This window comes from Cajanus cajan, chromosome 11 (genome assembly GCF_000230855.2).
Source record: "Cajanus cajan strain Asha chromosome 11, NIPB_CcT2T_4, whole genome shotgun sequence".
Lineage (NCBI taxonomy): Eukaryota > Viridiplantae > Streptophyta > Magnoliopsida > Fabales > Fabaceae > Cajanus > Cajanus cajan.
In genome coordinates this window covers 30465639-30537727 of record NC_138527.1, presented here as the reverse complement: position 1 = coordinate 30537727, position 72089 = coordinate 30465639, and the positions used below count along the sequence as shown (strand labels likewise).

At 30.2% G+C, this 72089-nt stretch overlaps 4 protein-coding genes and 3 pseudogenes across 6 annotated transcripts in view; 5 read left to right on the top strand and 2 right to left on the bottom strand.

Moving 5' to 3' along the window:
* The window catches only part of LOC109801590 (methylsterol monooxygenase 2-2), a 2936-nt gene extending 2368 nt beyond the window's left edge, over positions 1-568 (top strand). Inside the window, exons 6-7 of the mRNA XM_020362701.3 lie at positions 13-93; positions 258-568. Coding sequence (XP_020218290.1) covers positions 13-93; positions 258-345 — 169 coding nt within the window. The 3' untranslated portion in view covers positions 346-568. The remainder of the gene's footprint in view (positions 1-12; positions 94-257) is intronic.
* Positions 569-19856: 19288 nt separating this feature from the next.
* LOC109801255 (methylsterol monooxygenase 2-2) lies at positions 19857-22578 on the top strand. Its single transcript, XM_020362275.3, has 7 exons — positions 19857-19990; positions 20219-20356; positions 21243-21388; positions 21525-21644; positions 21737-21949; positions 22045-22125; positions 22289-22578. The coding sequence occupies exons 1-7, from the start codon at positions 19961-19963 to the stop codon at positions 22362-22364; spliced, it is 804 nt and encodes a 267-aa protein (XP_020217864.1). The 5' UTR covers positions 19857-19960; the 3' UTR covers positions 22365-22578.
* Positions 22579-26166: 3588 nt separating this feature from the next.
* Positions 26167-26880, bottom strand: LOC145953501 (uncharacterized). The gene has a single exon (XM_083067469.1). The coding sequence runs from the start codon at positions 26878-26880 to the stop codon at positions 26167-26169; it is 714 nt and encodes a 237-aa protein (XP_082923595.1).
* Positions 26881-48506: 21626 nt separating this feature from the next.
* On the top strand, positions 48507-50432 carry LOC109801081 (uncharacterized). 3 transcript variants are annotated; one of them, XM_020362066.3, is made up of 3 exons: positions 48507-48981; positions 49294-49421; positions 49898-50432. In XM_020362066.3, exons 1-3 carry the CDS (start codon positions 48717-48719, stop codon positions 50021-50023), a joined length of 519 nt encoding a protein of 172 aa, XP_020217655.1. In that variant the 5' UTR covers positions 48507-48716; the 3' UTR covers positions 50024-50432. The 3 variants fall into 3 exon arrangements, with proteins under 3 accessions (XP_020217655.1, XP_082923001.1, XP_020217656.1); XM_083066875.1 differs by having other exon boundaries at positions 49294-49427; positions 49913-50432; XM_020362067.3 differs by having other exon boundaries at positions 48515-48981; positions 49913-50432.
* Positions 50433-55894: 5462 nt separating this feature from the next.
* Positions 55895-58724, top strand: LOC145953258 (putative disease resistance protein RGA3 pseudogene; annotated as a pseudogene).
* Positions 58725-58970: 246 nt separating this feature from the next.
* LOC109800395 (putative disease resistance protein RGA1) lies at positions 58971-59599 on the top strand (annotated as a pseudogene).
* A 6130-nt stretch (positions 59600-65729) lies between these two features.
* On the bottom strand, positions 65730-67699 carry LOC109800396 (CENP-B homolog protein 2-like; annotated as a pseudogene).
* Between the last annotated feature and the right edge of the window lie 4390 nt (positions 67700-72089).

The window sequence follows — 72089 nt, the reverse complement described above, 5'->3', positions numbered from 1 at the left end:
CCTCACATACAGAGCTGATTTCCACGACTATCATCACCGATTACTGTACACCAAATCTGGAAACTATTCATCAACTTTCACTTACATGGACAGGTAAGTATTGAGCATATAGTGTTTAAAGAATTATTGTTATTTTTCATGATTATTAGATTCTAAAATGGTTTAATTGACATTTACTGATGCATTGATGCCTTAAAATTGTGATATTATACCAAGTATACTGACATTGGTACATGAAATTCTTGCTGTCGTGTTAGGATATTTGGAACTGATATAGGCTACAGAAAGTTGAAAGCATTAAAGAGCACAGAAGTTGAAGACAGTAGTGAGCAAAAGAAACATTAGAATAAATTTTTGGGAGTATCCGGGAATGATTAGAGAGTTGATTTGCAACTTAAGGGCATATTTGAAAAATGTCCTATCAACTCCCTTATGTGTTCTTGTGTTTTTGTAGTAGCTGGTCTTTTGTACGAAGTGCTGATGGCTTTTTCCTGGACATTCACGCCCTGTTATTAAAAAACTTCATTAGTGACAGTGATTTCAATTTTGGGATGTTTCCCTATGCTGATCTAATATTCTTGATAATGCCCTAATTTTTCGTTTTGCTCATGGATGTTATTTGTTTGATGATAAAATCATTTTAATTAAATGGAGTCAAATGACAATCGAGACAGAAGATAACAAGGTATCCACTGAAACTTTTGTATAAATTGATTCCATATATTGCCCACTAAATAATTTGTTGCCATTGGATTGGATTTTGAGTTGAATTCACTATTATTTTTTTTTTCTTGGAAGTAACAAATAATTGCTTATGTGGTGAATTTGTTGTGATTTTGTATTCCCTATAGTTTTCTACCACTATCCAGTATTAAGTTTTTTTTCTCTCCAAGTGAACGCAACTCAAAATAAAAGGAAACAATTTTTTAATGATAAATGAACATACTAGAAAAGGATTGATTTAACTGTAAGTTTTAAATGTTTAGCTATTCTAAATATAAGTTTTAAAATAAAATTATATAGTAAAATGTAGTTTAATTGGTCTTTATTCAGATATGAAATACTTTGATCTTAATTTTAAGCAAAAATTAATTTTATTCCTTTTAATAATAAGTAATAGTTTTATTTTTATTTTATTTTGAAATAAATTATTTGATTTCTTCCATTTTTTTTTAAGTTTCACATACTGCAGTAGTAGTTATTTGTCATTACTATTGTTATAGTATTTTTATCATTATTGCCACTCATCAATTAATTATCATACCGAATGAGAGGAAACAAAAATATATAATTTGTGGTTTAAATTTTAAATTTAATATTAATATTTGGAAACTAAAATTCACAAAAGTTATAGGCTACATTGTATTTTAGATTCTTTCATTTTTATTAATATGTAATTTTGATTTTTTTTATTTTAAAATAAAGATATTTAATTATTCTAATTTTAAAGATATAAAATTTTGATGTTCACATCATATTAACATTTATTAGTCATTAATTTTGATGCTCGATCATTTAGGAACATCATCTAGGATGGCAAATTTCAATTGAAACAGATTCTGAGGAGGCAGTCAAACTGATTGAAGAAGGCTACAATAGAGGGTATCCATGCTATGATCTCGTCAAGGAAATTAAAGATTTAGCTTTATATTTTTCTATTTTTTCTTGTTCTCATATATTTAGAGAAGTCAACATAGTGTATAAAATGATAATTCCTTTTATTATGGGAAATTAAAACTGCAAATTTAGGCCATGTAATCATATACAAATAATTAAGATATCAATGAGTGTGTGAATCAATTGGTACAATGTTATTTTAGTTTAACATGATATTTCTAGTTTGAATGTTAGATATGTAATTCAGTTTCAAGTAAGAGAATTTTATCGTTCATAATAATCTTATCTAAAAGTACAATGTTATTTAGATAGTATGAATCTTAGATATGTGCTTTACTTTAGATATGATTATTATGAACGATAAAACTCTCTTTATTGAAAATGTGCATAGTCTATGGAGAGTAATCGACAAGTTAATTCTATATAAGTTTAGTTAATACATACTAATGTCGTGGTAGACTTATACTCAAGTTGTTCTATTTTTTATAGAGATACTAGATTTTCCTAATTTAAATGATGAAATCCAAAAAATCATGTTATGTTGTGGATTGGTATCCAAATTTGCTGTTGACTTAACAAGCAAAAAGATTGTGTTAGTAAATTGGTTCGATTTAACCACTTAGATTGTTCACTTGTATTGTAAGAGATCTCTTAGTTAAAATGTGTGACGACACATAAATTGTATTGTTAAGATTATTGTGTTGTTTAGTTGTTGTACTTCTAAGTTGTTGTGTTGTTGATAATTTGTGTTGTACACATGCTAAGTTGATGTGATGATGACTTGTATATTTATTTTGTAAGTTGAAAAATTGTTAAGTTGTAAAACTGTGTTGAAATGTTATTTTGTGTTGCTAAATTGGGCCTTGGGCCGATGTTGTCTTGATGAACTTGTTTGTATAGTTAGTTTCTGTTTATATATTATGTTATTTTCTTGATGACGAACTTACTATTGCTTTTCTTTATTATTGGACTGCGATGATCATTTTATTATGAGAGTAGGATTTAATTAGGTCAAAGGGTGAGGAAGATTTTAGGTGCCATGTTGGTGATGACGGTGTTTTGGTGGAGGTTGTTCTAACACATGTTTAATTGTTGTTTGACCGACACACAAGATTGAGATGTAGTCTCACAGAGAAAAACTTTATATTTTCACTTATTTATTCATATACATGCATGCATACATACATATATATATATATATATATATATATATATATATATATATATATATATGTGTGTGTGTATGTGTATATATATGAATTGTTGCATAATAATCTTAAGTGATTAGATTTATACCATATAATGACTTGTTGAGTTACACTTGTAATATAGGAAAAAAAATATAAATAATTAAAATTAAAAGCTAGCAATCATATATCCACTTAAAAAATATGTATATTTTCATTTTGATCTTATTTTTTTAAAATATAATCTAATGATCTATATTTCTAACTATCATTATCATTTAATACTTTTGTGTTTAATAACTTGTGTTTTCTTTTATTTTAATCTTAATTATTTAAAGATAATATATTATCTATATTTTTTTTATAGTAAAAGTATAATTGATTCAAACCCTGTTATCAAAATGTCAGTATATTATGGATATGAGGTTAGTTTGAGTATAACTTGAATTAAATTGTTTAAGGCATCGTCTTGTGAATTTCTGACCAAAAAAATTGTGATTATTTCGATAAATGAAACAGCCAAATTCTCATTAAAAAAATTGTAGACAAAACTCATAGATATGCATTTGTGGAAAAAGAAAATGAATATCACTTTAATAATAGGTTTTAATATATATTTTTAAAAAATTTAAGATAAATTTATTTTTAATTTTTAAAATTTAAAATTATTATTTTTAATCTTAAAATTTTAAAAAATATTATTTTAATTTTTCAGTCATCAATAACATATATGTAAGTGATAGATTGAAACATTTATATAATATCAAGAGTTTAATGTGATATTTTTATTAATAAAAATATCAATAAATTTTATATGACAATATTTAATAGTTTTTTTTATACAAAATTTGAGTATAAAGATTAAAATAAAATTTTTAAAATTATAAAGACTAAAAATAATATTTTTAAACTTTTTTACTGAAACATATTTTTAAACTTAAAAAATTAAAAATAAATTTATTTTAAATTTAAAATATTAAAAGCATATTTAAATCTTAATAATAATATAACTATTTCCCGTTTTGCACTTGTCAGCTTTTTGATTGGTGGATACTGCATAACATGCACAATACGGGTTGGTAAATTGGTGCAATCACAAAGTCATCAAATTTTATAAAAAAAAAATGTTTCAAAATTCTGAATTTATTTTAAAATATTATTTTCATATATGTTTGATTTTATTAAATCAATCGTTTCAACGTTATTTTTTCAAATTCAGTTTTCATTAGAATCTAATTTTAAAAAAAGTCTTTTATTTTATAAAATCTTTTACATATATTTGATGGGCCAAATTCATAATTTATTCATTTAATGATTGACCCTATTTTTAGTAACGTGATCAAGTAATGCACATTTTGTCTAATTCACTTTCCCAGTCTAATCAAAAGCATATCACTTGGATTAGAGGACTCGTGAGAGAATTAAACGTAGTTATCACTTGTTTGTTTTTGGTAAAATAAAGTAAAAAAAAAAGTAAATAAATAAATAAATTAAAATAAGACAAAGATAGAAATATTAATTTTTTTTCACGATTAATTTGAAAAGAAAAAGAAAATGGAACAAAATAAATTTATGGAATTTATCAGAAGAATCTCCCTTCCCAAATTAGAATGAAATAATGACAGCGAAATGATTTATTTCATTCTCGTTTTTATTTTTATAATATTTTTTCACTCATTCAAAAGTCATATGTAATAAGAGAAATTCTAATAGTATATATATATATATATATATATATATATATATATATATATATATAATTAAAATTTTTCTTATTATATGCAACTTTTCTTGTAAATTTTGTATTAAAATTTGCTGCAAACATTATTCCTACGAAATTTTATCTGCAGGTAATATCTTCGTGGATAATATGTTTTTGCGAATTTTAAAATTCGCAAGAAATTTTCCTACGAAAAAAATTTTCAGGAAAGTTTCCTGCAAAAAAAAATTCGCAAGAAAGTTTCTTGCGAATTTTTTCGCAAGAAATTCGGCAGGAATATTTTTTAGGAAAAAAATTAAAGAAATTATACAAATTCTATCAATAATTCTTCAACTTTCAAATGTTTATAATGAATTCATCTGAAGCATTTGTTTCCACACCTTCAACATATGATACATAATCTTTTAAACTCTAAGATTGTAGATTATAAGTCTAACACTCAACCATACAAATTAACTTATAAGGTAAGCGTTGTCCCAATTTATATACTCTCTAATTGTTTTATTTTCAATCGATGTAGGACTTGAAGTTTTTTTTAAAATATTAAACTTATAAATTTAAATATTTTTTTTTTATTTTTCTTGCGGATTAAAATTGGCAGGAAAATTCGTAGGAAAAGTTACCTGCGAATTAAAATTCTTAGGAAAATCCGCAAGAAAAGTTACCTGCGAAATTTTTCTTATTTAGTAAACATTACTTGCGACTTTATTTTTACAAGAAAATTTGCAAGAAACAAAATAAATTTCTTATAATATTTTTTACAAATTTTTACCATGAAAAAAAATTTCTATGATCATTAAAATTGTAGCAAAATTAGCAAAAATTTATTGTAGATTATTTTTCATAAAAATATTTGTAAGAAATAGCTGTAAATTATTTTTCGCAAATAAATTTGTAAATTTTTTTTTGTAAAATTATTATTGCAAAAAAATTCACAAAAAATTTTTACGAATATTTTTTTATAGAAAAATTCACAAGAAATGACACGTAATATATATATATATATATATATATATATATATATATATATATATATATATATATATATATATATATCACTACTAGAAATTAATTAGATGATAAAAATTGAAGAGTTACTATTAAATATAGAATTATTTATGAATCATTGACACTATTTTAATTAATGAGTATTTAATTATTTATCTAGATTTATAATTAAGACTCGTTCCTCATATTATTCCACTTTACACCGAATCAATAACTTTGAGGTTGTCAACATTTTAATTGGTGCATCCGTGCGACGCGTGCAGGTGGATGGGTTGGTAAATTAAAATTTGCAGCAATCTAAAGTACTTCGTTATTCATTTTTTGGTTCAATATAAAGGTACGTCCCTTCCGCCGATCGATCTTTGTTAAAATAAATTGATTTTTTTTTTTACTTTATTTAAGTTAGAGAGAATCCTATTTTTTAACTAAAGAGTATAGATATAAAAAAAATTTAAAAAATATAAACATCAAATCACTTGTAATAACTCTTTTTTATTACATACCTATTGATTGTTCCATTAAAAGAATATGGATAAATGTGAAAATTGCTTTTTTGAAAATAATATGCTTGAAATCTATTTTAAGAAAATAATTATTGTAGCTTGGAATTATAAATATTAAATATTTTGTGATTAAATATATTTTTAATTTTTATTTTGAAAATAATTTCATAAACTCTTTCCTTCAATTTTCTAGATAAATGATTATAAAGAGAATATCTCTCGTCCGTGAGCTTCCTTTTTCTCTCAAATATTTTCCTTTTCTTCTTCTAAGTCTCATTTAAGTTGTGTTGTTGTTGGATTAAGGACAGAAGTAGCTAGATTTGTGTGGTTGATTCATCGGAGTAGTATTGCGAAATGTTGATCTTCTTTTTCTTTTACCTCGGAACCAAGCTACCCAAGGTAAGGGAAGCTAGATTTTTGTCCTTGAAAGTTGTTAAGTGTTGAATGAAGTATGAGTTGTTTGTTGCACGAATTCTTGTGAAACTCGTGGTTGTATGTGGATCAAATCTGAGTGGCTTGAGGTGAAAGTTGGGGTTTTGGGTTGTTGTGAAGAATGAGATAATTTTAGATGATTTGCAATTGTATGTTGAATTTGAGTACATTTTCGAGTTGATTGTGATGTATATGCTTACTATTTTTGTGTTGCATGTGTTGTATTTTTTTGTTGTTTTTCAAGTTTTCACTCAAAATCAAGTTCTGCATATGCAAAATTCTGATGTCGTGTCGGGTGTGCCTTCAAGGTGCCAAACACTGCTCTAACTTGAGGGTCTTTATCTCAATCATGCTAGGTGTAGGATTGGTGGCATCAAGAGTGAGGAGAGAGACTTGTCTCAGATTGGAACGACGCCAGGCGTGGGAACCATAAGAGCTCTTTGACTTGGTGACACGGGACCCAAAGTTGAGTGGTGCCCAACGTGCCCAAGCTAGAGCTCTTTGTCTGGAGTTTGCCAGGTGTCAAGGTGGTGACACCAGGCGAGACTCAAGTAGAGACTCTCTACCTGAGATGGGGCCAAACATAGTATTTTAACACACCAAGCGTGAGGTCTCAAGGGAATTTACCTTAGTCACGTTGGGCGTGGGTTGTGTAGCACCGAGCATGAGCAAGATAGAGAGTTCCTTACCTAGATAGTGTCGGGTGTTGGACGTGTAGCGTCAAGCATTAGTTGTTGAAGAAGATATGAGGTTGTAATTTATAAAAGGTGTAGAATACTTGTTGTTTTAAGCTATTAAATGAATATATGATGAATGAGTTACAATGATGAAGTAGTATGTGATGATTTTGTTGTGAGTTGTTAGATGAGTAGATATGAGATGTGCGATGTGTGTTGACCCAGTTGTACGTTGTTTGTGTAGTTGTGTTGAATATATGTGTTACAAAAATGTTTGTTGATTATAGAGTTGAATATGAGTTGTGATGATCAAGTAGAGAGATGTGAAGTTATATGTTGATTTTGATGTCGTATTGAATCTATAAAAAGTTTTTATGTTGTTGAGTTGTTTTGACCACTTAGAATTAGAGGGAATATTTTTGAAAGTGCATATCCCATTGTGTGAATATTGTATTGTGGTGCTTCGAGAGTCTAATTTTTTTAAAACCCTTATTGGAAAGTTATCCTTGAAGTGGATACTATGTAGTTTCTCCTCTAAGACTTTGTTGGTATCGTGTGTGGACAAGGTCGAGACATACGTGTATGAAACAACCATTATATAGGGGCTAGGTCGAGCTACACTGATTACAAGTGACCAACTGAGTAAAGTATGAAGTTGGGAACTTAGTTTCTAACCGAGTATCGAGAGGGCATAGTATTTGGAGGGTAGTTAGTGGGTTAATCCCATAAGAGACTTAATTATGCTAGCTAATGTCGTGGTAGGCCCATACCTAATTGTTCTACCTTGACAATAGTTCTATACTTTCTTATTTAAGTGGCGATATCCAAGAAATCGAGTTGCTGTAGTGTGGATTTATATCCAATTTGTTATTGATTTAGCAAGCCCAAAAAGATCATCCTATGTTGTCAGTTCGGTAAGGTCAAGTCACTTAAATTTTTCATCCTGTGTTGTAAGAGATCTCCTAGTTGAAATGCGTGATGACGAATATAGTTATTATGTTGAGCAAATGATTGGTTGAGCTGATTATGTTGTTCATATGTTATGTTAGATTATGATGAAATGTGCTATTGTGTTGAATTTATTGTTGTGGTGTAGATTTGTGTTGTATATTGTGATGCCTTGTTGTGTCGTTAAAGATGAGATGATGATGTTCCTTTCCTCGGTTGCATATATGTTGTTTCCTTTTTACTCTAGCTTATCCTTACGTGTATCCATATGTTATGAATTGTGATAATCATACATGGTATAGGAGCAGAGCAGAGATGGAATGGAGTGTTACTGTGAAGGCCGCTCAGAGGTGCATGAGCTGGAGGATATTTTTTTGACTACTCGGTGGTGATAGATTTGTATAAACAATTATAGTTGCTTGACCGGTAACTTATGATGTATAGTTTACATTTACTCATTTACTATATTTATATTGCACATATGTATTTAGTTGATCACATTTATATGCATAAAGTATAGTACATGTTTCTAGTATATGTAAATCTATAGTTTTAATTTAGATGTTTTTCCCTGCTAATAAATGTGTCATATAATGTAGAGACTAAAACGGGTCATTACAGAACACATTTGAATTTTCATTTTCATTATCAGTAACTAAAATTTTTAATTCACTCTTCAATGTAACTCTTGAAATTTCTACATATAGTTGACTGTGAGAAATGTAACATTGTAAGTTGCGATAATGTTATATTACCCCTAGTTGTTTTATGTTGTTAAATTAAGTTGTCAATGTTGAGAGGCTTGGGGGAAGGGGGTCTGAGGATCCATTTAGAGTTTTAGTGGATTTGAGAGGGGGTTCTCTAGATAGAAACCTAGTTAGCCCTTGGAGGGAAGAGTATATAGGGGTTCTATTTTGAACAAAGTCTCATAAACTTATTTCCCTAAACTTTCTAGAAAGAGGATTCTAGGGAGAAAGTCTCTGGTCCGTGAGCTCTTTTTCTCTTAATCTTTTCTGGTCCGTGAGCTCTTTTTCTCTTAATCTTCTTCTCTTTGTATTCCAAACCTTTCTAAGTTGTGTTATTTGTGATTTAGGTAGTAGAAACCTCGAATTAGCTCATTGAATATGTTGTGGAGCCTCAATCGTTCTTCTTCTTCTACCTTAAAATTGAGCTACCAAAGGTAAGGGAAGTTGGAAATTTATTTGTTTTTGGATGAATTGAGGGTTGGAAAACCATTTATGAGTTGTGTGTATTGTGGAATCACATTATGTGTGGTTGTGTTGATGAATTTGAAGAAGAAAACAAGTTGAAAATGGGTTTTTGAGTTGTTAGCCAAAGTTGTTGATTATTTGCAAAATATTGGTTGCATGTTGGATTTAAGTACATTTTTTAGTTGATTTTGATGTATATTCTTGATGTTTGATGTTGCATGTATTGAATCATTGTTGGATTTCATGTTGTGGCTCAAAATCAGGCTCTGCATATGCAAAATTCTGATGTTGTGTTAGGCACGTCTTCAAGGTGCTAGATTTTGTTCTAACTTGAGACTCTTTGTCTCGATCACGTTAGGCGCAGGATTTGTGGCATTGGGCATGAGGAGAGAGACTTATCTCAAGTTGAAACGATGCTGAGCATGGTTGAATGGCACTAGGCGTGGAAGTCTTAAGAGCTCTCTAATTTGGTGACGTCAAGCTCAAAGTTGAGTGGCACCCAACATGGTCAAGCCAAAACTCTTTGTTTGGATTTCGTTGGGCGTCGAGGTAGTGACATCGGATGAGACTCAAGCAGTCTCTCTTCTTGAGATGGGGTTGAGTGTGGTATTATACCATGCCAAACATAAGGTTTTAAGGGTCTCTACCTTAGCTATGTCGGGCATGGACGAGGTAGAGAGCTCCCTTCTTAGATGGCATTCGGTGTGAGGTGACTAGTGTCAAACGCTAGCTGCTGAAGAAAGACAGGATGATGTAGTTGATGAATTGTTGATTTCAGTTGTTAAATGAAAATATGATGAATGAGTTGCAATGATAAAGTAGTACGTGGTAATTTTGTTGTGGGTTGTTATGTTGATTTTGTTACTGTGTTGAATCTATAAAGAGATTTTGTGTTGTTGAGTTGTATTGACCACTTCGAATTAGAAAAGATGTTTTTGAAAGTTATATATCCCATTGTGTGGATATTGTGTTATGGTGCTCCAAGAGCCCAAGTTTGTTGAAAGTTGATCCTTGAAGTGAATATTGTGTTGTTTGTCCTCTAGGACTTTGTTGGTACCATGTGTGTGCAAGGTTGAGACTCATATGTATGAAGCGACCACAATATAGGGGCCAGGTCAACCTATATTGATTATAAGTGACCAATCGAGTAAAGTACAAAGTCAGGAACATAATTCCTAACCGAATATAAGAAGGTTGTAGTATTTGGAGGGTAGCCAGTAGGCTAATTCCATATAAGGTTTAGTTAGGCTAGCTAATGTCTTGGTAGGCCCATACCCAACTATTCTACCCTAATAATGATACTATACTTCCTTGTTTAAGTGATGACATCTGAGAAATCAAGTTGTTGTATTGTGGATTTATATCCAAATTACTATTGATCTAGCAAAACCAAAAAATAACATCCTGTGTTGTCGGTTCGATGGGGTCAAGTCATTTAAAATGCTCACCCTATGTTGTAGGAGATCTCCTAGTTGAAATGTGTGACGACATATATAGTTGTTGTGTTTAACATATGATGTGTTGAATTGAATGTATTGTTCATATGTTGTGTTGAACTGTGATGAAATGTGTTGTTATCATGTTGTATTTAATTTAAAGTTGTTGTTGTTGTGTTGATATGTACTGTATATTGTGATGTCTTGTTGTATGGATAAAGATGAGATGATGATGTGATGATTTTGGTGTTGTATTTTGTTTCTTTTTACTCTAACTCATCCTGACGTGTTTCCATATGGTATGGGCTGCGATAATCATATGTGATATGAGAGCAAGGCAAGGATAAGGCTGGAGTGTTGTTGTGGATAACCACTCAATGGCATAAGAGTCAGAGGATATTTTGTTGACTACTTGGTGGCAATAGATTTGGATAGACAATTGTAGTTGTTTGACCGACAACTTAAGATGTATCATTTACATTTATTGGATTATTGTATTCATATTGCACCTATTTATTTAGTTGATTTCCTTTAGTTCACATTATAATACATATTCTAGTATTTGTATACCTATAGTCTTAAGGGAGATGTTTTTCACTACTAGTAGCTTTGTTGTACAATGTAGGGATCAAGTCGGGTCATTAAGAAAACTCTGGTTTTGGAAGTAAATCCGAATGTACTTTAAAGATATTGACTTTGACTTTTGTTAATAGTCATTGTGAACGAAACAACCAATGAAAGTTATTTTTATCGAAATTTAAATATAATACTAACATTTCACTACTACAATTTGAATAATCTAAGTCACTCAATCTAAGACGGTTTACTAAAAAATGATGTAAAATAAGATGCAGTGGCATTTTTATAAATAAAATGAACGTAATCTACGACGGTTTAGAAAATAACCGTAGTAGAATAACCTAGACAAATATATCTACGACAGTTTATAGTAAAATCGACTTAGATGTTAAATGATCTACAATAGTTTTTGTGTATAACCGACTTAGATGGAGACCCAAAACTAACGCGCGCACGTCCTCTCTCAATTCATGCGCGCCCTTCAGTCTCCCAGTTCTCAATTCTCTCTCACTTCTCTCTCAGTTCTATCTCACTTCTCTCCACATTCTTGCGTTCAACTTCTCAACAACGGCCCTTCGAGAACTCTTAACCTCTTGCGTTTCGTGTGACTTCTCAACGAAGGTGGCCGAAGCTATTTCAAACGGGACGGGGAGGCCAATCTCAGAGACGATGCGGCCTTCGACCTTGAAGGAGGCAGAGGCCATGCGCTGAACCACCGCTTGCATTGCTCTCACACTTGTTCTTCCGCCTCCCACATGTGCCGGAACCCTACATCTACTCAGCCACACCAATTGCAATTGCATCGTTATTTCTCTTTACCTTTTTCGTTTATTCCTTCTGTTAGTTTTTCTCGGCAGTTTAAATTTTTTTTTTTCCTTTTTTAATTCCGTGTAAACAAAAACCTAGTCCACTGTCCTCATTTTTTCATTTTCATTTTATGATGGACCAGCTCTGAAAAGGCATTTGGTGGAGTAAAAAGTGATATACTGGATTCGGTTTTCATTGCACACATTTTTGAGATTCGGAAGTCCTCTCCTCCAAGTTTACAAGAAAAAGTTGCATCTGTGCTTGAGTTTGTGGCATTGACTGACCCAACTCTGGCCCTAAGTACACTTTTGGATATTGAATCTAGTCTCATCTCTATTTTTCAGCAAAAAATTTTGAAAATTTCAGGTAAAGCTGTTTTGTAATTTGTGATTTTTTTTAAGTGGTAATTATTTTCATTTGTTTGGTTTGTTTTTGTTATTTTTGGGTGTGGATGCATAATAAGTACATTAAAATGACTAAACACCATTATTTGGGTTTCAATAGATATGTGGTTTTTGAGAGATGTGAAGGCAAGGCAAGAGATGGAATTGACTCTCCATTTAACTACTTTTATTATTTAATTATCTCTAACAATAACTCGTGTTTGATCAGCTGGTGAATTACCAAGGGCATTTTCCATTGTTTGTTGATTCAAATTGGCATCCAATTATGTTCCCATTTTTTTTTCTTGGTTCATATTTTTTCTTCTAGCTTAAATCCTATATGATCTAAAACCTATTGTTATATTGTTAAATATAAGCCACCTTTAATTAATTAGTGAAAAATGAGACCTTATTGATGTTTTTCTTTGTTTGGAGGTTTATTTATATGGGTTTGTGATTATTTGCTTGCATACTTGTTGTGTTTGTTCTTAATAACATATTTTTCCATTCCCACCTATCTATTTAAGTATTTTAAATTCACCAATCATTTGGTCTTTAAGTCACCAATCCAGCCAGAAAAGAGAAACATTGCCACCTTCAAAATAGCATTAGTTTCAACATTTTCCGTAAGTTACTATTGCTGGGTCTTTAAGGCCTTACAGACTTTCATTGCATGGCCGAGACGTCTTGTGAGACATATTTCATCATCTAAGCAGACATAGGATATTCCAATAATTCATAGGTCCAAACCCAGTAATGATCCTATATGTGATTTGCGTGAGGCATCATTGACCTTAACTTATAGCAACCCATTTAAGGTGACTTTCTCTGATTTATATAAAGACTATTTAACATTTTTTTTTTTGTTTTAGGTTGGTTACTTATCCAACTTGACCATTTCAGGTGATATGTCCTGGAAGTCTATTTGGTGTCGGTGCTGGTGATTTTGTGTTCTATATTACATTCGATGATATACGTGAATTAATATAACATCAAATGCTTAACATCTCAATCATACAATTTTGGATGTTGTAAGTACACAATTCTTATTAGAATCAATATTTATTTAATTAATTATGATTCATTCATAATTATTTTTTTATATAAATTTTAGTTATCTAAATCAAAAAATTGAAGAGCATGGCTATGATGACTTGTATGGATTTTTTGAGTCCCAGTACACACAAAAATTAGGGAATAAGAAAGAGGAGGCTATAAGTTATATCAGTGATAGGATAAAGAACTCCCAGAAACAAATTTACTTGGCTCCTTACATTGATCAGTAAGTGCATGTTTCTTATTGCATTTAATTTATGTAATTTATATGTATTGTTTAACTAATTTTGGATCAATGCAGAAATCATTAACAACTGTTGGTTCTTTGTCCTATAAGTAATGTTGCTGTATGGTTTTGTTCTTTGCATCATAAGTCCACTATGCATGTCAAAAATTTAGTCAAAAGGTAAACTTTAATTTTTAACACATTTTAATTTTATGCTCTTTATTATAAAATTTTAATCATGTAACTTACGTTCATTTTGTTTTTTTTAGTGTTATGGTTGTGTATAATGTCATGAAAGGTAAATCTACTGCACTATCAAAGAACTTAGAATGGATTTACCCCATGGTAAGTGGTTTGTAACTAAAGTTAATATACCTAACAAATGTCTTTTATTACCTTAATTAAAAAAACTACTTATACTACTTAATTTGGTATTCATTTTAGAGTTATAAACAACAAGGACATTATGAATGTGGATACTATGTCATGAATTGGATGTCAGAAATAATTGAAGGAGGAGTAACAAATGGTTGGAGTGAAGTACATTTAAAAATATTGTTAATTTATTTTAATGCTTATTATGATGTAACTAATATATGATGAATATATGTTGCAGCTTTTTGAAGATGCTACACCATTGGAGGAAACCAAATTGGAAGACATTCAGATTCATTGGGAAAATTTCTTTCTAGAAAAATTTAGAAATAGATCATGTTGAATTGTTTAGTATGACGTGTAAACTTTAGAAATAGGTGAATGTGGCTTTAGCATTTGTAACAGCCCAATTTTTCGCTGGGCCAAGGGCCCAATTCGTTGCCCGGAACGGGCCGTTTCAAAAGTGAAACGGGCCGTTCTGAAATAAGAAAATGCTTAGAAAATGAAGTGTGAGAACGGGTCGTTCCAATTGGAGAACGGGCCGTTCTGCTGGGTTTGAGAACGGGCCGTTCCGGTTTTAGAACGGGCCGTTCCAGTTGAGAAATTTGCGTAGGTTTGAAGGGTCCAGAACGGGCGTTCCACTTTTGGAACGGACCGTTCCGGTAGGTGAGCCTGAAATCCTATAAATAGCGCCCCTCACCTGTCATTTTCACACATCTCTCATTCTCTCTTCCTATTATCTTCTGTTCTCTCTTCTTTCCCTCTTCTTCTCTCTGAAGACCAAGGGACACTTAGAGGAGGAGACCAAGAGATCCCTGTTTTAGTTCAACTGCTGTTTATCCAGGTACGGGAGAAAAGGAAATTATTTATATGTAGAGTTACATGAGGGAATTGGGTAGAGGATGAATCCTTAGGATTATGAGTAATTTTATAATTATTTCTGTTTGAATGATTATTGGTCTTATTTGATTCTGTATGTATTTAGGAATATGGATATATGATTAATTGGTAAAAATGATGCTTTGGGAGAGAGAACGAAATTATAGAAAAGTGTCTGTAAGTTAGGTTGTGAAAAATTGGATGATTTCTGTTTGGGGAATTGATGATCTCATTAGATTCGGTATGTGTTAAGGATTATAAATGTGCTAATAATTTGTAAGAATGATGATCTGGGAGAGAGAACAAAATTTTAGAAAAGTGCCTGTGAGCTAGGTTTTGGAATAATTGGGGATTTTACTGTTTATGTTGAAATTATATTAAATTGGTAATTCTGTTGAGTATTATATTAATTTATGAATATTAGTTATATCAATTGATAAGAATTGATGATTTATATGTGAATTGCTTGAGGTGTATGAAACCCTTATTTTGTTGAACTTATCCGTGGTGTGTATGTGATATGTTATTGAGCTATAAGATGAGATGTGATGAATGTGAATATGATTATGATTGAGGTTCCTCACATCAATGACTAGGGATGGCACAGCCCCTGGGTAAGTGATGCTACAGGGAGGGCGTGACCCTGGCATGATGTGGGATGAGTGAGACAATTAACACGTATCACTTATGTCAGTTGTGGCGTGGCCTTAACATAGTGTTAATTGTAAGAATTGTGTGGATTGTGATGTGATTGTGGTTCTTCACACCTATGACCAGGGGTGAGCACGGCCCGGGCTTGTACATGGGTATCGTGACCTTGGTTAACATGTTTGGGGTGAGCACGACCCTGGGTTAGGGGTAACGTGACCTCGGCACAGTGTTATATCAGGGGTGAGCACGACCTTGGATTGTTATGTGGGTATCGTGACCTTGAATAACATGTCGGGGGTGAGCACGACCCTGGGCTAGATATGCTACAGGGGGATCGTGACCTTGGCACAGTGTTATATCGGGGGTGAGCACGGCCTTGGATTGTTAAATGGGTAACGTGACCTTGGCATAGTGTGAAGTGCAAGATTTGTGATGATTGGCGTGATTGCGAACTATGACGTGATGATGATGTATGATTGATCGAGTTATGATATGTTGAAATGTTTATGAATATTTTATTAAGTATAGAGTCATAATGAGATGATATGTTGCGTTTTCCTTATGTGCTTTATATATAGATGCTTTCTTTTCTCACCGTACAATTTATGGATATTTTAGGTGAGGAAGATCCAGCTATGAGTGGCATCTAGAGTGTCAACAGTTGATTTATGGGTATGCTCTGATATTGTGATATCGGGGCAGAGAATTTCTAGGACATGAATTGTATTTGTATACGGAGTTGAACCTATTATTTTGAAAACATTTTGTAACCTCTTATGTTTTATTTTCCAAGCTTCATTTTCAGAATATTTTGGATATTGAAGAATGTTTCTAAAGGTTTTATGTGAACCCTTTTACCTATTTTGAAAATTTGATTTCCTTAGTTTATCTATATTATTACAATATATGTGTTGGGGTAGTAAGGGTGTCACAACATTAGACGACTAAGTACATGCCTAATGTAGTATGACCTAATTTTTTTTGAGTTTCTCTTTTCCTTGTAAGAAAAAGCTCTTCTTTATGGATCCCAGATTGACCTCTATTGGTTTTTGAGTATATGGCTTCTTTAGTATTATTTATTATATAATGATAATAATGTAACTGAGTCATTCCTATAATGATAAGGATCCCAGATTGACCTTTCTTGGTTCATGTTGAATTTTGATGTGGCTTCTCTTACATTGGATAATTAGATAAGTTTTATTGAATAAGTTTTTACAGGTTATTAGTTGAGTCAGTCTTATTTTAAAAATTAACCTAGTTAAAAAAATATAATCTACAATGGTTCTACGTAAAAATTGACTTAGATGTATGTGTTGATCTAAGTCGGTTCTTAGGAAAAATCGACTTAAATGTATGTGTACATCTAAGTCGGTTATCACTAAAAACCGACTTAGATCAACACATACATCTAATTCGGTTTTATGAAAATCGACTTAGATCAACACATACATCTAAGTCGATTTTTACTTAACCGATATAAATATGTTCATTCATCTACGTCACCCTCATCTAAGTCAGTTTTAAAATCGATATAGATATGAAAAAATAACCGACTTAGAATACAATTTTTCTAGTAGTGTTTTAAATGGTTAATAATAACTTAGATATATATACCTTGAGACCAATTTGACTATTTGTTATGACTTTTCCTTCAATGTGGAATTAATTTTGATATTTTGATTTTCTTAATTTAGTCAAAATATTTAAGAAAATATTTTCTTTTACATAATATTTAAAGAAATAGCTTTCTTTTACATTATATATATATATATATATATATATATATATATAATACGATAATTTCTTAAACTGATAAATGGTCGAATAACTATAAATAATAGTGAAAAAAATCCCTCATAACACAAAAGAAAAAGAAAAAGATTCATCATAATAAATAAGAGGTAATAAATAATTATGTTTATATATATAAAATCTAATGTTTTGTAAGTCAATAGTTAATAAGAATATGAATCTGGTGTAAAATAAATGAGAATATAATTTATTTTGATTTAATAGTAATTAAAATATTAAATTTTCTAAATTATATAAAAGGTAATGTTTATAATTCAGAGTAAAATCTATAACTTTTGAAAAATCATTAAAACTTTCAAAGTATATATTTTTTTCCCAATTTTTTTCTTTTATTTTGTGAAATTAATTTAATGATTCAAGGAAGGGAAATAATTAGTGTAAACAAAAATAAAGAAAAATAATTATTCAATAAATAATAAGAATATGACTTATTATAATAATATTTTAGGATAAATAATTATAAATATTTTTGTTATAATATTTTTATAATATATATTATTTGAATTCATAAATGAAAATATTTAAATTTTTTACTAACGTCAATTACTACCATTTTAATTTTATCGATGCTAATAAAATGAGTATTTGATTGGAGATACTTGTAGGAGTGTTTATGGTTGGATTGGTTCGAGTTTGAGTGAAAATTTAATCTAAATTAATTAAATTTAATTGATTTAGATTGGTTTAGATTTCATAATTTTTTGTTTGTTTAACTTGAACCAATTTAATCCGATATTAATTGGGTTAGTTTGATTCAAATCATTGAATATCTTATGAATTTTTTAAAAAAATATTTTTTTTTCTCAAAGTAATAGATTTTCCAACAATAAAGGAAAATTGATATATTATTAAAATTTAACTATATTGATAGATTTGCAATATAGTTCCTCTTTATTTTTTTTCTTAATCTACTTAAGGATTTCAAGTGCACTACAATGTGTAAATATGACACTCAATATATTGTAATATAGTTTCTCTTGGTTTCTTTAAGCATTTGAGTAAAGGAATGAAAAAATTTGCATATTGTAACACAAAAACATCTTCAAAATATTCAAAAAATACATACATATTAATTGTTAACCAAATAAAAAATAATAATATATAAATTAACTAGTTTGGTTTGAGTTGGACCCAAACAAAAAAAAATCTAAACTAATTTAATTGGTTCGATTTAGATTGTCGGATTGATCTGATTTGATAAACACCTTTAGATACTTGTAATATGAAAAAATAAATGTAAATTCCAAAAAAAAAACTATCTAGCTACTCTAGTGTGAGAATGAACTAAAGAGAAATTTTAGTAATACATTATTTAACATACTCTTCTAAACACAATCTCTCTTGATTTGATTTCTATTTGTGTTAAAATAATGTTAGGTCAATAAAAGTCACGTCCCACAAGCACAGATTAATTTTTAGTTGTCAACTTTGGAACATTGCGTGAACCATGTCCATAAAAAAATCACAACCTCTCTAATTTGGTTGAAGTATATCTGAAAACACAAAATTTGATGGATCTCATACCCAGATTAATGATTATCTCTCTTTATTTTGTAGTTTTCAATAAATTCTAATTAATAAGAGTGCATGTTAGGAAGAGAGTATTGTTAACACTCGCAAAAACTCCATGCTTATGCTTATTACTTACTCTCCATGGATCTATATATAAGCAAAAAATACTTAAATTTTTTGAACTGAAATATAAACAAATTTAAATCAAGTTAATTTTATTTAACGTTCTTAATTCAAAAATATCTTATGGTAATAAATGAAAACATTATCTATCATAGATTGGTTAAAGATATTTAAGAAATGTAATATATTTTATGTGAAATTATGAAAATTAAATACATTTAATGAATCTTTTTAATCTATATAAAATGAATTTCTTTTATATATATATATAGGTTCAAACCAACTACTCCCTCTATTATTTATTATAAGAAAAAAATTGATTTTATGTATATTAAAAACATTGATTATTTGCATTAAATTTCATTATTTTCATAAGATTTTTTTTAAATTGTCCTTATTATAAATATTTTAAAAAGTAGTAAAATTCAAAGATCATACATTAAATGAGATATTTTAGAGAAAATATCAAGATGCAAAAATAGTTAAATTTATATATATTTTAAAAAAAAATTATAATATAACAAAATAAGTATTATTTAATATTTAGATGACAAAATATTAATCTTTAATTGTTAACTTTGAAATATTTAGTGATGATTTCTATGAAACAAAGGATTATTATTTTAGACCAGGAATGACGTAGCCGATGTGGCATCCTCTAGTCAACACTTGTAATTTTCCACTTATGGTCGATTTATATAAAGAGAAAGTGTGAGTTGTGAAAGAAGCGCCCTCCCCAAGAAGAGTATAGTCTGGTTCATCACCTAGTGGTCTCTCACAAACTAATCATCTCTCTTTTTTTTTCACACACGTTCATGGCTTCCTTCATCCAATCACCTTGGCAGGTTATCTCTCTTTCCTCCATTTATAACTTTAACTTTGCAATGTGCCCATTTCAAATTAAGCACCAGAGTTATCATAAGCTGGTTACACGCACCCCAGAAGTTTAAGGATTGAAAATTTATATGCATTTTTGTGATGCAACAATTAATGTCAACCTTGTTTCACAAAAATCAGAATTAGTGTTTGACTTTTACATTTTTTCTTTTCTTTTCTCCATTTTGTGGTTGCAGTTTCTGATCACACATTTCAGTGATTTCCAACTGGCCTGTCTGGGGACTTTCTTTCTGCATGAAGGCGTTTTCTTCTTATCTGGACTTCCTTACATGTGGCTAGAGAGGACAGGGTGGTTCAGCAAGTATAAGATTCAGGTTTTGTCTTGTTCTGCTATCTTTGAATTTTCTGGTTTTTGATTTTTTTTTTGTTGCTATTTTACTATGTAGCTTGCGTTGACAATTGACATGGTGGACATATTCACTAGGATGAGAGTTTGTTCTACATATCAATAATGTCTTTTTTCCTGTTTTTTATGGTCCAAAAATCAATTTTGTATTGGCTTTTAGGAGTGAAAGTTACATTCTGAGGATTTCAAAGGATTTGGATCCTCTCCCGAAAATGATGTTATTTTGTTTGGGAAAGAGAAAGAATTTTATCAAGTAGACCCTACAATCATTCATGGTGGGCCTTATTTGATTAAAAATGGTTTTGTTTTCTCTCTTCATCATGATCATGTGTTATTCAAAAACAGGAGATGATTCAAATGCCCTCTGGCTGGCCATTCCCTTTCATGTCATTTCTTCCTTATCTTTTTGTCCTTCATGGAAAGGATTCAAAGAATCCCTTGTGGTATATACATGTTTGTTTATGCTATGGTTGAATAATTGCATTGACTGGGAAACCCCCTGATGCTATCACCATAGAGTAAATTTCTCAAATTTTATTTGTAAACAATAAAAATGTAGAAGCTTGCTTTTATAATCACTTTTTCCACCATGATTCAAATGTGTGACAACTAGTATGCTGCTTATTAGTTCTGCTTTTCTTTGCCCATTTCCACCATTTGAAGCTTAGTCTTTTCATAGTGTGTTTTGGAACACATTCTACAGCCATCAAATCACATCCCTGATGCGAAAAACGGAAAAGCTAGAACTAGTATTGTTCATTTTGATGTGAAAAACTACGTCCATGATCGGTTTCCAAACACACAATTAGTGTGTTAAAGATTTATAACAGTCACTAATGCTTGCTTTCATGCAGGAGAAAAATAATAGCCCCGCAGCTCAGGAGAAATGTATCTCTCGCTTGATGTTGTATCATTTTGGTGTCAATCTACCAATTATGATCATTTCATATCCTATGTTTAAATACATGGGTATGCGGAGTAGTCTTCCATTGCCATCATGGTACTTAAAGAGTTATTTTAATTTCTATCATTGTTTCTAGACATTTGAGATGCATGAAAGCAGCAATGTGTGTGAACATTTCTCATATTTATTTCCATCAGGCTAACATGGCTAGATTTTATTTTTGTTTCTGTAGGAAAATCATTTTAACCCAAATAATCTACTACTTCATTTTGGAGGATTTTATATTCTACTGGGGACACAGGATACTGCACACAAAATGGTTGTACAAACATGTACACAGTGTTCACCATGAGTAAGAATTGTGTATTCTGGTTGATTTTCATTTATGCTTTTGAAGGTTTTGCTTTTGCTTACAGCTTCAAGTGGTTTTGCCATATGATGAAGGTATGCTACTCCATTTGGACTTAATTCTGAATATGCTCATCCCGCTGAGATACTTTTCCTTGGATTTGCTACCATTATTGGTCCGGCTCTCACCGGTCCACACTTGATAACTCTTTGGATATGGGTGTCTGTGAGAGTCTTGGAGACAGTTGAGGTGCATTGTGGTTACCATTTTCCATGGAGTCTTTCAAACTTCCTTCCATTATATGGAGGGTGAGTGTGATGTTCCTTCTCCCTTCACTTGACACCACCCACATGGTTTATTCCACCTTAGTTCTTGTAATTAAACTTTGCATCATTACTTTCAGAGCCGATTTTCATGACTATCATCACCGATTGCTGTACACAAAGTCTGGAAACTACTCGTCAACCTTTACTTACATGGACTGGTATGTATCAGACATATTTTGCTAAGAGCATTAGCCTTTTTGGTAAAAATCTGAGATGGCCTAATTGACATACATGAATTTTCTTGAACAAACTCTTCTTTTCAAATGTTCCACTAGTAATGCTGCCAGTAGTGTGTGATTTTCTGTTGTTTTTATTATACAGGATATTTGGAACTGATATAGGGTACAAAAAATTGAAAGCCTCCAAGAGAGCTGAACTTGAGCAAAAGAAACACTGATGTATCACATGTTTTGGAGGGTATCTAGAAAGATCAGAGAGTTACTGTTGAAATCCAATTTAATGGTATAATCGAAAATATAGTTTGTTCCATCATTGTCATATACTACATTTGGTTATGTTGTTGTTCTTGTATACAGAGTCGGGAAGGCTTTCTTTAGAGACATATGCCTTGTTTTTCAAACAAATATAATAAAGTTGTTTTCAATGGTTCATTTCTTATGTTATACTCAAACTTTCAATTTATTGGCAACTTGGTATTTCGTGGTTTTGCTTCAAAGTTCAAAGCAAGCATCATAAGCTTCTGTATACTTTATCTTAATTATTTGGCCTATTGGATAGTCAACATGGAACCTCATAATCAGAATTAACAAGTATAAAGGTTTAAGCAGCACAAAATGTAGAGAACTCATGCACTAAGACCATCCAACATATAGATGCTTAAGATATGTGTGGAAGATAGAGGAGTGTGTTAAGATTTTAACTTGGATTCATGAAATTCTTTATTTTAATTGAGGGATAAGATTTTACTGCACAAAAATGTTATATAACTCTAAGGCTCCAAATCTAACTTTATCAAACTATCTCTTATAAGATTAAAATTTATTGAAATTAAAAAAAATCAGGAGGGATTCATTAATTAACCCCTTGATTGGTAGAGAGGAAGGAAATAAAAGGAGAACGAGTAAAGAAAAGAAGTGAAGAGAAAATAAGCAAAAGATTGTTGGAACGTGAAACAAGAAAGCGAGAGAATACGTAAACGTGGAGAGAGAATACGTGAACGTGGAGAGAGAGGATGTTTTGTTTGCATGTGTATTTCTTTATTATACAAATGGGTCTATTTATATATGATCTGAATTAAATTTCAACATTCTCTCTTAATTCAGATTTTCTCAATATCACGAACTTTCAACTTATCTCTTAAAACTCCAAACCTTTCTCCCTTCGTAGCTTTAGTGAACATGTCTGCCACTTGATCCTGAGTGTTGCAGTACACAAGCTCCAACTTCCCTTCATTCACTTTGTCTCTCAAGTAATGGAACTTGGTTTCAATATGCTTACTTCTTCCATGAGTTACCGGGTTCTTTGACAGGCTTATCACTGACTTGTTGTCGATGAACAACTTCACTCCTTCATCACGTTTCTGCTTCAACTCAATTAGTAGTTTGTCTAACCATGCAGCCTGACATGCACACATGGCAGCAACTATATACTCCACTTCACAAGTGGACAAAGCCACCACAGATTCCTTCTTCGAGCTCCACGAGATAGGCGCTCCTTCAACAAAGAATACAAAACCAGCTGTACTCCTACGATCATCCTTGTCTGCCCCCCAGTCCGCATCCGTGAACCCAGCAACCTCAATTTTGTCAGTCGTGGTGTTGTTCTGTGGGAACAAGATACCACTTGACATGGTTCCTTTGAAGTACCTGAGGATCCGTTTAGCAACAAGAAGATGAGGTGCCCTAGGATTCTGCATAAATCGTGACACAACTCCGACAGAGAATTCTATGTCCGGACGTGTGTGACAAAGGTACCGTAAAGATCCCACAATTTTCTTATACACAGTTTCATCAACAGGTTCTTCGGTCCCTTCCTTCTCCAAAATCAAACCGGTCTTAGATGGAGTAGGCGCTGGATTGCAGTTCAGCATGTTGAATCTTTTCAACACTTCCATTGCATACCGCTTCTGATGCATCATCAAACCTTCTTTTACCTTTACGAATTCAAATCCTAGGAAGTACGACAACTTTCCTGGGTATGTCATTTCAAACTCATGCATCAATTCTCTCTTAATGACCTCAACATCTCCAATATGATTTCCTGTAATTAGAAGATCATCCACGTACAAACACACTATGACCAAGTGTTGTCTTTGGCGAACATATACTCCAAATTCACAGGTGCATTTGATGAATCCAAGCTGTAACATGTATGCGTCAATCCTTCGATTCCATGCTCTCGGCGCTTGCTTGAGTCCATAGAGAGCTCTCTTCAGTTTGTACACCTTAGTTTCTTGTTCTTTAATTTCGAACCCAGGAGGCTGTGATACGTAAACTTCTTTGTCTAGAGGTCCATTCAAAAAGGCGGATTTTACATCCAACTGATACATGATCCATCCTTTTGAATTGGCAATGGCGACCACGATTCTTATCGTTTCAATCCGAGCCACTGATGCAAACACTTCCTTATAGTCGATGTCAGGTTTTTGAAGAAAGCCACATACCACTAACCTCGCTTTATGCTTCACTACCTTTCCTGTGGGATCGGTTTTGGTCTTAAAGACCCACCTTAGACTTATTGGTCTCTTGGCCTTTGGAAGAGTCACTAGTTCCCACACTTGGTTCTTCTCAATGGATCGAAGCTCATCCTTCATCGCATCAACCCATTTGCTGTTCAAAATGGCTTCTTCAAAGGTGACTGGTTCAGTTTCAAAGAATAGAGCAAAGTGAACAATATCTTCGTCTTCATTTACATCAGCATCATAAATCATTTCAAAACCTTTGAGTCTCCCTGAAATACGAGTATCTCTTTGAGATCTTCTAAGAGCATTGGACGTACATGCTCCTCCCGATTCTTCATTTTGATCTTCATTAGTTTCAGCATCCACAGACTCAATGATTACCTGACTATATTGTTCATCCTTGTTTGACTCCGAGTTCCATCCCTTTGACTCATCAAACATCACGTCCCTACTCACCATAATTTGCTTGCTAATGGGATTGAACAGCTTGTATCCACCCGTTGGATGATATCCCAACAGTATCATCTTCTCACCTTTGTCGTCTAGCTTTCTTCTCAATTGTTCATGAACGTGTTTGTAACCTATTGATCCAAACACTCTTAGGTGGCTCACGTCTAGCTTGTTGTTCGACCAAACCTCTTCTGGAGTAACTCCCTCCAGCCTCTTCGAAGGGCATCTATTTAGGATGTAAGCAGCGGTTGACGCAGCCTCCCCCCACAAATACTTAGGAAATTGTTTTTCTTTTAACATGCTACGTACCATGTTCATGATGGTTCGGTTCTTTCTTTCAGGAGTTCCATTGTGTTATGGTGTGTATGGAGGCGTGACTTGATGCTCGATTCCTTCCTTTTCACAAAACCTCTCAAATTCTCTGGACGTATATTCACCTCCACCGTCGGTCCTCAATACTTTGATCAACTGGCCACTACTTCGTTCCATCATGACTTTGAATTTTTGAAACACTTCTACACTTCACTCTTTCTTTTGATCAAATATACCCATAGCTTTCTGGAGAAGTCGTCTATGAAAGAGATGAAATATTTATTACCTTCAAGGGACTTAGTTTGAATAGGACCGCAAACATCAGAGTAGACGACTTGTAGCCTTTCTTTAGTTTTGGATGAAACATGTTGTTGAAAGGAGTTCCTCGGCTATTTAGACTCCATGCAATCACTACACACTTCATTGGGTGGAGATATATGGGGTAAGCCTCGCACCATGTCTTTGGATTTCAGGTTCTGCAAATCTCTGAAGTTGAGGTGTCCAAGACGGTAATGCCAAAGCCATTCCTCCTTCTTTACCACAACTGCAAGACATTCTTCATCTACTACATCAATCTCTACTTTGAAGGTTTGGTTCTTCGTAAGGGGTGACTTCAGTATCAGGTGATTTTTCTTATCGTACACCCTGAGCATCTTTTTTCCAATCTAGAGGTGTATCCTTTCTCCAGTAATTAGCCTAGGCTTAACAGGTTGCTCTTCATTCCAGGGACGAATAAGACATATGTAATGAGAACTTGGTTGTCATTCTTCTTCTTTACCATGATCTTTCCAATCCCTTATGCCTTTAGAACGCGAGCATCTACGAACTTCACCTTGCTTTTAATTGATTCGTCGAGGCTTGCGAACCAGTCCTTCCTTCCTGTCATGTGTGTTGAGCATCCCGTGTCAAGATACCAACTATTATCTTCTAGACCTTCTGCTTGGACAGTGGTTGCCATTAACAGAACTTGTTTTGAGTCGTTGTCCTCCTCATGAGTTATTTGGGCTTCGTCTCTTCTTGGATTATAGTGCCTGCAATACTTGGAAATATGACCCATCTTATTACAATTGTAACACTTTACCTTTTTTATGTTAGGATTACGTCCCTTCCCTTTCTGAGGTGCAACTTTATGCTTGTTGTCTTGAATCTCGTTCACGTCCTCACTATTCACTTCTTGCCTCCATTTTCCTTTGTTCTTGGGTTTCTTCTTGAACGTCGGATTTATGTTAGTCTGTGCTTGGAGAGCTTGCTCATTCTTTCGCTCCTCTCCCCTTTCGATCAACCTTAGTTCGTGTGACTCCAAAGAGCCTTGAAGCTCATCAAGACTCATGTCTTCAAGGTTCTTTGACTCTTCTATTGCCACTACTATGTGATCAAACTTCATGGGTAGTGTGCGTAGCACCTTCTCAATCACTTGTAGCTCAGCCATCTTTTCTCCAAGGCCCTTCATCGTGTTCACCATCGTTTGAACACGAGTGATGTAGTCAACCACTGTCTCGTTGCTTTCCATTGATAGAAGCTCGTATTGACGTTGCAGCATTTGAAGCCTCACCTTCTTGATCTTCGTTGCACCACCTGGACCCTTTCAAGAATCTCCCAAGCCTCCTTGGATGTCTATGCTTTCGAGATTTTTTCAAAATTTGCTGCATCAACACTTTAATGCAAGATGTACAAGGCCTTGCAATCTTTCCTTTCGATCTCCTTATCTGCAGCCTTTTGGGCTTCTGTTCCACTTGCACCAGCCAACTTGCAACCTTCTTCAACAAGGTTCCATACCCCTTGAAACCTCAAGATCACTCTTATCTGAATTTTCCAATTATCATAATTCTTCGTCGTGAGAATTGGAAGATTGGTGGGGATCGAAGTAAGTGATATAGCCATAAATTTCTATGGCAGTTGACCCTTCGAACCTGCGCTCTAATACCAATTGTTGGAACGTGAAACAAGAAAGCGAGAAAATACGTAAACGTGGAGAGAGAGGATATTTTGTTTGCATGTATATTTCTTTATTATACAAATGAGTCTATTTATATATGATCTGAATTACATTTCAACAAAGATAGAGTGAAAATAGAGGCAGAATAGTAAGAGAGTAGAGTAAAAATTAATTTTTTGAAAGGTTATTTTGCTTAGAAAGGTTATAAATTAATATTTGTTAAATCTAACTATTATTATATTTGATTTTTAAATTGTAGGATCCTAAGGTTAAGTCTTAAATTTGTAAAGATGATTAATTTTTAATATATTTTTTTTATTATTTAAAATTTAAAAATAAAATTAAAATCATCTAATATATATATATATATATATTAAATCATGTGATTACCTTTATATATACTAGTGGAGTCGACGTATTTCGTGTCTCTATTAAAAAAATAAAAAAAAAAATTAAACAATAAAAATATATTGATCTAATTGGTATTATAATTAATCCATTAATTTCAAATTCTTAAATTTAATTAAAAAATATTTTTTCAAATAAAAGGATATAATAATAAAAAAATAGAGATTAAGGTAATTATTGAAAAGGATATCCCTTTATATATTAGTATAGATTATAAATTATTATTATAATTATTATTATTAATCATAATATATGAAAGCAGGGGATTGGGGAGTCATGTCCCAACGATAAGGGCGTTGTTACGGAGGGTTCGGACAAGTAAACATCCACTGTATTTCCTTTTCTTTCCATTCCTTTAATGATTAAAATTTGGAGAGTGTAAATATCATTTTCTTTAAAGTATGTATCATTTTTATTTTATTTATTTTTTCAAAAGTTTGAGAAAGGAAAGAAATAAACATGACAGGAAATAAAGAAGATCCAAATTCGGGCGGGATGATGAAAAACAAACAATTTTTAAAGTATATAAATTGTATGTTAATTATTTATTAATTTTCAACTAGATTATTTTTATTCCTAATAATCGAGTTCAGTACCAATAATTTGCAACAATTCACACGTTCAAATGATATAAAATTCATTGGTATTTTAAACTAGATTTAATATTAAATAAGTATTTTTAAAATACAACTAATGCATTAAAATTATATATAAATCTCATATTATAGCTTATATGAGGTGAATGATTTAGTTGTTTAAGTAAAAATTTTGATAAGATATATCTTATCTTGCTTTTGGCTTATTTTGTTCTAAATTATTAACATAGTTTAATAATATATTTACAAAACTTTAATGTATGTCATAGATGTGAACCATGATCACAAATTGATCACGCTTGATTCATCAAAATATTATTTTAGAGAAAAAAATCTGATTCTGTTGGTGTAAAAAAAGGAATATAAAAGTAAAGAATTTAATTAATGAATGAATTAAAATTGTGGATTGAAAATTCTAAAGACTATAAATTTAATTTCTTTTATAATTAATAATGTCATAAATTTAATTTAATTTTTAAAATATATATTAATTAAAAAATTTAAATAATAATTATATTTAATAACACTACACATAATTTAAAAAAATTTACCAATAAATGTCACTTAAGTTGTTAAAAAGACAATGCATAAGGATTATTTGTATCATTAATATATTACATTGACCAAGTCAAAAATACAACGTAGAGGGACAATCATACAAATTAAATATCATCTAACAAATATATGAATCAAATTTCACACAATATTTATAATTTAAAAACATTAAATAAATCATTAAAAAACTAATGATTCAAACATACGAAAAGTTGAACATTTTTTCTAAAAATATCCAAGTTATAAATATTTTGCTTTAAAAAATTAAAAAGGCATTTATATCTACAATAAACATTATAAAAAACAAATATTCATCTAAAAGGAGGGTAAAAAATATCTTTATTATTACTGTAAGACTACAAAAGGAAAATAAAATATTTTTATAAAAAATAAAAAAAGACACTCGAATATTATTATATTTGCAATCAAATCTCTTAAAAAAACTAGTATTTTAGCATGGACATTTTATAGGTAAATTGTTTATTATATATAACTAAATTTTATAATAAAATATGTAATAATTTAGACACATGGAAATAAGGGGATCTAGAAATATATACAAGTATGAGACTATATAATTAAAGATGATTTAAAGAAATTAATTTGTATTACTTATACAAATAAGATGTATTTATTTTTCAATAATTCATCACATAAGAACTCTACAATTAAGTGTCTTTGACTTAGAGCAACTTCGAGATGAGTGACCTTCTGAAAAGTCTCCCAAAAAGTGTGCGAATGAGAACAAAACATGTTGTAATTTCTTGTTTTGGTTTGTAAGATCAATCGTTGATCCTAAAAGTGGACGAACATCTTTAAAAGGTCTACCCACAAAGAAATATAATTAGTAGAGAGTTCTAATCAACAAGTGATAGTGTGAAGTGTCATCATATGAAGTATCGTAGAGTGGAGTCATTAAGACAACAAATTTGAGAGATGTTACAAATGTTATTCGAGATCTTCAAATACGGTGTGGTTCGGGAACAAATCAAACAGAAGTTGATGGGCTTGCATGTAACAGCTCGAACACAACAAAATGAGAGGGCTATAAAAATGTGTACAAGTGTGAGATTGTATAATTGAGGATGACTAAAAGAAATTAATTTGTATTATATATATCAACAAGATGCATATACTTTTTGATAGTTCATCACAAAAGAACTTTACAATTAAGCATGTATGACTCAGCAATTTAAAGATGAATGACCTTTTAGGAAGTTTCTCAAAAAACACACGAGCGAGGGCAAAACACATTGAAAAGTTTTGTGTTGGTTTGTAGGGTTAGTTGTTCATCCTAAAAGTGAACGAACGTCTCAAAAAGGACTACCCATAGAGGGTTTTGACTAATTAAGGACTCTAACTAATGAGAAGTTGTGTGAAGTGTCACCGCATGAAGTGTAGAGTGGAGTTGTTAAGACATTGAATCTAAAGAGTGTTAGAGATGAGACACCATTCTACCCTGAATAATTAAACAAAAGAATTTAAATAATTAAGAAAATAAATTAAAAACCTTTAATAAAAAATTTATAAGCATCAATATTCAATAAAAGGCTCACAATCTATTCCAACAACTTTATTACATAACATAGTAAACAATATATAAAATTAAAATAAGGCACAAATCATCCTTTTTAACAAAATCCCAACAATTAAACAAAAAGAGATATAGTCCAAATAAAATCCATTAAAATACTAAAACTAAAACATGATGAGAGCAAGTCTCTTCTTTATATCTCTCTCATCAAACACATCTTCTACATGTACTAGTCCTACAAATGGTGTTCAACTTAAACATAAACATACAAATATAAGAAGTGAGAATATATCTCACATCTCCTTCGCACACAAGATATATAAGGTAGACACACACACAACTATAATATCAATCACATCTCACACAATATACGCATCCTTTCATACAATTATTATAATCATCTCCATGCATTCATTCATCGTTCGCACCCAGCAAGTCATACAATATATCTCAATCATAATTAAGGCTTGTGCAATGCGTGTTCCTAACTCAATATGCATGTGATACCAATCTCCTTCCCATCATTGAGAATACAAAATAGTTTAGGAGTAATGAAATAGAGCTACCCCATCGAATAGTGTAGGGATCACCTAGGTCAGAAAAGTGGATCATTTTGGTAAATAAAAACAGACCCAGGTTATTTAAATAAATAAAAAATAATATATTAAAAAAAGTCATATAATGTAGTTTTTGAGTTTTTTAAAAAACCTATAGACTTGATATATATATATAGAGGAGGGTTTTAACTTTTATTAAGTGTTACACCGCTTAATAACTTTATATTAAATGTAAATTTTGAAAATCCAACCGTTAGATTGAAAGTCCATATCTCTTAGATCATATATGTCAAATTTTATATTAATCTAAGATGATTTGATACTTCATTCTCATAAAAAAAAAATGACGTAATATATACATTTTAAAATATACTAAAATATGAACAATTTGATTACCTTCAAGTTGTTGTTCAATTTTAACAAAATTTGACATATATGATCTAAGAGATATGAACTTTCAATCTAACGGTTGGATTTTCAAAATTCACATTTAATATAAAGTTATTAAGCGGTGTAACACTTAGTTAAAGTTACACCGGTGTCGTTTGAACCCTCCTCATATATATATATATCAAGAACTTTAATTTAATGATTAAATCGTTCAAATTTAACATATACTATGAATTATTAAGTAAAGTAGCTTTATTAAGAGTCACTCTTGAAGTAATTTGATCTTTCCTCTCTATATAAACATACACTAATATTTTAGCATGTTCATTTTATAGGTTAAATGTTAATTATAGACAATTAAATTTATAATAAATTATATATAAATAAATACTATATTTGAATATATATATATATATATATAATATTTAAAATTTGTATAAGTAGATATTTTTAAACATATAAATTATAGTTTAGATTTAAGATAAATAATTTATAATCTTGCAAAAAGTTATTTTTATCTATCAATAATTTATTTAAGAATATTAAATTTAATTTATAAATAAATATGAAATTAAATTAAATAAAAAGTTAAGAAAATATGTAAAATTTCTCCGAAAATAGTTCTTAAAAAATTAATTTATATATATATATATATATATATATATATATATTAAAAATTAAGAAGAAAAAAGAGTGGAAAGCAAAATCGTTCTAAACTTTTATATAGTCTAATAAATTTAAACAAGAACTTATTTAAAAGAGCTTATGTACTTAACTTAGGGAAGACTTATTAGAAAATATTTATATCCAAATCTTATTGTGAATATAAATAATCTTTTTTTATTCTTTCACTAAAAATTAAATTTTATATTTTTTTTTCATTACTTCTTTGAGAAGTTTTCGTTTTTCCTTTAGAACTTTTATTCCTTTTTATTATTTTTCTCTTTCCCTCTATTTTTTTTCCTATCTCTTACTCCCAAAATTCACAATCCTCTATTATAAAAAAAGCCTCATAATTTTATTTTCTAAAATAGCACATTTGCTTTATTGAAAACCTTATTGTCAAAAGTATATTACATTTTTTTTTACAGTTTATTATTTTTATTTATCACATAATTTTCATTACAGAAATCAAAATCCAAATATTCAAGTCTTTTCATAATCATCAAATGATATCTTGTATTTTTTAAAATATATAAATTTTTAATCATAGTTATATGTATAATTAAATTGATTTCTCATGCTTTATTATTAATTTTTTTATAAATTAAAATTAGGTGAATAGTTATTATTATTATTATTTATTATTTTAATATTATTATGATATATAATATTATTTTTAAAATTTATTTAGTTTATTTTTTAAAAAATTATTTTATTTCTTGTCAAGATTTAATTTATAATTTTAAAATTTTAAATGAGATAACATCTTATAAATGTTTAAATAATAATTCATCCAAATATTTTTAAATGATACATGTATTTATTAACATGTATAATTAAATACAATAACTTATTAAATTTTAAGTACTTATAATACAAGTTCTTATTACATTAAAATTTATTAAATAAAATCTCAATTAAATTGTTTACCCAAACATAATTACTTGCATAAGATCATGAGCGTACATAAATTAGATATTTTTTTTTCAACATAATTTATTTTATACTTAAGATCAGAATTCAAATCCTTAACATCTTAATTAAGGTACACAAATTTAGCATTTGTATCATCCAATATTAGTTTTTATGCAACATACAATAATGATATCCAACACATGCTGCTGCTATTTGGGCCTTTTATTTACTAATTGGGCTTTCTCTATTGACAGTCCTGTTTCGCTAAATTCAGGTAGCAGCCCATATGGTGGCAAAGCTTGCAGTTTATAGCATACGCAAATACTGTTATCATTGTTCTGGACAATGGACATGAGTTATTAAATATTTGTTAATTATTAACTATAAATATTTAAAGTTATATTTATTAAATAGTCACGATTGATAACCTGGTTCAAATGCCAATAAATATATATATTTCCTAATAAATTATGAGTATTGTATTTCAAATGAATATATAAATGAAATGAATAGAGGTGAAAACGGGTATGTCGATTGTATCAATGCTGTATGTCAGTATTTGACATGTCTACATGTGTTTGTAAGGAATACACCACCTCAGTCCTCACCTATGTTATGTGTCAATGTCTGCAACTGCAAATTAGACCCTATCCATGAAAACAGGGAGATCCATCTAATATGCTACTAATGCCTCCCATTTCTCAATTTACTTCCAAGGACTAATTCTAAGCTCTTGTCATGCTCATAGACTCATAATAGTAAAACTCCAACACCTGCAACCTCAAACAAAGGTCAATTTGGTCCAAAGGAAGTTGCAGTTATATTATCATTATTTTGGTTTGGTTAAAAAAGCTAGGAGAGGAGGAAAATGAAGTGGAGTTATTTTTTTTCCTTCTATAAATACTCCCATAAAAAGAATATTTTAAAACGTTACATAAATCATGTATATGCAGGAAAAAAAATGACAAAGTTGTCATTAAAAGAATATTTTATGCTCTCTTACTTTGATGAAGACACACAAAATATCTTTCTGCTCTTAATTATTATATATTTTCTTCTATCCTTATAAATTAAATCAAACAATGACCGAACATGTAGGTCAAATAATTTGAAGTTGTTATGACTTATTTAATATTATTAGGTTTGATTTCTAGATGTATAATTACATTAAATATTTTTAATAAAAAAGTTTTGTTATTAATAATATTTTTACTCGATTCAAACAAAATCATTTTAATAGGAAATACATGTATGAAAAAAAATTTATGATCCTCTTTCTTTCTCTTTTATATTAAAATTTCTTTTTTTCTTATTCTCACCTAATACGTTAGTGTTCATTTATCTATTCTACCACGGTTGCAGTTTTAGTATTTAAAAAAATGTCTTAAAATGAATAATATTTTGACTTTTTAATGTAGTATTATTCTTTTTAACCTATCCCTTTATAACTTATTGAACTACTATAATTTAAAGTAATGCATTTATTAAAAAAAAAGAGATTATTTTAATAAAATTATATAAAAAAAGTGATACATTTATTATTATTTTTAATCTATCTCTAAAAATTTTAAATTAAAATTACTGTAAAATGGAAATATCATTGATCAAATGGCAAGGTGGTGGTTTAAAAAAAAAAAAAAAGGACAAGGTGATGGAGTAGATGATATGAGTAATTACCGAATGCACATTTATTTGCGGATTTGTAATGTTATTCCTTAAATCAATTTCGTGGGATAAGGAAGGTAAGGAAAAGACAAAAGTTTGTCACCCGGTTTGACATTAAAAATGACCCTCGAACAAGAAATGTTTGAGTTAATGCATATAATTATCCCATTATGACCTTAGAAATGTTCCCAGAAACAGTGACAAAGCCATTTTGGATTTGATTTAAGCAAGTGATGTGGGTGACAAGGTGACCACCACAAAAATCGTGGTGTCCATTTCCCACCTCTTGAAACTGTCTTTTAGCACCACTTTTCATATTCCTGCGTCACCAATAATTCTAACATAGTTTTACTTTCTCAGTGTGAGGAAGCAATTATGGACAGTTAAAATCATCATCACTGGGAAAAGTCAAAGAAAAGAAAAGTGATGAATCTTTGCCATTCGTGCATGCATGAATTGGTCGAATAAAACATCAAAGGGGAGACACAACTTTATGCTAAAGTGCTTCGAGTTTTTGTCTTCTTGATTGCCCCAAACGTTTTGTTCTCGTCAATTATTAATTGTTTTAACCAGTGGTTCCATTTGTATTGTGTAAAATATTATTATTGTGCGTGAAAATCTTGTTACGAAAAACATTTGAGACCACGCACCAACCAAGTACATCACGTCAATCGTGTGGTGGGTTAATGGAATCTTTGGTGTTTGTTCATGACACCAAACAATGGTTCTTTGCACATGGTCGTAGAACTGTGCAGATTCGAAAAATCAAGCAACCCTACAACAATGTTTTTTCAAAAACGATCCATTGAGATTAGGATTTGTATTTTCATGTTGTAGAAATCCATTCCATGCCAAAAATTGGAAGTTCGGAAGAATTATAAATTACAAATATATAAAAAAAAAAGTTAAATTCTATATCAACTAAAAATAAAATAATTAAAAAGTATATAAACGAAAAATAGTCTTTACCTTACAAACTGATTTTGTAGGATTGAATTAGTATTAAATTTACTATTCAAAGATGATATCAAAATCTGAATTTTAACACTAAAGTAATGTATATTTGGATAAAGGTAAGAAAGTGTCTTCAATACTATTAATTTGATGAAAAAAAATGTACATACAAAAATCATTTTTTTAAAGTACAAAAATTACTTTGACATTCAAATAAGTCTTCAATTTCAATTAGATCGACACAATTAATATAATAATAAATTTAATTTAATAATATCTCTTTTTTTAATGTGTCATTATTTATAATAATTTTATTCTGTGTCTAGATTTTACTTGACAAATCTAATAATCATTTGATTAGTTTTGATTAATGCTTCTTCACATAATCCTTCATAAAATTTTGAGGAGTTTTTGATTTTATCTTTAAATCAAACCCTACTGGTATATAATGCAAAATAAAATAATTTTTTTTTCTCTTTTAGACTCTATCTACATTAATAGGAGGCTAATAATATTATATCTTTATTAATTATATTTGCTTTCTATACTAAATCAATGCTTGTTTGAATTCATCACTTTTTTTAATGTCATCTTTAGTAATTTAACTTTTTAAACAATTTAAAATGTTTATAATTAATTTTATTTAATCATTTTTTAAAACATTTATTTAAAATAATTAAGTTGATAAATTAGCTGGTACAAAATTACTCTAATTTAACTAATGGTTTAAATCCGAGTGTAATACTCGAAGAAATATATATATATGTAGTCTTTATAAGAGAAAAAAAAAAGTAAGCTAATTCTCAAATTTAAGTTTCTAATTTACTAACCTCTTCTCTATAAGAAATCATAGTATTAATTATTCTAGTTAATTATCATGCTTGGGGTCTTTGAAGAAATAATACCTTCATGCTTGTTGCTCATGGATTAAATTTGAATTAAAAAAAAATGTTTTAGCTTTTACATTAACTCAGTAAGAGATGATTAATTTTTGTCCATAATTGACCTAATGTTTTATTGGATTATTTGTTTGAATTTTAATTAACTCAATCAAGAAATAAAATGTATGGGATAAGATTGAGTAAATATGATTTTTTAATATAATATATCAATATATTTAAAATGCAGAATAAAGAATTATATAACTTAAATTAAAATATATTTTTATAATATATATTAAAATAAATAATATTGTTATTATAAATATATTATCAAGTCATACAAAATAATATCTATTCAAAATGTTTTCTTATTAATATATAATTGTTTAAAAAACTATCACTTTTAAAAGAATATGAGAAATTAAATCGAGTTAAGACGGACTTAAAACATAACTTAAACTTATCTTCAAAGTATATTATGTATAATTTCAAAATTTGAACACATCTAAATTAGTGGAAATATGATTATCTAGATAATAAGAATTTCAGGATTAGGGTTCACATGATGAATTTCTATTTGATTAATTGTCTCACTCGATATTTTATCAGGTTTCATTGAAAGTGGATCAACCCAAGTTAACTTTTGTTCCCTTTTAAAATAAAAGTGTATCTAGTTGAATTTTACTCTACTCTTGTGGTAGTTATATTCAATTATAACCCTTTACAATTTATATTAACTCATTAATTTCTCAATAGATCAAATTTACTTTCATGGTTTAAAACTAGCTAAGTATCTATCTTATAGATTCAACATATAAGTTCATCTTTTAGTTATTTCTAAACATTTAAGGTTATGAAAAATGTTGATAAGATGATTCACTCAAATAAAGTGATAATATAAAGATCAAGAGGATAAAACAAATAAAAACCAAAGAAAAATGCAAAATGGGTTGTACTCACACATATTCTTGCCAAATATATCCCACAAAGAAATTCTCAAGGAGAAAAGAAAAAGCAAATTACAAAAATCAAGCGAAAAAGAAAGAGAAAATATCAATCTTCAATTTTAAGTTGTCACCAAAAGGATAAAAATTAAGTATCCTGATAAAGAATGTTAAAGTCTATTTAAACTGCTGGTTAAAAATTTTCTTAGACCAAAATAAAAATTAAACATTTAAGAATCAAACAACTTAAAAATTGTGTCATGTCGTGATAGGTATTTTCAAGCCTTCAAAACTTCCTAAAAGACCATGTTGAGACATTATTGTTTCTCATTTACCACATTTTTGGCTTTAATCCTAATGTTTCCAATACTTCTTTTTGCCTTGATCTCCAAGCATGCTTTTGCTTCATCTCGAGAGTCCTCAAGGTATAAAATGTTATCTAGAAAGACACATAAACTTGAACATGTAGATTTCCAAACAAAACGGAAAAATAACAAAACACTAATGGTATTTATGTTTGGTTTAGGAAAGAAAGTGAAGGGAAAAGAAAAAAATAAATAAAAGATAGAGAAAAGAACGGAAAGTAATAAGATAATTTTGGAAGTTGTTTGATAGAAATGAAAATAAAAAGGAAGAAAGTAAAATCAATGTATAAAATGACACAAATAATCCTAATAAGAAAATGAAATATTCAAAAATAATGTAATTTTAGTCATAATAGACCCCCATAAAACAATTTGTCTCTCTCCTATTCTTCCTATTTTGGAAAAGAAAACTGAATCTGATGGTCCACTGATTTTTTAACTCTTCCTCTCGTATTTTTAAGCATCCAAATTATGGAAAGAAATTCATTTTTTCAAACTTTCTTTCTCTTTCTATTCATGCGTTCGAAACCCAGCATAATTAAGAGACACATAACCATAAATGACAAAAAAATGCAGATTATTCAAAGATGGTATGAATGCAAATAATCCATGTATAGAACACTTATTTAGCCAACCCTTCTCCTCACTTCTTTCAACTTGACCTCACCAATTATATTGAAGTTAACAATTATCATGATGTGTTAATTTGTGGATGGTGGTATTAAGTGGTCCACCATGTTTGATTTTTATAATTTTTGAAGAGTCGAAACAACAAAACTATGTTATCTTGAAAGGTATTGAGTTTAATCTACCGTTACTTTTACATCTTATTGTTGGATATATAAGTAAGGGTCTACATTTTTAATTAGAACAACAAAATACAGAATTTCATTAGTAAGAGATTTTTTTTGGATGATTACCAAAAATAAATCCACGAGGATGTAAATTTGATGAAGTTTTTTCAAACCCACCACTTGGCAAGTGAACCAAGTTTTGAAGTAGTATTCAGATATCGTCCTAAGGGATTTGAGTGTTTAATAATTCTTGCTCTAATGATTTAAATGAGAATGTTGTTATAATTGCAAATGAGTGAAAACAGATTAGAACAACACAATAAAATAAACGTAGTAAAGACAATGGTTAAGAAACAAGGATTGGTTCAGAAGTACTTGCTAACTCGTAGATCTTCTTAAAATAAATGCGATTCTAATTTTATTATTTCCACGTTCATTAAGTAATCCAACAAGATTCCTCAAGGTTGAATCCTAAAGTCATTAAGCTCAAAACATGATTCCTCTATGTTTTGAGTTTAACACTTTGCATTAAGAACAATGACTTGAACAATGTGACTAACCAAATCAAGTCTATTCCTAGAACAAGAAATGATTAGGTGCAAGATTCAGTTCGGGTTTTCAAAAACGTTTTCCAACTGGATTCAAAAACCAAATATTCATACAACGGGTGATCAAGCCGATATAAGCATTAGGAGAAGAATCAAGCACAAATAATGAGATCAAAATGCATATATTTAAGAAGAAGAGGAGTTAGTAGTTACATCCAACCAATCCTCAAGGAGTTTAGCCACACATGGCCATTACAGGATCAAAGAGTGAAAGGAAGAAATTACAAAGTAAAGGATGAAGAAATGGAGTTGATCTTCGTTCCCAAAGGATTCAGCTTCCAAATCTCTATTCTCCCTTCGTTCTTCCTTCTTGACGTCCCTTAATCTGTTTCTCTCTCTGTATTTTTCGTGATACCCCTGTTTCTTCATTTTTCCCCTTTTATATGAGCTTCAAAACAGGGCCAAAAAGTGACTTTTACTCCCACGGCTGCAGCTGTAGATCCACGACTATGGCTATGGAGAGTCCTTTAGGGTGAAGAAACCTCCAAAGTTGCAGCTGTGGTTTCACAGCTATAGCTGTGGCAACTCCTTCAAGCTTAAGGAACCTCCAGCGCTGCAGCTGTGAAGCCACAGCTATGGCTGTGGATCTCTAGAGTTTTTGCTGGGTCCTGGGTGCTTCCATGGCTTTAGCTGTGAGTCCACAGCTTTAGCTTCAACTCTCTGGAGCTTCAAATTGCATTTCAGATTTCCACAGCTATAGCTGCAGATCCACAGCTATAGCTGCAGATCCACAACTATAGCTCCAACTTTCTGGATTTCTAATTCCTTCCAAGACTTCTACAGCTCGAGCTCCAGATCCACAGCTATGGCTGTGGATCTCTGCCTTGCCAAAAATCCTGCACAAAATGAGGAAATTCCTTAAGATTTTGCTACTACTCTTCTACTCTTATAGTATAACTTGATTCTTTAAAGCAAGGGGGTGAAATAGCATAAATAATATATACAATTACCAAAAAGAGTGCCAAAAGTTGAGTGCAAATCATGCATAAAAGACACTCAACAAAATTCAAAATGGACAAATATCTTATCTTTATAAAGTTTTTTGCAAAAGAATCCCAATAAATAGCAAAATATAAGCCTCTTTTTAATAAATATATCATTCTCAAACAAATATCAACTACAACATAATCCTATTAGTGATATTAGAATCTAATTGGATTTGGTGACAATTAATAACCTATAACTCATACAAACAAATTAATCCTAATAACCCTAACACCTATATGCTCCTTGTTCAAATTTACTTTCATGTTGAGTCATATTGTGTTCTATGGCTTGGCAAAGAGGATTAACACTTAGATTTTTACTCACAATTATAGAACACAAGAAAACACAAAAAGGAGAATTAAATTGTGTTTTGAACATTTTTCACAACTTTGTTTAGTTAAGAAGGTATTTTGTCTTATGTAGAATGATACATTAGCATGTTTGATAAAATGGACTAAGAACTTATTTTTAAACTTGAGTAGAAATTAAACAAGTCAATGTTTAATAACTTTTAAAAGAAATAATAGATACAAGAAAATAGATAAGAAGTCTGTTTGTTTAAACTAAATTTTTTTTATAAATAAATATTTAATTTTTATTTAAAAAATAGATAGGAGTTGCTTATTAAAAAAAAAGTAAAATCTGATTATTTAAAAAAAAATTAGAAAAACATATAAAACTAAAAAAGTACTTATTTTATTTTAAAGAAGCACTTTTACAAAAAAAAATTATATACAAACAAACCAAAGAATAGAATAATTTTTTAATAATGATTTGCCTTTAACCCAAGACTAAGTTTGATGAAATTCAACCAAGATTTCCATTAATAACTAACATTAATATTTACTACAAGTATTATTTGGTGCAAAGTTTCTTCGAGTTTCAACCATTTTCATCTTGAAAAGTAATAACACTGTTATAGGTATTTTTGTTATCATCTTGATCTTTATATAAATTATACTTTCATAACAAATAATCGTTTGGGTGTGAATAGGAAATAAATCCACTTACAATAATAGTAATTTTTTTTTTGTAGATATACTCAATAAGTTACTGGTCACTATTTGTTAAATTAAAAAATTTTAATTAATAAATTAAGTCAATAATTTTTTATAAAGCTTGAAAAGTATTTAATATTTTATTATATTAATTCAAATTTATGTATAATATATATTACAAATAATTAAAATATTTTTTATAATAAAATAAATAAATAATAAAATAATGAATATAAAATAATGTTATAGATAGGTAGTAGTTTTTGACCTATATACATTGCGTAGCCCGCTAGCCATCCACATGCCAACTGCACGAATCCTGGGCAGAGGTCTTTTCGCGGAATTGCAAATTGCACGGTAATTCCTATGATTCAGCGATAAAGGTTGATTTACGCTTAAGTAAGTTCAGGGATTTGAATTTTGTCTTGTGTATACAGTCACGTTAAATTTTGGAGCCAGCAATTTTATACTTTGAAATGCCTCTAACGTAGCAAGAAGATTAGTTACTACTATCGGCGGTGGATATTCCAAAAACGAAAAAAAAAAAAAAAACTCATCCGTCCCATCTACTCAGTATTTTCTTTTCCTTTCTTTATGCAATTGCAATCCTCTCCATTTCTAATATCTCCACTCCTTTAATCTTAAGATTTCACAAAAAATAAAATAAAAAGACAAGACAAGACCAAGTTAGTGGAGTGAAATCAATTAAGTTATTTAAAGTTGCCTGGTGTTTGCTTTATTTTTTAAAAGGAGAAATTACTATATGTATATATATTAAAATAAATTTAAAAATTAATCAATTTTAATTTTATACAATAATGTTTTAAAATTAAACGAGTGAAAAGTTTTTCAAAAATACTAGTTTTTCTTTTCTCTCCCCCAACTTTTAACTCTTTCAATTATCTCTCTCAACTCACTTTCTCTTTTCTAATTCATAAAATTTGTTAACAATATAAAATATGCATCTCTTCCAACAAAATTTATCGATTAGAGGGATGACTTAGAAGTCTTCAGTTAAGGCATTCAAAAAGTGTCTTACCCTTATTTGCCCTAAGGTCAAGATTTAATACTAATCTTTATGATTTTTTAGACTCATAAGATCTTATGAAAAATTACTTGATAATAGGTGCAATATTTTAGAATCCAATCATAATCATTAATAGTTAGATTTCATGTCAGATATGATTGATAATCGAAATATTGTCAATCCATTTCAAGGATAGGTGTAGATGACCAAGTATCCAAATATCGAGATAGTATGTGAATCCATTACATGATTTCTCGACCAGATATTAAGATAGCCCACTTTTCCTTCAATCCCCAAGGTGAAAGAGTAAAGAGATTGATCTTATCACCTCTTGGCCCAACATTGAGGTACCTATCGGGCAAATGTGAGATGATCCACTATGTGTCCCACGATAAGTCTGTTGGTATCTTAGAGTTTCTGTATTCGATATATTGTCCGCTTTAACACTTGTTAAATTGTTATAATTTTGCTATTGAAAAGATGTCTCAGAGGAAATACGTTTATAAACTATTCTTAATCTTAATTTTTAGGTGATGTAAAACTTTTAAAGATACTAAAACAATATCAAATTTCAATTAGCCTTTCAATATACAAATTAATAAATTAACTAAAAAATCTATTTTTATCTTATTTTAAGTTTATTTTTTATCATCTACATAATTGAATGACCTCTCAATTATAACAACCAAAACAAATGAATCAATCTTGAATAAATTAAAAGTTCAGTTAATGAATGAATTAAATATTTTTTAATAAATATATTTTATATAATTTTCTTGAGTCGGATCATCTTGATTTTAGTTCTATTACAATTCCATAGAATTGTATTCCAATTATAAAATGAGTTATAAGCGACACAATTAAAATTTAGACTTAATTGTATATTTTTTCATTTAATTTTTAAAATTTTATATTTAATTACTAAATTTTTAAATTTATATATATTTTGTTATTTTATTAATTGATCATTTAATTATATTTATTAATTAATTGTTAATGTGACATAACATATTAATTATTGACGTAAATTATTAATATAATATATAGATGATAAAATGACATAATATATTATGTTAGTAGTTAATGTGTCACATCCATAAATTACCAACTAATTAATGGGTGATAAAATATGTAAAAATTTAAAATTTAGGTAATAACATGTACAATTTCAAAATTGAGTGACAAAAATTGTAAAACCTTAAAATTTGGCATACAAAAGCCTAAAATTTATTAAAAAATTTCTCAAATTCTCATTTTATTTTAGATGATTTTGCAATAAAATTCCTCGTAATGAAGATATGCCATGTACAAATTCACATCTCCAAAGGATCTGGTCGAATTGATAAAACTACATTCTTGGAAGTGGCTAAAAGCTAAAGATCTTGATTTTTACTATCCGTTCTCTTGTTGGTCAGGGGAACCTGCTGCATGTCTTAATCTTTATTAAGTTAACTGTTTATGGGTTGGACTCTGGAGTACCCCTTGTACTCGCTTTTAATATATTTCATTTTGCCTAGCAAAAAATAATATATATATATATATAGAACCGTTTATTTCAAGAGTAAGTCTACCTAAACTTACTCCGTTCAATAACTCATGTTTTATATCAAATTTCAACGATCCAATCGTTGAATTTAAAGTTCTTAATACATAAATTAAATCTGTAAAATTTTAAAAAATTTGAATATTATTTGATACTTCGTTTTATTAATTCAAATTAATGGATAATCATAAAAATATATCATATGCCAATTTGAATTAATGAAACTAAGTATCAAATGATATTTAAATTTTTAAAAAATTTGTGAATTTGATTTATGTATTAAGAAATTTAAATTCAACGATTAGATTATTGTGATTTGATATAGACTATGAGTTATTGAACAGAGTAAGTTTATATAGACTTACTTTTGGAGTAAACAGATCTCTCATATATATATATATATGTATATATAAATTCATAATATCTTTCAACAGGAGTGAATGACTAATTTTTCCGGAAAAAAAAAAATCAAGTGTAGCCTTTGCTAAAATTTCTCACATGTATTATACCTTGATACAACCAACGAAATTTAGTTCAATTAGTTAAATAGAGTATAAGTTGTTGCAACTCCTTGTATTAAATTAGGGATGACAAATAAATTTGTACCTATAGATAATACCTGAACCTATCTTGACTTTGACGGGAAATACTTGGTTTGACTAGTTACAGGTACGGGTAAAACTCGATATGTTAAATCAGGTACAGGTATGGGTATATACATACCCGCCCTGTACCCATACACGTACCCGTCCCAATTGAATTATGTTAAAAAATTTAATATTTTATTATGTGTAATTATTTATTATAATGTGAAATATTTATAATTATTTAATTATTAAGAAATCTCTTGATTAAAATATGAGATAGAGAAACAATTTAATTATAATTATAATATAATGAAAAAATAACTTAAAAATATTGTGTATTTTTTTTGCAAAATAAATAATAATAATGTTTTATGGGTACAGGTACGGATATACCCGATACCTGACAGGGACGAGAATGAGGACGAAAATTATATACCCGACGAATACAAATATGGGTACAGGGATGAGTTTGAGTCGCGGGGACGGGAACGGGTATCATGAAACCCGTACTGACCCGTCTCGTTGCCATCCCTATACTAAATTCAACTTTTACCGTAAAAAAAAAAAAAGAAAAAGAAAAACTTGATGTTATATGATATGGAATAGCCTGGTAAAAGACAAATGGGTCACTTTCAAAATGCATATCCTTACTACACCTGTCAACGCGAAACAAAGGGTAAAAAGCTTCTTTATAATTTCTGATTCACAGTGACAATCTTAAAGGGACATGAAAATCTCCTTTAAAGTTAAAACAATCAAAATTGACAATCTTTTCTTCGTCTACGAGTTCTAGTGAAGAATTTGTTTTTGGTTATTATTGCTACCTTTCAATGGTTAACCAATATGCTTGATTATCATACTTTTTGTATACATTGGTCAGTTCATGATGAAAGAGGTAATTCATACACTGTTGCAAAAGGGACATGGCCCTCCAAAACCTTCCCCCTATTTCCACAAGACCACAATATATGTTAATAACTTTAAAGAGCTTATCCATGATTACAATGCTCGTTTTAAAAATTTTCTCGAGCTTATAACCTAAGGTTTGACCCCTTTATGATAATGAATCGTTTGGTACTAGCTCCGGTCTATATTAAATTAAGAAAATTATATATGAATCCACAAAATTATTGATATTTTAAGATAAGTTTGTCACGTTTTTAAATTTTTATCACTAAAAGTTAGGTCGCCTTTGAAACATAAATCTCCACTGTTGGCGCTAAAAACGATTATCTTTCTTCAAGTGTTTTCACTAAAAGATTTGGATCCTTAATTTCATATCATGAAAGAGAAACAAAAATCAATTATAATGAGACTCCTTATTATTTGTGTAAGACCCATTAATTTTATGTTTGTTTCTCTCTCTTGTAACATAACATTGTAATGTTTCTTATTAACATAAAATGATCATTAATTATCCTTCCATTAAATAAGAAAATGCCACGGAGATGCAATGCTGCGCTATTTGCTTGAGTGTCACATTAATGCCTTGAAGCATATACCCATTTGATACATATTATTGGTCCAAGGCAAAAATGCTGATGGCCTAAACCTACCCACTTGCACTTTTATTATATGAAAAAAAATAACAAACAATTAATAAATGAAATATGTAAAACAGATATGGTGAGACCAATGTGAACAATGTTTAGGAAGCCTTGTACAGAGGACAGTATCTTGCACCATGATTTGTTGGAATCAATAAAAAATTTAAAGAGAAAAAATACCAAACATGATTTGGAGACACCAAACCGATTATTATGTATCAGATTTCACAACCTTTATTATTATGCAGGTCCCCAAAGCTTATGCAATAATGACACATGCAGATTTTGTGTAAAAGAATATACTGAACTTGCATCAGACAAAGCACTGTAAAAACCCTGCACATTGTTGTGTACTTGACTGTCCCTAAAACACCATGGCATCTGCATTTGCCCCTAAGTTCCTTCCTCACATACCAATTTCATGAGGGTCTCAGATATTTAGATTCACTGAACTGTTCTGGTAGATAATAATAAATTTATTAGCAAGTAGTAGTGGTAGTAGTACTTTTTGGATGGATGGTTTTGTTTTTATCATGGGGGAAGAATGTGGAGAAAGCAACTCTTGGCTCATTCATGTCCTTCACAGCAACAAAAGAACGAATAGTTATCATAAAAAAAAAAAAAAGAACGAATAGTCCCCACCAATGAGAGTCCAATGTTTTAAATAAAAGGGAGAATGTTCAAAAGCCATGGTACAAAACCTGAATATGGTACCCCCCACAACTTGCAAAATATGAACCATTATTGAGATTGAATTCCTTCAACTACTATATTTAAAACATGTCCTAACATTAGAATATTCGGACCCCAATAAATAACAATTGATGGCGGCCATATTGATCTTACTAGCAGTATATTATAGCAAAGTGTAGTCCCCTACACGAGTCATGTTTGAACAAAAAACAGTCCTTTCCTCATTTAATATTTGAGCCAAAATCACCCAGCACCTCACATGGCTTACATACACTGACATTATGCAGAGATGTTTACACATGTGAATCAGAAGAAGAAAATTTCAAACATTGGGGCTATCATAGTTTAAGCAATTTCAGATTCACAAGGGTCAAGGATCTACAACAATGTTATGTTACCTCTCTTGTCTTAACTCAACGAGGCATTGTTCATCCCAAGATATGGACAATTTATTGAGCAAAACATACAAAATAATAATTATGTTATGTCAACATTTTTTTCTTTCCATATTATATATATATATAGAAGCTGACAACCTATGGAGGCCCTTCTTGGGCGTGGTCCCATAGGTCATAGTTACTAGTGTTTCTAAGTTGACAAAGCAAGGTTAATGTGCCGTAACTTATAACAGTGACAAGAAAAATATTAAAATTCTAAATCAGTAATTAAGCATAGATAAAACATTGGATTGATTCTCGTTAATTTTAAAATAATATTTGATTAATAGAGATGATATCCTACGAATGTAAATTAATTTTGGATTATCAATTTTAAATTACAATGTGATTAACGTCCATAAACAAAGAGAGATAAAGCATCCTCTCTAAAGAATATGAATTATATAGTAATGTGAAAATTCATGTGTATTCATCACTAAGTAGCAAGGATCATGGAGAGAAATTGTGATTCAAAAGCATCTTTGATATCCCTTGTTGTCGAAGTACTCAAGATACGCACAAAAATTTGCTCCATAAATCAATGAGGATTGCTCAAATCTATCATTTATTGTTCATAAAACAGTTTGAGCGAGCTCCGTATCAGATCTTGAATTAAAGTTTGCTCCACATTGAAGAATAAAGACCCTTGCAGTCGTCTCAAAAGATTTATTTATCTCAATATGTTAATACTATTAAAATTACGAATAATGGTTCACAATGATTTGGTCAAACCCACTTTCAACAGCACTCAAAGGATAAAGTTATAAGGGCCTAGCATCCTACCAAAGTTCTCTTGCAATGGTTGCACACACATATTTTATACAATCATAAATCAAACAATATCAATTACTATTTGCCACGGAATAGGTCACTTTGAAATTGCATTCGAGAAAAGTTGTGCAACGGGGACAATACCTATTTAATTATCTATTATATTTATTGATTTATTTCCCACGGAAGATAATGGTGCCATCTTTGCCATGCCATGCCATGCCACTAGTACAAAGTAACGATTCCATAAGCAAGTGAAAATTTGGCAACATGTTAATTCCTAGAATTTTCTACCTTCACCTTTGTGTAACCTGGATAAGATGGTGCTGTGTTCTTTGTTCAAGGTCCACTCAAAAGAATCTTGTTCAAACGCACGCTTTGATTACCAATTCTTATATTACTATTATTTTGATATTTTTGGTTAGTAAGTAGCATAGATAATACGTAAGAGGCATTTGTCTTACCTTAAATCTAATGTTTGACCGCGTCGACATCGCCGAACATATCCGTCCAATTTTGCTCCATCTTCTCATCTCTCCACGTGGCGTTTGCACCAATTCTAGAGGCCAGTGCCGGTGCCAATCAGTGTTGCCCAATATTAAAATAATTAACCACCAAGTCGAAACATTATCTTACTAGATTCACAATTATTAACAAAAGAAAAAAAAAAAAAAACGTTCACAATATTTTTGTCACACCCCAATATGCATTTTAAGGTCAAATATCTTTGGCTTAAATTGACCATGACCACCCTATCATAAGTCTAATAAACATGTTAGTTGGGAAGGGACTAATTAAAGAGGCAAGACTCTACGAAATAAGAACCTGTTTTTACTATATTTGTGGGGTGCTAGAAGGAGCTGTATAGATAGAGACATTTGCTTACTACACTTCCTTCCCTCTCTTCATTCATATTCATCCATTCTCCCTTATCTCTATACCATTTTTTTTTTCCTTCTTGAATCTCTCTTGCTAGAAGATAAGTTAAGAGATGGGGAATTGCCAAGCTGTTGATGCTGCAGTGCTTGTGATCCAACACCCTTGTGGGAGGATAGAGAGGTTGTATTGGCCAGTAACTGCAAGTGAAGTCATGAGGACTAACCCGGGTCACTATGTGTCTTTGATAATACCATTGCCTGTGCCACCACAGGACCAGAATCGGGAGCAGAAAACGGTGCGTTTCACCCGGGTTAAGCTGCTCCGGCCTAATGAGACTCTCAACCTTGGCCATGCTTATAGGCTCATCACTACTCAAGGTATATATATATATTAAATTGTCATGCCATCAGAATCAGATCTTTCTATTGTACTTTTTTGACCACTTTGGATGGATAAACTTTCATAAACTAAAATTAGTTTATACATGAGCTAATTTGTAAAAGTTCTACTTCAAAAATTTACAAATTCGCTTATCCATAAACTAGTTTTAGCTTATTTCATTTTTTTTAATAATATCTGGAGAAGTTTATCCAAACATGCAGCTAGTGTAAAAGGGTCAATTGCTTGGAAGTGTGTGTGTGTTTGTGGTTTGATGTAATTCTAAGACCTTGTTTTGTTTCTGGTTTTAGAGGTTATGAAAGTGTTGAAAGCAAAGAAGCATGCAAAGACAAGGAAGCCACAGGCTGAGCATACTTTGCAGCCGGAGAAACAGAGTTCAGCTTGTGAGGCACACACAGAAGGGGAGTCTACACATCAGGTATGTGTATGTCAACACTCCTTTTCCTCTTTCCCCTTTAATTAACTATTATTCCATGAATAATATTGTACTAGAAGTTGTTATTTTAGGCCTTCTTAAAAGTGAATCCACAGAAGACTTTGATCTATGTAGCACTTCACATCACATGGCACATGGTCTATAGATGCTGAATCTCTCTAGTGTATAGGATATATATATATGTCCTTTAAGTAAACATACATATATCTATACCAGTATGTCAAGCAATCCTTGCCAAAACAAGGCCAGAAGGTTATAATTATATGAAAGTATGAAGCACTAGCGCGCCTTTGTATTTCTTTTGAAACTAGAGAAAATGAGTGATCATAGCCAAATGAAATATAATCCAATACTTTGACCCCATGATTTTACTAGAAACTATGTTTGACACACACCACTTTTATCTTCAATTTTGGAAGTTTGCATCCTCATCATTAATTAGCATTGATGCTAAACAGCATAATGAATTCCAGGGAATGAGAGCAGAGAGACAAAGGCCGAGAGCGGCTTCAGCAAATCCGGCTGTAGTGAGGTCAAAATCCTGGCGGCCTTCATTACAGAGCATTTCTGAGTCAACAAGTTGATTGGTGCAAAACTGTGACATGCATATTGGCTCATACATTATTATCTGGTAGCCTCTATAATGCAAGATGTTCCTACTGGATCATTCCTGTTACATGGGCATGGAAATTCAACACATGTTTGAACCAAGATTTCTCTTTCATCACCAATCACACCCTCAACTTCAAAGCCATGCTTCAGTGATAACATGTTTGTATAGCACCAACAAGAAGAAAAAAGAAAAAAGAAAAGAGTAATGAATGTAAAAATATGTTAGAAGTGAGTTTTGTGATTGATATAGTTACAGCAGCAACGTCTTCCTTTTATTGTGTTTAGCAAATAAGCAATTCCTACGTACAAAACGAAGGGAACTTTTTTACAAAAGAAAAAAGAAAAAAAAAAAAAGCAGCATATGAAGTGGAAATTATATTAGTTGAGTTCCAAACTTTCAAAGTCTTTTAACACATTTTTGATCCGTAATAGTGACGCTCTTGCTGCCAGAGTTGCTCCTGGTAATTCTTTTCTTTAGAGAAACCAACGCGCATGGCTCCAACAAAGATGTGCCAGGACCTCCATAATCCTTCTTGAGTAAAATCTCACAAATATCTGTTATTCAATTAAGACTGGTTAAAATTATAACTCAAAGCTCAAATCAGAATTTAACTATGAATAAATCTTAATGATAGTATTATTTTTCAATCAAAATTGAATTTTCTTATTATGCAAATTATTGAAATAAAATTTCAATTCTGATTGGAGAATAATATTAATTGTATCTAAGTTTTTTCCTTTTTTAAGTATTCTACTATTTGTTTCAAGGCTCCAGCATTAAAGGATAGGTGGAACGTCAAAACATTGTCAGCTTTGGACTAAGCATGTCATAAAATTTGAAATAATTTGATAGAGGTTCTCCCAAAAATTATGCTGACTTTGTAGTAAATTTTTGTTGGGGGTCAATTATTGTACAATTCACATCAGTTCTGGCCTACTGATTGAAAAGAGGGTAAAAGAAATTTCTTTTATTGCAGAAGAAAATAAATACACTGCCAGATCATTATAGGCAGCTGAAATAAGGAATGTTTTGCTATAATTGAAGTGTTACGAACACACATATCTGATCATGGCATGGCCCATATTCTCCATTAGTTAAAAGAGATCGATAACAGATACAAGACAATTCATTTTCACTAAGTCTTCATAATATAACACCATGAAGTCAAAAACCACCCTTTTATCATTTATGCACCAGGAACGTGAAACAAGCGATCTTATAATCAACTTGGTCTCTAATATATGTACCAGTAAAATCCAATGCATTCACAGATGCAAAAGCTGATGTCAAATCAAATTAATTATAATAAATCATAATATTTTAACAGCTAAGTCTTGAGTCGACCCTTAAGCCATGACTAAACTAGCAAGTAGGGAATAAACCAGAAATCTATCATCACGTTAGGCAGGGTCCACGATGCATATGTAGCAAACAATAATTACTAGTATGGGCCTGCTATATCGAGAACCAACCAAGAACAACATCCTAATACAAACCAACATGCAAACTGAACTCTCATGAAAACTGTAATAGTTGTTACCATTGTATTATTCTTTTGTAAGGTACCCAACTGTTTTTGTGATGTTTTATCTCAATACATGCTGGATAAATAAAGAAATAAGGCCATATAACTCATTTCCTATCTTTTCATATGTCAACATTTTTTTTTCATGAATATAATAATCACAGTGTCCCAAAATTATTAGTTAAAGACTAATCTATATTTAGGGTGCATGACTTACATTGGCCAAGAATTATTTTTATACTCATGGAAGTCTCCCAGAGCACACCTAAAGGTTTGAGCAGTTCTAATCAAGACGTCTAAGGTCTACTACTTCATCTTTTCAACCATCCAAAGAATTGTATATCACCTCAACCTCATGAGTCATGATTAGACCCAAATCAGACAATCTATCTCCTCCGATTGAGACCTAAAATAGACAACCAGGTAAACCTACCTTGGGATTTTTTTTGCAATCATTAAGGAAAATTAAGTAATTATATCATCCTGTCGACTAAGGACCACAAATCAAATCTGCAATAAATTCTGAATTACTCTGAAAGGCAAAAGAAAAAGTCCTTATAAAATAAAGGCACATGCAAATGGGACCTATATTGTGACTTATCAATAAACAATTGTGATATTCTGATTAATGTAACGCGATTTCTTCTAGGAAAAGAATGTTGGCCACAAACATTAATGAAAAAATTCCTTTAGATATACCAATATTGGCCACAGATTTATGAAATGAGAATGTCCTTAAGGTGGGTATGGCAATCAATAAGGGTATTATCAGTGAATTAAAGGCAGGTCTTTCAAAATCAATTTAGGATTCCTCATGATAATTATAGTAATTGAATTCTCTGTCCCCATTTTCCGCTCTCTTTGACGGCACTAAATTGAAGCTTAAGCATATGAGTATTATGATTTAGAAGAAACATGAGGTGATGAACAGAACCCTTGACTAGTGATCAGCATTCATTTCTAAACATAATGCTTGAAAAGATGAACACATCATATGTTTATTGACTAGAATATGAAAGTTGACTTTTGTTTTCAATTTAGATGTTGAAGATCACAGGGAGACTCATTATATACAAGAGATTAATTACTACTCTCCAATAAAGTTCACAGGAAAACTAGTCAAAAGCAGATTTTCTTGTTACATGCTATCAAGAAAGTTCACTAACTGCATAAACACTTCCTGCCAGCATAGCCCTTGTTCTAGTACTTAGTATGCGAAAGGTAGAACTATGGATATGTTTGAGTAAACTTCTCCATAAGTACATTTAAGAGAAAAAAATAGAAAGAAAAAATGAAATAAACTTCTTCGTGAGATGAAATTAGCTTATATATAAGTTAATTATTAGAAACTCTCTCCTATTAGTTTCTTCAAAAATCTTATTTATAATTCATTCATAAACTAGTTTTAACTTAGGAAAAAGTTTATTTTATTTTTCTTTTTTATTTTTCTCTCCTAGAAATGTTTTTAGAGAAGCTTATCCAAACAAACTCTTATTTTCTTTAGGTAACACCAAAATCAAAGTAGGAAAAAATGTAGTTCACATTAGGAAGCAGGTGCATGCTGCGCCTAGTGATTTCCCATGGAAATCTATATGAACATAAAACTGTTTAACAAAAATAGTCACTGTCTCCTTTTCTGCTGATTGGTGAAAGGATGAGTGATTATCATGCAACCAAAAACTCTTCAGATCCAGCCTACAAGCTTGTGGACAGAAAGATATTAGCATAAAAAAATAATTAAAGAGAGTCAATAAAAGGTTCAGAAAGATATTAGCACAAGAACAATAGTATTTCACAAAAAAGGACAACGGACATCATCAACATGTGAGATAGCTTGAACCAGATTTCCCACAACAGACTTTTCACAACCAAGGTCCACAAGATTCATTCAGTAGCATCTATAAAACAGAATTTTCCTGGACAAGATTCTATACACTGGTTTGTGAGAAATAATTGACACAAGTAACACATATACTTAAGCCCCTTAATCTTGTGACTAACTTGAGGTTGGAGGGATAGATTCAACAAAACAGGATATTAGATCCAATTTTATGGAGCACCGGATTCATTTACATATATTACTTTGACTTAAGTAGCGAATAACTAAAGGTTTAATTATCTTTTGGTGATTATAGTTTTATGAACTTTACTTTTTTACTTTTAGTTCAAATAATTAAAAATATTTTATTTTAGTTTATATATATATATATATATATATATATATATATATATATATATATATATATATATATATATATATAACTTTTGTTTCCTTTTAATTCTTAATAGTTTTATAAACGTCACAATTTATCTAAAAATAATCCCAAAATAATATGTACTGGGATTAAAATTTAAAAGTGAATAATTTTAATTATAGAAATTAAAAGCTAAAGTTTTTGAAATTATGGAGATGAAAATAGTCATTAAACCATAACACTTAAAGTTCATCCCAAATCTTGTCTATATACATGGAAAATGTGGCCTTTTCTATCCTATTTTATTGTTTGGACTATGTTTAGTGAAGCTTCAGTTGAAATACTGAACAAAGGTGAAGGCAGCAGTGTCTCCAACTAGAATACTAGTACCAATTATCAGAATAAGACAGTGTAGTCCAGCTGCTACAGTTCATCAATCTATTATGGTGGTCAAAAAAATTAATAAATTATGAACATTTAGAATTTAATAACTACATTTTTATTATTAACTACTTACACTTTATTATTCTATCAATACAATATCTTCCTTATAAAGAGCTTGGTATCCCTATTTTGCAGAACTTATGAGGTGTCAGAAGAAAAGAAGGATGAAACAACTCCTTTCCAACCACACTACATTGGGTGTGACAACTGCATAGGAATCTCCGGCAACGACACCAAAAAATTTGTTATCTTCTTGACAAATGTACTAATTTGTACAAATAGTTTATTATGAGTATGAGTATTGTTTTTTAAGAGATTTATGCAATATTTGACACAAATCATTAATTATACTAAATTAAATTATCGGGAATGAAAAATTTGATTAATTGGAGAAATAAATGAAGTGTTGAAATAAAGATAAGTGTGATAAAAAAAAATTAGTACTTTTACAAACACTTGGAATGCAAAAATTGATTTTAAAATAATAAAATATAATGGGGTTTCATTTCACCAAATCATCTTCTCATACTTACAAACAAGCTTTAATACAGTTATAAGTTTAGAAATTACCATTCAACTCACAAATATACTTAAACTTTAATTCCTTACAAGTTAGAGTCTAAGTTTCATTAAGTTATCAATTCTTTGCATAATTTAACCAAAAATCCAGCTTTAAGAACAAGTTATGAATGACTAATATCATTTACTCTATTCCTAGAGATAAACACTATTAGCTTCTCTACTTTAGTTTAAAAGTTAACAAGCATTTTCCTGTCGCTTTAAACCCACAAAATCAAGTTAAGGGTGATTTAAATCATAACAAGCATTAAGCAAAAAGAGAATAATAATACTGAATAATAATTAGGATTAATAACTTAGAATGTGAACATAAAGATAAGTATGGTTACATCAAACTTCAACAAAAGTGAACTTAGCTACACATAAACTTGGAGTACAAGAAAAATGAGGAAGAAATGAATAAACTTGATCTTAAAGCATGAGAGTTCTTTCAATCGTCACACATATTCCAAGAAATGTTTCTCAATGATATGTCTTTGAATATGTCCATTTTTAAGTCATAAACCCTTTTGTCTCTTTTATTAATGACATATCAACACTTTTGATGTTAAGTATGAAATTACACAATGAGCATGAGATAGTGAATTTGAATGAATGAAAAACATTCAAAGAAGCAAATGAAAAGTTTGGTTAAACATTAAGAGAAAAGAAGAAATTTGACTAAGTTCTAACACCGAGCATCGATGGAATTTGATGGAAAGACAACATTGAATATCGTTTGAAAATTAGATGATCAAATTGAATCATTTAAAATGTTCAATTTAATCCCACTAGTTTTAAAATGTTTAATTTGGTCCTCTAATTTTCAAAAAAAAAAATATTCATTATTATTTTTTTACCTAATTTGATTAATGTCGTTAGTATTAATTTGGATATAATGATAATATTAAATATTTTTTAAAAATTAAATGATCAAATTGAACATTTTAAAAATATTGAGACTATATTAAATCTTAAAAATAAATAGAGGGATAAAAAATATAATTTAGCCTAAAATCTATTTTTATAATTAAAAAAAAACCTATTTGTGACCTCAGAAGTTAGAAATAGAAAGGAAAAATATACTCCTTTTCAATAATAATAATAATAATACTAATAATAATAATAATAATAATAATAATAATAATAATAATAATAATAATATATTATTGTTATTATTACTCTCTCCGTTTTTTTTTCATAGTCGTTTTGTCAGAATTTGTTATTTTTTTTATTGTCATTTTACTAAAATCAATGACTTATTAATTTTTTTTCTCCATTTTTACCCTTGATAATTAATACATGTTTATTGAACAATGTGTGTATTTATTTTTAATGTCTACTTATTTTTTCTCCAACTACCCATATAAAGTTAATCTGTATTTATAAGAGCAATATGTTCCCAACAAAATACTATAAAAAAAAAAAAAAAAAGGGACATGTATAATTAAATACAGTAGGTTACAGTTCACGTGTAATCAATGCATTAATAATTAATGGAGTAGATTGTAGTTCAACAGTCTCAAAAATGCAAAAAAAAAAAAAATAAAGTGTAAAATAGGAAAGTAAGTAATAAATATTTTTAAAAACTAAAATATTAATTATTTCTTTAAGTCCCGTGCAAAACCTTAAACAACTATAAAAAAAAAACAGAAGGAGTATTATTATTCAAAAATAAAGATGGCAGCCACCAACAAGAGAACAATAAAAAAAATGAAAAGGAAAGAAAAGAATTAAAAAAGTAAGTATCTACAGCTAATCCCTTTTACTGAATCCGTATCCCAAAAAACTTATACTTCTACGGATTAGAAGTTAAGGAAAAAAATTTCATAAACAAATTAAACAATGATTGGTATATAAAAGTATCATCAATCGAAACTAATCTCAAACAATAAGTATAACAATTAACAAATAATACAGAAAGATATCTTGAGCAAATAAAATCAGATAAATATTGTTTTGTAAAAACACATATGCACAAACAAGAACATAACCTACAGGCAGATATTCGTAAATTGAAAACAACAGCATAAACAAACAAAAATGTTTCGATACAGAGAACTGATCTGAACAGAACATACATCTTGATGATCCAATGCATACATATCCTTAGATCATTTTAACCCCCGGATTTTAAACTCTCCTGCAGCTATTGGCACAGGTGGAAATTCTATAGCAATCATCAGTATCAGTAAACAACATAAAGAAGTAAAGAACAAGTCATCTAAAACTGCATTTTTTTTTTGGAAACATCTAAAACCACATTTTGAGCATATGTAAAAACTGAAACCCAGCTTACATGTTCCAAACGTGATTATGACACAGATCAAAACAGTATATGTATGTACCAATCTACAAAGCTCATTGTTAAAACACTTTTTTATAGTAATTTATTTCATTTGAGAAAGCAAATGGATTTTTTTTTAGTTCTTCAATTTTTCTTCTATTGTTAGTTATTCTTTCAGTAGTTTATTGTACAAAAGAAATTATATTGATCATTTTTTTTTATTTTGTTTTTGATTTGGGTGACTGCTAAATCAAACCATCATCACCAACATGAAGTTCCTCATATATAAGAATAGTACTCCAAAAGCCTTGAACATTTAAAAGACACGTTAGTGCTTAGTTGAACCCTGTTACCTTGTGCATGCAACTGCTTTCTGCATCTACAAACTATTCTAAGATTGCTTCACAAGTGATCCACATTAATTTTATTAAAAAAAAAGAAGAGAGAGAGAGAAAGAAGAGATATGTTACAAATTGGTCGCAATACATGATTTTTGGAAATATGGATACGTTATTGAGAAAATATGATGTGTGGTGATCCGTTGTTTTAGACATGTTAAGCCCACACAAAACTTGTCCTTGTTAATCTTTTTCCTGGTTGTTTCATACAATCCCTCTTGCATTTCCATCGTCCAGAGTTACAATATGGTTGAGTTTGTCCTTGTAACCGTGCTTGGGAATTTGAACTTGCTCATTCAAAATGAGGTTGAACTATTTCTGGGTTTTGATCAAGACTTGGAAAGGCTTCCTAGCTTGCTCACTACAATCAAAGCTACGCTTGAAGATGCTGAGGAGAAACAATTCTCAAACAGAGCTATAAAAGATTGGCTGGGAAAGCTAAAAGATGCAGCTCGCATCCTGGATGACATCATAGACGAGTGAGTGTGCCTATGGAGCAATGGGGTTGGAGTACCAAGGAGTATCAGGCAAGGTACAATGCTCTTGCTTATCCTCTTTTCATCCTAAGCATGCTGTTTTCCGTTACAAAATTGCTAAGAAAATGAAAAGAATAAGTGAGAGATTAGATAAAATTGCTGAAGAGAGGAAGAAGTTTCATTTGACTGAGTTTGTTCCTGAGAGAAGAAGTGAAATCACTGAGTGGCGCCAAACCACCTCATTCATCCATGAACCACGAGTCCATAAAGGAAAAGAAGATACAAATGAAATTGTAGACTTTTTGGTTGGTGATGCTTCTCATTCTGTGGATTCATTAGTCTATCCAATCGTAGGTCTAGGTGGACTTGAGAAAACAACACTTGCCCAACTCATCTTCAATCACCAGAGGGTAGTCAAACACTTTGAGCTAAAACTTTGGGTATGTGTTTCAGAAGATTTCTTTTTGAAGAGAATGACAAAAGCTATCATCGAAGCAGCATCTGAGTGTGCCTATGAAGATTTGGATCTACCACCATTACAAGGATCTTCAAGATTTGCTTCAAAGTAAAAGATATTTGCTTGTCTAGGAAGATGTGTGGGATCATGAGCATGAAAATTGACAGATGTTGAAATCAGTATTGGCTTGTGAGGCAAAGGGTGCTTCCATTTTAGTCACTATTGGTTGGGGGATGGCAACAAGTGAGGCGAGTACAAGTTTTACTAACTCCATCTCCGATCTCATTCTCGTATCTTATATACATCTTTGTCCTCATATACAATGGGTATGAGATTTATGTCCTCATCTCCGTATCCGTCAAGTATTAGATATACCTATACTTGTCACGTACTTATATAAAAATTAATTAAATATTTTTTTGTAAATTTTTTTTAATGAAATTTTAACATAGAATAGTAATTACAAAATTATAATAATTAAGTTTTATTTGATATTAATTAAAAATAGAGTAAGAAATACACAAATGTTAAGTAACTTCTAAAAAAATAAATTAAGTATCTAAAAATTTAAAATAAGTATGGGTACAGGACGTGTCATCCTTACTGCTCGTCTTTTGACAGTTGCAACAATCATGGGAACATTCCCTCCTTATAAATTATCAACATTGTCTAACAAGGATTGTTGAAAATTGTTCAGATATTGAGCCTTTGGACCAAATGAAGAAGAACTGGAAGACCTTGTGGTCATAGGAAAAGTGATAATAAAGAAGTGTGAGGGAATGCTTCTTGTAGCGAAAGCACTAGGTGGTCATTTACGCTTCAATATAGAAAGAAAAATGAGTGGGTCAATTTTAAGGATAACAACCTTTTGGAGTTATCACACAATGAAAACTCCATAATGTATATATTGAGATTAAGTTACTTGGACTTACCAATAAAACTTAGACAATGCTTTGCTTATTGTGTAACATTTCCCAAAGATTGGAGCATAAATTAGGAATTTTTAATTGGACTTTGGGTGGCTAATGGGTTCATCTTACCTAATGAAAGATTAAATGTGGAAGATGTTGCTGATGGTGTGTGGAATGAATTATATTGGAGACCATTTTTTCAAGATATTGAGACAAATGAAGTTGTTAACGTTACAAATTTCAAAATGCATCATCTTGTCCATGATCTTGCACAATTTATTGTAGACGATGTATGATGCTTAAGAGGTGAAAATGATGTAACTACTTTGTTCGAAAAAAAATCAACATCTTTCATATCATAGTGGGGGAATTAAATTGGATTCAATCTCGTTGCGTCGAGTCAAATATTTGAGGACTTATATATATCCTTGTAGTCCTAAGCAATTATTTCCTCATGTATTGAATTGTTATACCTTGCATATGCTTTACTATACAGAAAGAGAAGAATTGTCATCTTCAATAGGTAATCTAAAATATCAAAGGTACTTGAATCTTTTAGGAGGTATGTTCAAAACTCTTCCAAAATCAATTTGTAAATTGTGGAATTTGCAGATATTAAAATTAGAAAAGTTGTATAAATCTCCAAAAGTTTCCTAACAATTTGATACACTTAAAAGCTCTACAAAAACTATCTCTACAATAGTGCAACTCACTATCAAATTTACCACCTCATATAGGGAAGTTGACCTCCCTAATGAGTTTATCCATGTACATGGTTGGCGAGAAAAGAGGGTTCCTTTTGAAAGAATTAGGACAACTGATGGAATCATGCCTAGGAAGGCAAGAGGTGACATATTGAAGGAGCCAAGAGGAGTTGGCTAGACATGAAGGTTTGGGCCAGTCAGGGCCCAATGGGCCTGATGGGCCTGTGAAGGCCCAAGTTGAACTTTTCATGGGTCATATTTTGTTATAGCTATTTTCATATGTTTTGTATACATCATGTTAGTATAGGTATCATATATTTTGGTCTTGTATTTTGGACCACATAGAGTAGCATTTTAGGTTTTAGGCTAGTTGGGCCTAGTTTTGGGCTTCATGGGCCTTTGGGCTTTTGGTACCCAATATTGGGCTCATTTTCATTCTTGTAATTTTTCCTTTCCATTGTAATTGTTGGACCAATGTAATTAGGTCATTAGAATAGGAAAATACAAGGAATACTAAAGTATGCTAATTAGGTTAAATTAGGTTTAATTTGGAAGTCATTTAAGTTACATTTGAGTCACATGTTTAGCACCTTGGGTGGCTGAACATGTGCCACTCAAATTAACCCTAAATGACTCTCAAATCACACCTAAATGCACCTTGGTACCTAAATTTTCGGACTTACACATGTGCACCAAAGTTTGAATTCAAATTTCAAATTTGAATTCAAACTTTAGGCGCCATTTTGTGAACCTTAAGCTTAGGCGCCTAAGTGTCATAATTTCGGTGCATACTTAAGCCAATTCCTTCTCACTTTGTATTCACTTTGAACCTTATATGAAATTTGAGAGCCAAGAGCCGAATTTCCTTTTCAAAGTCCTCTAGAGAATTCATCTCAAAAACCTAGGGAGTTCATCTTCTTCCTACTCTTTGAAGTGAGTCTTCCATTGATCTTTGAGCTTGGATGCTTCCATCCAAGGCTTTAACCTTCTTCCAATCCGTGAATCATCCTCCATCTAGTGTTCATCACGTTGGTTTCTATTTCCTTGAAGAAGATCCGTGCATAAGGAGAGCTAAGGAGAAGAACATTCATCACTCCTCCTTACCTTTTCCATCAACAACTTAAGTTGAAAGGAGAACTTTATATAAAAAAAAAATTGGGGAAAGTGAACAATGTAATGGATGCAAAATATGTCAATATGTCAATTAAGCAACTAAATAAAGTTATCATGGAACAAAAAAGAAGAGTTTGAATTGCAAGAAAACATTGAGGAGATTCTTGAAGTGCTTTAACTTGATACCCAACATCTTCATAATTTAGAAGTGGAAGGATATGAAGGTTTTCATTTTCCACAATGGATGTCCAACATTGGGGAAACTGCCTTCTTTGAAGGAAATATGGATAAAGAACATGATTTATCTAAACTACTTGCATGGGGAATCCTATAATGGTGAAGTAGCTTTCATAGCTCGAGAATTTGTCACTCTATTATATGTCAAACCTAATAAGGTTATCAAAGGAGGGTGGGGAAAACATGTTTTTGTGCCTTTCCACACTTTGAATAATTGAATGTCCTAAATTTTTGGCAGATGCAGTATTGTTGCAAGGGTTTCCCTCTTTTGAGACATTAGAAATTATGGGGTGTCCTAAGTTCAATCTCTCTATAGGATTTTGATGGCTAAAATGTCTTAAGTCTTGGTGATTGATAGATGTAGAGAGTCGGAATGCATAAGGTTTTACAACATATGACTTCTTAGTGCACATTAACATTACAAGATCTTTCAAACCTAGAATCCAACCTAATTGCTTTGGAAACTTTCCCTTGCTTATGGATTTGACTATTTGGAGATGTTCCAAGTTGAAATGTCTTCCAACGAGCTTAAGACTTAGTTGTTTGGAATCATTGTCCATTTGGGATTGTCCTAAGTTAGAGAAGTGATATGAGAAGGAGGTAGGAGAGGAGCAACCAATAATAGCTCACATTTACTATCTTAGCGAGAAAAGCCTATCTATTTGAGGTATATTTTGGATCATATTCCTTCCATGTGGTACTAATAATTGTCAAATATATTAATATTTTTTTATTCAATTTAGGCAATTAGCAAGCATATCTTATGTTTTAAAGTCCTATTGTTGTAAAAAAAAATTAGAAATTAGTTTTGCTTACTCTTTAAGTTTTAGGTATTTTTTAGGCCTGCCAAAATGGACCAATATGACTCGTTTGGTTTAGCCCACTTTGACCCACTTTTTAGGTGGGTTGGACCGACTTGACACAATAACTTTAATGTTCACAATTTTTTAACCTGGTCTGACCCATCACGAGTTGGTGGGCTAAATGAGTCGACCCATCAATTCACCTAACTTTTAAAAAAATATATAATTTAAAATAAATTCCAATTTAAATAAATTTCAATATAAAATAACCTCTAATTTAAAATTAAAAAAATTGTTAAATTAAGTATCATATATACAACATCAAACTAAATTAAAAAGGTGTACAACTTTAAATAATAAAAATTAAATAATTCTTGTCATTTGAGTAGTTGTCCATCAATATTAAACTTTATTGGAGGCTTAAATAGATAAATCCATAACAATTTTATGTTGTTTAACATTAACTTTATCTTTCTTTACCAAAAAAAATGGTACTTTATTGAAATAGTACATATATAACAATAAATAGTTAAGTGAGTCATTAGTAGGTTGGATTGATGGGAAGTGTAAGTGAGTTAGGTGAGCAGTTCGACCCACCACAGGTTTAACTCGAGTGAATCAAGTTGAAAGTGAGTTGAGTTGAACTTTTGGACTAATTAGGAGTTTCTTGATTTTTTTTGCCCAGCCCAACCAATTTTCAAGGTGGGTCGCATTGACCCACAAACTGAAACCCACTTTGACAACTCTAATATTTTTCATGTTTTTCTTAATGTCTTAGATACAAGAAAAGCAAGGAAGAAGCAAAGGCTAATTAAAGATCTAAGACTAGGAAACTAAAACGATTCTCACTTAAACAAACCACATGGTTGCTTAAGCAAGCATGCACAAAAACATCCTTGGGAGTATCATGAAACAATTGCTCAAGCTAGCTGGTCACTTTGAGCAAGTGAACATCACAAGCTCAATTGAAGAAAGCTCATTTAAAATCTTATAAATTGGGGAGAATAAAGAAGCACTCCATATATTGTATATTTTAGAAGGTTTGAGATAATAAAGGGGGTCATTGTTGGGGATTAATGCAATTGATTCAACTCTATCTAATTCTTCCTATTCTTATTCAGTAAAAGTTTTTATTAAAAGTTTTTATTTAGTTAATTGTTCTTCTTTTGTTCTTACTATTTGTTTTAACTTGATCAATGGTGAGACTGACAATCTGCTTGGTGAGTGTAGGAAATGCTAGATTTTTTAAAGTGAATTTGTAATTAGGTTTTCAAAAGTAGATTTGTAACTAGGTTTTCAAAAATGGATTTATGACTAGATTTACATAAATAAAGATATATATTAAAAAAATGAAAAATATTATAAAATGACATATCAATATTTTTGCTAATATAACAACACCTAATTTTTTTTGAAATAACACATTATTGTAATATACAATTTTTATATTATAAATTGATAAGCTTTGATAAACATGCGTAGTTGTACCATGTTTTAATATTTGCATTGTTTACTCCTTTGTTTATTTCACATTTCACCTCATACTTGTTTTTACTAATGCATTGAAAGGTGGATTTGTATGGTAAATACTTTATTTATTTGATTTTCCGTGCCTTCTTATCAATGTATATGAAATTGTACATTGAAATTGTTAACTTATTAAGAACAAGGGACATGCAGGAAAAGTTTGATAGTCACCTCATTCCTCGGCATCATTATAGGCTTCCTTTTGCTAATTAAGCGCATATAATGCAGTTCCTAGACCTTGCAAAAAATAAAATAAAAAAATTGTGTATTGATATATCATTTTGTATACTGAACGTCGACATTAGTAAACATATTATATTAATACAATATATTAATTATATAAAATAAATATAATTTTTTGGATTTTTATTAAGATATTTTAATGGAATATAAACGCATACAACATCTAATATATATTTTTTGAGATTTTTATATTAATTTTATATATTAAGCAATAATATAAACATATAAATAAATATTTAAGAAGAAAGGGTTATCAAAAGAGAAAGGAACATAGAAAGATGAAGGAGTCGTAGAAAAATGAATGAGTTATAGGATGGTTATAATTAAGCAAAAAAAAAAAAAAGATCATAGTGATAATGTTAATTTCTACTTACAATTATTAGTCATTTTTCATTAACAATATCAACTTTCTTTTAACTTTTAACTAGTTTAATCCCCCTTTTAATGATTTTTTTTGTAATTAATTGAAACTTAGTTACCACTACTTAATTATAGAAGTAATTCTCATTTTTTGGCTAACACTTGTTTAGGAAGTGGATTTGGAGCAAGCCAAGTAAGAGAGGACATATGGAAGGGAAGAAGAAATATTTTTGAAGCCCTCCTTGAAGATTTTTACAACATTAGGCACCACTCTACTCACCATTAGCAAAATCTTGGTAAAGAGTCCCTATCTCACTCGCGTCGAGCGCCACTCATGTTTGGCATTATCTTGGCAAATAGTGTCTCTTTATTGTTCGTGTGCATGCACCTAGCGTGGATTAGCCTACACTAAGTGTCATTTTTATAATGTGACATGTTTGTTTCATTTTATCCCTCTCTTCGAGTCTTTGGGAATTACTTTCACTTTTGGATGAGTTTGGGTGTCTTCCAAGTGTTACTAGGGCTTCCTTCACCACCTTGAACATTCCTTGACTCTCCATCTTCCATAAATCACTCTATTTTTCTTTTTGTGTTTTTTTGTGACAATGAGGAGCTAATTTCATCCTTGTTGGAGTTAGATGTAACCAACCAAACTCTCATGTAACTTGTATTGATTATATATATGTTTGTGTGTGTATGTATGTATGTATGTATATGTCTTTCCATTTCAATGTCAGTATTTAATGTTTACTCTTAATGCTTGTTATGGAGTGATTAACCATATTTTGATATTTGATTTATTAGGTATTGACAAATATCTTTTGTAACCTTGAACTAGAGCAAAATACTTAATGGAACTTGTATCTAACAATAAAACTTAATCTATTAGTTGTCTTAAACTCTTTTATTAATGCAAGCTTGTTTGTTAAGTATTCAAAAGATTGATGCTTAATAAGGAAGCCTTAGACTCTTTCTTCTAAGGAATTATAGGGTTTAAGTAAATTAGTGGGTTGATATTAACATTAAATGGAAGAAAAAAAAGATGTGTGTTTTAAATGCACGAGAGTAAGGTTTGGTGAAGTTTAATCCCAATATTAACATATCATTTCATTTTTTTTATCTAAACTATCTTTTAAGTGTTTGGAAAATAAAATACCAAATAGTACTTTATCATTCTTTAACATGGTTTTTATTTCTTTTATCAATAAATATCAATTAATAGAATATTCTCTAGCCTAAATTAATTAGTTTATTTATCATTGTGTATTACACAAGTCTTTTGGAAAACAATATTTACTTATCATTAACTATTTGTATGACTGGTGTGTTTGCCAAAATCACCTAATACATATACAATAGAATAGAAAAGGGAGTTATCAAAAGACAAAAGAGTTATAGAAAAATGAAATCAAGAAAGAAGAATTACACTAAATGGTGATTTACATACATTGTTTTCCTACAACATGAAGCCATATGTGCGACGTGAATAGTGTTTGGAATTAACTACAGTAGAAACTCTTTAAATTAATACTCGGTAAATTAATAAACTCTCTAATAAATTTTTTCGGTCCCGACTTGGGCCAACGTAAAAAATTGAAAAACTCGATAAAATAATAAGATAATAATTTTTCGGGAGATTCCTTTATAATTTTCGGTCCCAAGAAAATCATAAATTAATAATTCATACAAACTGAAAAAAATATATTACACTATTGAAATATGGTTTAATTGTTGTCTGTTTTCCTTTAAAGTTCAAGTCTATTTGGAGTTCATCTCTAACTTTTCTTATTGCATCCAATAGCTTAGGTGTTGTATTTTTGTATTGTATCATAAAGTTGTGAAGAGTGTTCGACGTCATAAGTGCTTCCTTTCGCGTAACAGGCTCCAAAGACACTGTATCATCTTCGCTATCATCCTCTGCATTGTTCTTAATGATAATACCCCCAATATCTTCTAAACTCTGAACCTCCGAACATGCTTCATTTTCACCTGGGTAGTTCATTAGATTGTCGATATCCATCTTATTACGATAGCCACATTGATTGATCATAGTCTCGAGGTCTTGAGTTTCTTCATCAAAAGTGGGTTCATCCAAATTTCTTGCAACGTCACTAGTTGAACAAATTTTACAATGTCGGAAGCAATTCGCTATTGTTTCTTTTCGAACATCTATCGTCCAAGCTGGGATTGCCAAATTGATAGCATCAAGGACATTTATCTTCCGTGGATCAGATTGTCCCACCTCATAACCTTCCAATATTTTGCGGTAAAACCTTCTACGGTAATGCATCTTGAAAGCTCTTATTATCCCAGCATCGCAAGGTTGAATCTTTGATGTCATGTTGGGTGGTAAAAAGAACAACTCAACGCTTCTTAGCCCTTCAATATTTCTTGGATGTGTTGGACAATTATCCACCACAAGTAGAACTCTTTTACCATGCATCATTTGGTCAAATGAACGAACATATTCATCAAAAAGCACACTAGTCATCCATGCTTTTTTGTTAGCTCGATACTGACAATTCAAGCTATTCATGTTGACATTCTTGAAGCAACGAGGCTTTGCATATTTCCCAATAATCCATAGAGGGATTTTTTCAGAGCCATCTTCATTGCAACAAATAACTACCGTCAGCCTTTTTTTATCTTATTTTCTTCCTTCAAGTTGTTTTGTTGCCAGTGAATGATTAGCTTGTAGCCTATAAAACAACCCAGTTTCATCCATATTGAAAACATCTTTCATAGGGAACTGATCAATTTTCTCTCGAATCGATACCAATTTCTGCTCCATGTCTTGTACATCAACAAACCCACTCTCGCCAAAACGACGAAATGACTTTATGCCATGTCGGTGCTTGAATTTCCCAAGCCATCCTATAGAGAAGTTAAAATCTGAATCATCATGAGGGTACACGAGTTTCATTGTATCTCTTGCCTTCTGCAAAATTAATTCTCCTGTGATATTCACACGTTCTTGATGCTGGAGAAACCACTCATAAACAACCTTCTCCATGTCAGGATATTTTGCTGGTTTGTGTCTTTTGATCTCTGCTCTTCCCTTTTCTATTTCAGTAGAGAGATAGTCATCTGACCGCTTAAGTGTGTTTGATATTGTTCCTTGACTAACTTTCAAATGAAATTTTCTCTCAAGCCATCTCTGCAAGTCTTTTTGTGTGCTTGCAGGATTATCTCTCTTATACTCACACAACTCCTTACGTATTTGATCTGACATAGTTGATTTTGCAACACCTTTTAGATGAGAAGTCATCTTGTGAGATATGGTTTGAATACTCTAACACATTCATGTAATTTATATATGCCAAACTTACTTAAGAATACATTGAACACATTTGTTCCTTTTGTTTACATTTACTGTACTTCAAAAGTCATTATTGATTTTTAATGCATATGTACTTCAAAAGTCATTGCGTATTGATTTTCAATGCATATGTACTTCAAAAGTTACTAATTTACATTGAGTCTCAAGATTCGCTGCAACGTAATTCTAAGAGGCATAGACTAATTAATTTGCCTTTTTATTTGGTATGTACAGTATAATTACTTAAAAACTCTTAAAATTAATAATTATTAATTTATCGATAAATTAATAACTCTCTAAATTAATAAATTTCTCCGATCCTGACATTATTAATTTAAAGAGTTTCTACCGTGTGTGATGTAATCACAAAGGAAAATGTGATGTAATCACAAAGGAAAAAATAACTTACGCTCCCTTATTTATAAATTTTATAGTGTAACGGTCAAAATCTAGGATTTTAACATGTTTATGATAACTACCTAACTTATTACAAATGTTAACATGTGTCGAGTTGGTTATGTGTTCTTAGTAGAGGTAATGATATTTTCTTTAACTATTAATAACTACTCCACAATTATCATATTTATTAAAAAAAAAATATGTAGGAATATGTCCTTTTAAGGTAACCGTCAAATTCTTGAACATAAGTTCTTGAAATTTTTGACATATGCAAAATTATTTTAAGTATTTTATACCTTTATTGAATCATTCATCTTTTCATACGACATAAATTTCAATATGTAGTGGCTGCATACTCAATCAAAATTTACTTTTATTTTTTTTTAGATTGATTCAATGAAAAAATACAAGGTAACACCAGTGTTTAAAAAACCGGACCGAACCGGCCGATCGGACCGGTTGGACCGGGAACCGGTGGTCCAGCCGGTCCGAACCTTAAGTTGGATCGGTTATGCAGTCGACCCGTTTCAAACCGGATTGAACCGGTCAATTTTCCGGTTCAACCGGTGAACCGGTGGGTCAAACCGGTTCAACCACTTTTTTTTTTTTTTTTAATTTTTTTTAAGGGACCATAAACCACAAAAATAATAATGAAAATTGAATCTTTTAATAGAAGAACAAAGATTCTTATTAAATATAACAATAACTACTTGTTCTAATGTATTTGTTTATATAATATACAACTTAAATAACTTTTATAGTATATTATTAATTTTATATTATATATTTAATAATATAATATATATGTAAATATTACATATATTATTTTGTGATATCAATTGCAAGCATATTATATATGTACATATTATTTATATTTTTAATTTGTATTAATATACAGTTTAATATGTAATTTTTTATATATTTTTTACAAAATAAAAATAAAAATAATTTTAAATAAGATAGAAAAATTGAAATTTAAAATAAGATATAAATTTATTAAAATTTATAAGTATAAAATATATTTAATATGAATATTTTTTTAATAAAAATAAATAAAAACCGAGTCATGCGGTTCAACTAGTGACCCACCGGTTCAACCTTTGACCCACTGACCCAGTACCTTAACCGGTTCGATGACCGGTCCGGTTTTTAAAACTATGGGTAACACACTTAATTTATTTTATTCCTAATTTATGAAGACAGTAATATCATTTTAATAACATGAAATGCATAATTAGATAATAACTAAATTTTGCCAATAACAAGAGGTAAATACCATTGAGATTTCTTATTATTTTTTGATGTTATAATTCATATAACTACGATCCGATGAATATTTATGATTTATGAAAAATTTTAGGCTTAATTGTATTTTTGATTTCTTAAGTATTATAATTGTGTAATTTTGATCCTCGAGATTTTAATTGAGTAATTTTAGTCTTTAAAAGATTGTAATTGTGCGATTTTAGTCCCTCAATTTTTAATTGAACAATTTTAGTCCATCAAATATTATAATTGTGCGATTTTAGTCTTTCCCATTAAAAATTTAATAATTTTAAAATTTTAATATATATATATATATATAATATTTTAAAATTATACAATTATTTGCTTATTTAAATTAATGTATCTTATATTTTTTTGTTAATGTAGCAAATGATATATATTTAGTATTATTAAATAAATAAAATTTATATATTATTAATATTTTAATATTGTTAATAAATTAATGTCAATAATATTTTTAGTATATTTATAGATAAACTAATAATTTGATAAATATAACTTAATATATATTAATATACTTTTACAAAAATATAAATATATTAGATAAGATATGTATATTTCTAATTAATATAATTATATTTTTGTAAAAGTATATTAATATATAATAAGTTATATTTATCAAATTATTAGTTTATCTATAAATATATTAATAATATTATTGATATTAATTTGTCAGTAATATTATAAAAAATATATATAAATTTTATTTATTTAGTAATAATAAATATATATCATTTAATACATTAATGAAAATTATAATATACGTTAACTTGAATAGACAAATAATTGTATAATTTTAAAATATTGTATATATATATATATGTGTGTGTGTATATATATATTAAAATTATTAAATTTTTAAGGAGAGAGACTAAAATCACACAATTATGATATTTGATGGGCTAAAATTGTTCAATTAAAAATTAAAGAACTAAAATCGGACAATTGCAATCTTTTAAGGACTAAAATTACCCAATTAAAACCTTAAAAATCAAAATTGCACAATTACAATACTTGAGAGATAATATCCCATTAAGCCAAAATTTTAACATAACATGGACCCAAGCTCTTGCATATTTTGTTGTCACATAATAAACATCCATTTCACCAATGTCAGTTTAGCAGTCTAAGCCTACATTTGTAATTGTTGGTTTTCTTTTTGTTCGACATAGTTGGCTGTGAACGATTTCAATCGATATTGGACAGAAGCCCAAACAAAATTTCTTCTAGGGGCCAAAGAGCTATCTTCATTTTATTTCCTGTTTAGTATCTCACACTTCTTATGACTCAATAAAATAAGTATCATATTGATAGAATTATTTTTTGGTTTCCTATACATGCATTTTTTTATAACATAATTTTACTTAAAATAGAGTTGGATACTGCCTCTTCTAATGAAACCTTGAACTGTCACTTTGTGCAGTTTTCACAGTTTTACTTTTGAACATCACTCAAAAAACATTTCTACCAATAAAGACAATTATATATATATAAACTCATGTCTATCCTCTTATTTGAACGATGTGGAATTTTACTTGTATCCCAACAAATATGCCTAATGAATGAAGAGAACATTCAACATTAATCTTTTTGCCATTCTGCACAAAAAGAAACCGGAAAAGAAATGTTCATGCATGACACTATGTGGTTTTATTAATTAATACTAAATTGAGCAATCATTTCATAAGAAACCCAATGAAGATAGGTACTAGCACCTTTTATACAACTTTCCGAGGTTAATTACAAAATCAGGAGCGTGTTGTTTGATGATGTTTTGGAAGTTTGTGTACAAAGTAATGTGAACAGTACGAAGAAATTGACGATTTAAAACTGAGAAAACAAAAAACTTTTGACTAAGTGGCACGTTAATTATAAGTTTCGTATTCAAACGTAGCTTCTTTTGTTAACTATCTAAATAGTTCCTTTCACCTTTTAGGCACGCAAAGTGGGGATTGGTGAACGGTGAACCCATTACAAGTGATCAAATATATCTTGCATAATCCACCATTGGGGTTCTAACTCAAAGTACTAATGTCGAGTGACTCACACCACTCAACTTTCTTTTACCCCACATTTTTATTTAAAGTTTGAAGAGGGTTAAGCCTATTTAATTCTCAAGCATAAATAATCACTTTCCCTACGCATGCACACAAGACAAATATAGAAATCTAGGTATTCATCATTCATGATTGAGTTTGTTTCCATTGTTTAATCTTCAATTTGAGTATATACCTCGAGTTGCTCCACTCCACAATTGTAAAAGCCACGGTTTTAATCTTCTAAAAAATTTCATCACTAGTTAATCCTTCAAAACATAGAAAACCATTTTATTACTATATTTATATATAAAATTTAACCTAACTAGATTCATCTTCACCATTATTTATGAGAAATATTTATTTCTCCTTTTAACTCTCTTTCGCGAATAGCATGATAAAAAAAATGTTACTATTCTAAAATATATAAACCGAACCAAACATGTGCACACTCTCACTTTTAGTTGGTGGAAAGGTGCTTGGGCTCTCTGTGGGGTAAATGTTTCAGAATGCATGAACTATGCTCATATATCTCTTTCTGTCTTAATTTCATTCACTTGGGCAGTGTCGTGATCATAAAGATACATAGTGTGAGGAAGAAATTAAAGAGAAAATGTAGCCAAGGCATTTTACACATCATATATCTTTACTCTTTCAACAAAGTAAAAGGAATGGTATAAACAACATGATTATTAAGACTAAAAGGGAAGGATCGGAATAACTGAGTAATGAATCATATCAACTTTTGCATTCACTAT

Excerpts from the sequence above, each read along its gene's own strand:
- LOC109801255 (XM_020362275.3), top strand. The coding sequence starts at position 19,961 with ATGGCTTCCTTCATCCAATCACCTTGGCAG. Across the intron at positions 20,357-21,242 it reads TCAGCAAGTATAAGATTCAG|GAGAAAAATAATAGCCCCGC; the intron begins GTTTTGTCTTGT and ends GCTTTCATGCAG. Across the intron at positions 21,950-22,044 it reads TTCCTTCCATTATATGGAGG|AGCCGATTTTCATGACTATC; the intron begins GTGAGTGTGATG and ends CATTACTTTCAG.
- LOC145953501 (XM_083067469.1), bottom strand. The coding sequence starts at position 26,880 with ATGGAAAGCAACGAGACAGTGGTTGACTACATCACTCGTGTTCAAACG.
- LOC109801081 (XM_020362066.3), top strand. The coding sequence starts at position 48,717 with ATGGGGAATTGCCAAGCTGTTGATGCTGCAGTGCTTGTGATCCAACAC. Across the intron at positions 48,982-49,293 it reads TAGGCTCATCACTACTCAAG|AGGTTATGAAAGTGTTGAAA; the intron begins GTATATATATAT and ends TTCTGGTTTTAG. Across the intron at positions 49,422-49,897 it reads AAGGGGAGTCTACACATCAG|CATAATGAATTCCAGGGAAT; the intron begins GTATGTGTATGT and ends GATGCTAAACAG.